The sequence below is a fragment of the Myotis myotis genome, unplaced genomic scaffold, assembly GCF_014108235.1.
Source record: "Myotis myotis isolate mMyoMyo1 unplaced genomic scaffold, mMyoMyo1.p scaffold_m19_p_3, whole genome shotgun sequence".
NCBI lineage: Eukaryota > Metazoa > Chordata > Mammalia > Chiroptera > Vespertilionidae > Myotis > Myotis myotis.
In genome coordinates, this window is record NW_023416335.1 from 161,538,585 (window position 1) to 161,601,509 (window position 62,925).

The following is a 62,925-nucleotide window of genomic DNA, read 5'->3' on the forward strand; positions in this document are numbered from 1 at the left end:
CACATTTATATGAATAAATGGTGCTCACTACTGTAGAATATACTAGACATCTATACTAATAATAGAGGAATATGCAAATTGTCTGGGATGTTGTCACAGTAACAGTAACAACCAAATAGCAGGCTGTGTGGGGTGACAAGGCTGGCAGGGGGGTTAGTGAGGGACAACCAAATGACTGAACAGCAGTCTGCATGGGGCGACCAGGCTGGCAAGGTTGGGGGTGACCAGGCCAGTGGGGGGGACAGTTGGGGGCGACCAGGCTGGCAGAGGGGGCAGTGAGGGGCGACCAGGCCAGCGGGGGGGGGGGGGCAGTGAGGGACGACCAGGCCAGCAGGGGGGCAGTAAAGGGCAACCAGGCTGGTGGGGGGCAGTTAGGGGAGACCAGGCTGGTGGGGGGGGCAGTTAGGGGTAATCAAGCAGGCAGGCAGGTGAGCAGTTAGGAGCAAGCGGTCCCAGATTGTGAGAGGGATGTCCGACTGCTGGTTTAGGCCTGACCAGCAGTTGGACATCCCCCGAGGGGTCCCAGATTGGAGAGTGTGCAGGCTGGGCTGAGAAGCTCCCCCCCCCCCCCGCATGAATTTCATGCACCGGGCCTCTAGTATGAATATATAATTGTCTCTCAGTATCTGCAGGGGATTGGTTCCCCACCTCCCCCCCCACAAGATACCAAAATCCATGGATGCTCAAGCCCCTGATATAAAATGGCATAGAATTTGCATATAAGCTATGCACATCTTTTCATATACTTTCAATCATCTCTAGATTACTTATAATACCCAATACAATGTAAATGCTAAGTGTCAAGGTTGGTTAATCTGCAGATGTGGAACTGTGAATATGGAGGGCTGACTACACATACACATAAGCATGAAGTATAAACTTCACAAGGGCATGAATTAAAAAAAAATTCTTACCGATGATACATTTAAAAAAAAATTGATTTTAGAGAGAGAGGTAGGGAGAGAGAGAGAAACATTGATGTGAAAGAGAAACATCTATCGGTTGCCTCCCATGTGCACACTGGAGATCAAACCCAAAACCTAGGTATATACCTTGACTGGGAATTGAACCCGTGGCCTTTTGGTGTGTGGGATGACACTCCAACTAACTGAGCCACTCAGCCAGGGCTGAGGGCATGCATTTTTAACTGTTTTTTTTTAGTGCTTTATCCCTAGAGTTAGAACAATATCTGGCACATTGAAAGCATCCAATAAATATGGTTGAATGAATAATGAAATATATTTACATATGGAAAAGTCTGGAAGATTACACACCAAAATGTCAGTAGTGACCACTTCTAGGTGGTAGTGATTTGGAACAGTTTTATTTTTTTCTAGTTTTATTTTCTTACCTGTTGTTTTAACACTTCAACAATGACTTTGTCTTATTTGTATAAGGAAAAGGAAATGCCATACACTTTAGAATGGTCTTCCTCCACATCTTTAAAACAACAGCATAGACTTTAAGAAGCTGACCAGTGAGTGGCTTTCTTTCCCCTCCATATCTTCCTGCTCATCCTCTTCTCTCTCTGACCCCTCCCCCCACAAGCTTCTGCTGGCACAGCTCTCCCTGTGCTTTCATGCCACCTGAGCAGGCAGTTGTCGAAACAATGGACAAGCTGACTCAGGAGCCAGAAGAAGGCCCTGGGCAGCCCGGGCACCCTTCCCACCTGCCAGGCCAGGCCAGCAAGCAGGCCTCTGGGGCCAAGAGAAACTGGGCTGATGTTGCAGCAGGAAGGAGTGAGGTTAGACTCGAGAACTTCCTGATAGTACTAAGTCTGGAACAGGTCAGGTAGGTCAAAAAGTCAGTCTCCTTTCCCGGGGGCAGCAGGTGCAGGTGCACTCCATTTCTACCTGGAGGGAAATATTTGTTTCTCAAGCACCCAGCACAGCGCTTGGCGCTGAGAAGTGTCTAGAAAAGTTATAGGTGGATGATAGCACTTGTTGGGATGGTGGGGGTGGGTAGGTGAGGGTTGGGGTCCTCATCTGTGGGTCACTGTCTTAGTCTCTTGACTCTCTGAAATGAGTCTTGGCTTAGTGGATTCTTGCCTCATCCTTGCTGTGCGCCCTGAGCAGGTTGCTTTCCCTCTCTGAGCCTCAGTTTCTTATACTCTGAAATAAGGATGTTGGACAAGATGACCGCTTAGGTCTCTCTGCTCTGACATTCTACAGCGACTGGCAGGTTCTGCACGTGTGGGTGTTTTTGCTGTTGTGCTGCTCTCTAGCTGTTTTTTTTTTTTTTGTGTGTGTGTGGTCTTCTCAACTAGAGTCTATATTCCCCAAGGGCAGGCACATGGTCTGAATTGGTCTGTGTCTCCATGGTTTTTTTTTTTTAAATATATTTTATTGATTTTTTACAGAGAGGAAAGAAGAGGGATAGAGAGTTAGAAACATCGATGAGAGAGAAACATTGATCAGCTGCCTCCTGCACACTCCCTACCGGGGACGTGCCTGCAACCAAGGTACATGCCCTTGACCGGAATCGAACCTGGGACCCATGAGTCCACAGGCTGATGCTCTATCCACTGAGCCAAACCGGTTAGGGCTGTCTCCATGGTTTTGAAAATACTATTTTCTCATACTGAAGTTCCTTGGGGACGGGGGCAGAAGATTAATCTCCAACCCCCCATCCTCCATGCCCAGGGCATATCTTCAGAAGGCCATGAGAGGGAGGCCGGTGAGAGGAGCTGAGGAGCAAGGAGCTAGTCGAGGTAATCCCCCACCCCATCACCCAGTCCCGGAGTTCCCATCCGGGCCTTGACCTTACTTTCCTGGGCTTGTAGGAATCCTCAGAACTTTGCCCTAGAACTTGCCCCATGGGCCTTCACCCTCTGGGGTGTTGGGAAGCTGTGCTTGGTAACATGCCTCATAAATATTTGCACACCAAGAGCAGTTGCTAGCAGCAGGGCATCCAACCGGCTGAACCTGATTGGGTCAGCGTGTCGGTCGTTGCGTGCTGAACCCTGGATGGGCAAGTCTGGACTCTCAGCTCAGGTTTTCTGGTCTGAGCACTTCCCTCTTCCCTCTTAGCCTAGCCCTTGTCCCTCTCCCAGGCATCATCAGTTTGCTCCCAATGTGTGTCCCTGACTCCCCAGTCTGGGACAGTTTCCTCTCCAACTGTTGGAGAAGGCCCCCCAACTCTTCCTACCAGTATGTGTTGGAGCCAGCCCTACAAATTTGGGATCCCTGACTATGTTCACTTCTTCCTGACTCTGCAGCCAGTGACATCACTGCAGTCAATGACAGTCACTACAGTTAGTGACATCACACTAGCCTTGGTGAGAGTCGTTTACACCCAGAAAATGGCAAACACTACAAAACAGAGATCCAGCTGCTACATAGCAGCCAGGAAGCCCAGCGAGTCCCCTCTGAGCTCTCTCCCAGCATCAGCGTGGGGAAAGCTTCCAGTTCTCTGCTGAATAAGGAAAAACGGACAGATACATATTGCACAAAGCAGTCTTGGGGGCCTGGCCAGTGTGCTCAGTGGTTAGAGCATCGTTCCATGCACTGAAGGGTCATGGGCTTGATTCCAGTCAGGGCCCATACCCAGGTTGTGGGTTTGACCCCAGTTGGGGTGTGTGTGTGTGAGGCAACAGTTCAATGTTTCTCTTTCCCATCAATGTTCTCTCTCTCTCTCTCTCTCTCTCTCTCTCTCTCTCTCTCTCTCATCAATGAAAAAACACATAACAAAACATATCCTGGGGTGAGGTTTAAAAAAACAGTCTTGGGGGATGCTGTGGTGTTCCCGCGAGACTGCAGGATAAGCTAGAAGATCTGAGTTCTCAGCCTGACGAGGCCCCTTTTTATCTTCGAGATCTTGGGCAATTGTTTTTGTTTCTGTGTCTGGGGAGTGAAAACAATGATACCCACTTCTCAGATTGTTGGGAGGCTTACAGAAGATGGAAGATTTGGCCCGGCTCAGTGATGGCCCTCAGAGGGTCCTCAGTGTTCTGAATGTAAGACACCATCATGTTACACATGTAAATGGGTTATGACAGCCATGTGTCACATGATATTTTAGTAAAAAACGGACTGCATACACAGATTGGTCCCATAAGATAATGGAGCTGAAAATTCCTGTTGCCTAGTGATCTAGCTTTCATGGTGCTGTAGTGCAATTGAAAATTAAACTTGGTGCAGCCTAAGTGTACAGTGCTTATGAAGTCTAAGTAGCGGGCAGTATGTCACAGGCCCTCACATTCACCCACTCACTGCCTCACCCAGAGCAGCCTCCAGTCCTGCCAGCTCCATTCACGGTGAGTGCCCTGTGTGGGTTATCTTTTACCCCATATTTTCCTGCACCTTTCCTATGTTTAGTTACATGTAGATCCACAAATACCACTGTAGTACAATTGCCTACAGTATTCAGCACAGCCCCATGCTGTACAGGCTTGCAGCCTGGGAGCCATAGGCAACACCATATAGCCTAGGTGTGCAGTAGGCTGCACCATGTAGTTTATGGAAGTGCATTCTGTGAGGTTCACACAATGACAAATGACCTACGACGTATTTCTCAGAACGAACCCCTGTCGGTAGGCAGGGTCTGACTGTATCCCAAAGCTAGAGTTGGGCATCATCCCCTCTTCCATCCTCAACCTGAAACTTGGAGCCTTACATTTACATTCTGAACTCCCAGGTGAAACGCCGAAAACCCTTCTTCAAGGCCTCTGTCTTGGGAACATGCTGCCTGTGAGTTTTGGGGTCTCATTTCCTGGGTTGTGGAGGAGCTGTGGGGGCAGCCAGTTGGCTTGCCTGTGGGCATCTCTTTCCCGTGGTAATGATCTCGTTCTCTGGTTGGCGCCACCACACTCCATGGCCAGTGCAGTGAGGAGGGCAGGGGCTACTTGCCCCCAGCCCAGCAGGCAGGAGGGCACCAGCGCAGAGGGTGCTGGAGTGAGTGCTCTCCTGACCTGGACAGAGTGAGGGGGCTTTCATGGCTCCCTCCTCTCTCCTGCCCTGCAGGGCAAGAGAAGTACAATTATGAGGAGGCTAGAAATGGGCCCGCCTGGCAGGAGGGTGCTGCTCTATTCCTGCCCTCACTGGCTTTGGTGCAGCAAAGACAGGGTTGGATTGACCTCTGTTTCCTAGAGGGTGCAGTGTAGGCCATTGGCACACGGACAAGCAGTTTACATTTTAATAGTTACCTTTTATTTGAATGCTAGAGGCCCAGTGCACAAAAATTTGTGCACTCGGGGGGAAGGGGGCAGTCCCTTAGCCTGGCCTGTGCCCTCTCGCAGTCTGGGACCCCTTGGGAGATAACGCCCTGCTGGCTTAGGCCTGCTCCCGGGTGGCAGAGGGCAGGCCCAATCCCTAGGTGCAGCCCTTGGTTGGGCTCAGAGCAGGGCTGATTGGGGAGTTGGGGCGCCGCCCCCTGTCATGCACAGAGCAGGGCGGATCGGGAGGTTGCGATGCCACCCTCAGTCACGCTCAGGGTAGGGCCGATTGGGGGGTTGGGGCACCGCCCCCTGTCACACTCAAGGCAGGGTCGATGGGGAGGTTGTGGCGCCACCCCCTGTCACGCACAGAGCAGGGCCCATCAGGGGGGTTGGGGCTCTGTACCCTGTCATGCACAGAGCAGGGCCAATCAGGGGGTTGGGGCGCTGCCCCCTGTCACGCACAGAGCAGGGCCCATCAGGGGAGTTGGGGCTCCATACCCTGTCACGCACAGAGCAGGGCCCATCGGGGGAGTTGGGGCTCCATACTCTGTCACGCACAGAGCAGGGCCCATCAGGGGGTTGGGGAGCTCCCCCCTGTCACGCACAGAGTAGGGCTGATAGGAGAGTTGGGGCACCGCCCCCTGTCACACACAGAGCAGGGTAGATCAGGGGGTTGGGGCGCCACCACTGTCACACTCAGGGCAGGGCCGATGGGGAGGTTATGGCTCTATGGCTCTACCCTGTCACACACAGAGCAGGGCCCGTGGGGGGGGGGGAGGGGTTGGGGCGCCGCACCCTGTCACACATAGAGCCGCAGGGCGATCAGGGGGTTGGGGAGCTCCCCCGTATCAGGCACAGAGCAGGACTGATTAGGAGGTTGGGGCGCCTTCCCCTGTCATGAACAGAGCAGGGCGGATAAGGAGGTTGTGGCCCCGCCCCCTGTCACACACAGAGCCGCAGGGCGATCAGAGTCGCTGCCCCCTGTCACGCTGATCCTGGTGCCGGGAGGTCTCTTGGCTCCGCTGATCCCGGTGCTGGGAGGCCTCGCGGCTCCGCTGATCCCGGTGCTGGGAGGCATATTACCCTTTTACTATATAGGATAGCGGCCTGGTGCACGGGTGGGGGACGGCTGGTTTGCCCTGAAGGGTGTCCTGGATCAGGGTGGGGGTCCCCACTGGGGTGCCTGGCCAGCCTGGGTGAGGGGATGATGGCTGTTTGCAGCTGGTCACACACCCTTCAGGGTGGGGGTCCCCACTGGGGTGCCTGGCTAGTCTGGGTGAGGGGCTGAGGGCTGAAGCTCCCAACTGCTCCTTTTTTTCTTTTTCTTTTTTTATTCTGGGCCAGCTTTAGCTCTGGCTCCAGCTCTGAGGCCTCTGCTGCTGAAAGCAGGTATCTGGTTTGTTTGGGTTCTATAATTGAAACAATGTATAACTCCAGCTCTGAGATCCCGGCTCACTGAAAGCAGGTTTCTGGGGTTTTGTTTAGCTTCTATATTTGTTACAATGTTTCAAACTGCAGGCTCAGAGGCCGGCACGGCAGGCGGGGAACATTGGTTTCCTCCGTCACTGAAGCAAGCAAGCCTCATGTTAGTTTCAAGCTGCCTGGCTGCTGGCCGCCATCTTGGCTGGCAGTTAATTTGCATATCACCCTGATTAGCCAATGGGAAGGGTAGCGGTCGTATGCTAATTATCATGTTTCTCTTTTATTAGATAGGATAAATTAGAAAATTTAGAACTTGCACACAACTGTCACAGTTTCAAGAACATTATTGCTGGGGGGCAGAATACGATTTGATTTAAAGAAAAACATTAAGTACATAACAGGTCTTATGGAATTATATAGGGCATGATGGTGAGGATTAAATGAGAATGACTGAAGTTTGGGATATTTGGAATATTCTGGGCCAGAAGCTGGCATGTATTTCTTGGCTGCAAAGGCTGAACTGAGGGACGGTTCCATGGTGCCTAAATCAGAGGAAGTCACTGCGCTGACCGTGGTTGGAGAGGGGAGGTTGGCTAAAGGCAGACAGCACACACACGCACACACCCCATATACACACGACCATATTTCTTAAATGTATGCGTCTCCCAACCTTGGGTGGGTGGGTGGGGAGTGATTAACGCTTTGGAGAACAGAATTAAGAGTCACAAGGATCTCCAGAGGTTGAAAGATAAGAGGAAAACAAGAGGACATTGAACGGGAATTCATTCAGTTAAGAAATACTTATTGAGCACTGACTAGCCAGGCGCCACTCCAAGTGCAGAGAACACAGAAGTGAGGAAAGAGACAAAATCTCTCTCCCTCACGGAGCTCACATTCTAGTGCAGGGAGACTGGCATAAGTAAAACACATGGTATGTTAGGAAGCGATAGCGCGAAGCAGAAAGCAAGCAAGCCGGGAGGGGGATAAGAAGTGTCAGAGGGGGGATGGCCTCAGTGTTGCAATTTTGGTTGAGGGCAGCCAGGGAGGGTGACTTTCAGCTACGTGGGTATCCAGGGAGGAGCATGCCCGGAAGAGGAAACAACCGTGCAAAGGCCCTGAGGCAAGCGTGTTCCTGGCACCCTTGAGAATGAATTAAGGGATAAACTAGGTTAGGCCTCTTTCATGCCCTATACTTATTTTTCCTTATCGTAATTGCAATTAAATACTTGTCTAATGACCTTTTCAGTGTCTCTTTCTCTACTAGGCTCTAGGCTCTCTTGGTGCCAGGGCTGGGCCTTCCTCTCTGCTAAATTCCTCACTCTCAGCACAGGCCCTGCACGTAGTAGGTGCACAACCATATTTTGTTGAGTAAACGAATAAATGTGAATAAATGGCTTTTGGGTGAAAAGCTCTCCCACACAAGCAGAACAGGCTTGAGAGCAGTTAGAGAGAGAGAGGCCAGGGAGTTCTAGCTGTGGCCAGGGGGCACTTAGGGGCCACTTAGGGGGAACGTATGGGGATGCCGTGAGAAATGCAGTGAGAGACAGGGGCTATGGGAGCTACAATGAGCTGGGCTGGCCAGGGGCTTGTTCTAAGGCGGGGTAAGGTGGCAGGGACTGCAGAGCTCTAGGCGTGGGTGAGAATGGTTAACCTGGAGCAGGAATGTAACCCCATAGATAGAACCCATTAGAGCCTTTGCATTTGCCAGGCTTAATATTAAGTCCAGGGTTTGAGCCCTTTGCACCTTTGCTGCTGCATAGATTGGGATCCCTAGTGTACTCTGGCGTGCAGGAACAGATAACTCAGACTGAGGGGCCGAGCATTCAAATCTCCAAACAATTTGGTCCTTCTCTGCATCACTGCATAATTTTTTTTTCTACTGGGGGAAACACACGTGACAGCAGCATTTGAGAAACTGGGCATTTAAGAAGGTCCCTCCATGAGTAAGAACTCATCTCCTAAAACAAGTGCTTACTGGTGCCCAGTGTATGCCAGACCCTGAGCTAGATAGACTGATGGACAAGACAGACAAGTGGAGTACTGGTCAAAGGTTTAGTGGGCAGTGGTCTGTGCTGGCTGGGGGTCCTGGCTCCAGCCTCATCAGCTGTGTGGGTGGCCTTAGGCAAGTTACTCAGACCACAGAGCACTGGGTCAGAGCAGGCTTAGAGGTCACCTGGTGCAATCTCTTAGGTTACTCAAGGGTGCACAGTCTGCACCCCGCCCTACAGCCAATGGGACCTCAGAGTCTTTAAGTGTAAAATGAGGGCATTGGACCTTGAAGCTCACTTGGGCGTGAATATTCAATAATATTTCAAGTATGGGGAAGTTCCAAGGAGGTGGATTTGGTCCCATCTCAAGTGTGTGAGCTCTGCCTTCAACTTAAAAAAAATTGATTTCAGAGAGGAAGGGAGAGGAAGAGAAAGATAGAAACAGCAATGATGAGAGAGAATCACTGATCAGCTGCCTCCTGCAAGCCCCGCACTGGGGATGGAGCCCGCAACCTGGGCTTGTGCCCTGACCGGGAATGGAACTATGACCTCAACCACTGAGCAGTCTTCCCCTTTTTAATACCAGGGTCGGGGGAGGGGTGGTCCAGTCCAGTCCATGGAGATCATTCTCAGGCATATTCGTGGGACCCAGAAGAAAGGCACCTGGCCCGCTTTGCCTCTGCAAACTGGTCCTGGGGGTTAGGGCTTGGAGGTGGGTCCTCAATACAATTGAACCCATGTTCCAGGTTCTCTTTCTAGATGGCCCCGTCTCCTGCCTGCCTCCCTCTCCCTGGTGCATCTGGATCCCATACTCGGGTCTTTTCTCCTCTTCTCTTCTTCACCTGCCCCCTCAGTCCCTTGATCTCCTTTGCTCTTCCCATTGAAGGCCTGGCCTCGGATTCCCCTGAGGTCATCTGTGGTTCAGGTTCATGTAGGGGAAGGAGGAAGGGGCTTCTAATCCTCTGGAGGGCAGGGTGACCTGCTCCCCTTGTCTGGCTGGGGGAGGGGTGGAGTATCTCTGGGATGGTTTGCACTGCTAGGACTGACTTCCTCATGTCTGGGTCTTGAGTGTGCATTATACCGAGTCTCTCTTTGACCTTGCTTTGAGTTGCATTATCAAAGGCTCCAGTATTGTAGCTTTGGAGTACACCAGGCTCTAGAAAAGGAGGTGTGTGTGTGTGTGTGTGTGTGTGGGGTGGGGGTGGGGGTGGGGGTGGGGGGGAACAGGGAGAAATAACTCTCTAGCCATGTACAGAAGAAATTTTAGAAATTTCTAAACAAACAGAGCTGCCTGATACTGCTCACCAGCAGTGGAGGAGCCTCAGTGGTGAGGGTGGGGGTGGTGGTTGTGTGGGGGCTGGATGCCTCCTTCCAGGGGTCCTACAGTGGAGGAGGCCCACTCAATGTTAGACGCGCTCTGGAGTTCCTCCACTTAGCAGACTGTCAGGGCAGAGACAGTATCTATCCCATGGGGAACCCCAAGCTCCTGTTTCTGCTCCCAGCTCCCCAAGGCAGCATGTTTCTAAACGCATTTTATTTCATAGCCTGGGTGTCTCTGATCTGTAACCTGACAATGCAGTGCTTGACTTGGAGAGGGGCTGGCCCTGGGTGTTTGTGGAAGGGACACAGGCTGGGCTCATGCTCCATTGGCTGTGATCCTGGATGGAGATGCCCGGTTTGAGTGGGGTGGTGCCTCATGGATGATTGCTGGGTTGGGCAAGAGGAGGGACTTGGACACCCTGTTTTTCTGTTTCGTTTCCAAACCCTGAAGTATATTTTAGTCAACCCTGACAGTAACAAGTCCTGGCCTCTCAGTGCTGCAAAGTGCCTTCCTTCTCCAGCTCTTATAGGTAGATTTTTCCTTGAGAAGCTTCACTTACCTCTGTCTAACATCTCCAAGGCATTCAGGTTATCTGTCTGACCCCCTCCACCCTTTCCCCCCACTTGAATGTCCTTCCTTTCTTCCCTGTCTCCTCTTCCAGGAAGTCTTCCTTGACTGACCCTCAGTGATTTTGCTCAGGGCCATTGCTCCCCATCCCCAGTACTGAAGTCCAGGCCTCTGGCTACTTCCTTGTCTTGGGGACAGGCCCAGCTCTCCCTCAGGGTCTGGGTCTCCTTCCTGGGGCTCTGCACGTGCCGAGCACTTATTCTCCAGGTGTGTCAGACAGGTCAGCTGGAGACAGTGACAGACACAGTCAGGCCAAGAACATCTTGCTCTCCAAGGCCCAGCCCAGGCACGGGAGGGGATAAAAGTCTTGTGCCAGGGCCTCAGGGCAGGAACCACACATTTTGACTCTCCTCTGCCTGTGCGCTGCTGTGACTGCAAGTCTCTGCCATGTCTCTTTCCCCCGGCGGGGCCCAGAGGGGCTTCAGTGCTCGCTCAGCCTGTTCTGCTGGCTCCAGAGGCCGAGGCAGGGGCAGCTTCAGCAGCAGGAGCCTCAATTCCTTCGGGGGATGCCGAGGAGGCTCCCGTGGAATGGCCTGGGGGTCAGGGGGAAGGCCAGGGGTGCGGTTTGGGGTGGGGAGTGGTGGGCCTGGGCTTTCCCTGTGCCCTCCAGGGGGCATCCAGGAAGTGACCATCAACCAGGATCTGCTGACCCCATTGAAGGTTGAGATTGACCCCCAGTTCCAGGTGGTGAGGACTCAGGAGACCCAAGAGATCAGAACCCTCAACAACCAGTTTGCTTCCTTCATTGACAAGGTGAGGGTCAACTCAGCTAAGTCCTGCCTCAGTGCACCCCTAGGAGGAAGTTCCCGATGGACTTGGGGATGGGGACGTCTGGTCTACCACTTTCCTAATCTACCTCTGCAGCAAAGAAGTCCCTCTTTGGTCTAATTGGAGTCTCCCTGGTTATGCGGAGGCCCTGCAGCCCCATGGTTGGGGCTCAGCAGCAGAAAGCTGCCAGCCAGCAGTGGGGAGACCCTTCCCTGTTAATCCTTCTGATCGTGTTGATGTGCTCAGAGTCTTGAGGCTGCCCCTGCCCAGGCTGGGTTGTGGGGCAGGGGAAGGTGGACTGACTACAGGGTCCCTGAGGCTTCATGCTCCAGAGGCTCTGCCCAGGGAGTCCCACAGGGGCCTCAGGGACCCTCTGCTTATGCGCAGGTGCGGTTCCTAGAGCAGCAGAACAAGGTCCTGGAGACCAAGTGGCACTTGCTGCAGCAGCTGGGGGTGAGTGACAGCCCTCGGGGCCTGGAGTCTTTCTTTGAGGACTACCTGGGCCGGCTCAGGAAGTGGCTGGAGGAGCTCCAGAGACAACGAGGGACTCTGGATGCTGAGCTGAAGTCCTGCCAGGACCAGGAGGAGGAGTACAAGGCCAAGTAGGTAGACCGAAGTTCCCCATGGGAACTGGGTGGGGTCTCAGAGAGCTGGATGGGAGCTGTTAGCTGAGGCCTTCCCCTGCCCGCTCCCCACGCCTGCCCCCCCCCACCCCCACTGGGCTTCCCTTTAGCCCCTCTGCATCTCATTCACGCTGACTCTCAGAGTGCCCCACCTGCTGCAGGTAAGTAGCCTGCTGCCCCTGCTGCCCCTGCTGCCCAGATCTGAGAGCCAACAGGCCCCAGCTCCCAGGCCCAGGTTTCTGGCCAGCGCTGGGAGGGGCTTATTTAAATAATGCCTCAATGGGTTTTTTTCTCAAGAAATTCCTGTTGAGCAGGCTGTAGGCTAAAGTGACTCAGATGTTCTCTGGTATCAGGGGTGGAAGGGAATTTATTTTGTGGGACCATCCCCAGGCCCGTGGCATGATTCACAGCTCAGCTGTGGTTCTGGGTTCCCACCAAAGTCACCTGGTGGTGTGGAGAGAACCTTGGACTAACAGGAGGCTTGGGTTCAGTGGCTGTGGGCAAAGGGCAGCTGTGTGGCCTTGAGCAAGGCGTTTTACCTCGCCCAGCCTCAGTTTCTATATCTGAAAAATGGGAAGATGTCACCTGCCCTTCTTCCCTCCCAGGGCTGTTAGGAAGGTGGGATGTGAGGTGGCATGGGCTCTGGAAGGGACCCAAGGTTGGGGACAGGAGACCTAGGTGTTAGGTCTGCTTGGCCACCCAATCATCTATGACTCGGGCAAGATGATTTGTAGAATCTTTCTGATAAAATCCAAACTGCCTGCGTCAGGCCCCATCATTGTGAGCGGTGAGAAAAGGTGTGTGTGCCTGTAAATGTGAAGAAGAGCGGCCTACGTCACTAAGGGGACATGGGCTGAAAGAACAGAGGACGTAGCCAGGATGTGACAAAGACTCCCTGATAGGAAGGGTAGAGACACAGGCAGGTTGTGTGTCCTGCTGTGGAGCATCTACAGGCAAGAGTGGCCTCTACAGGGAGGTCGTGCTTGGAGGAAGCACATCGGCTCTGAGCGCAGCATCTCTCTGCTTTTACCTGGCAGGTATGAACAGGAGGCCCACAAGCGGGCCACGGTGGAGAATGACTTTGTGGTTCTCAAAAAGGTGAGGGGGAGTGTCAGCTGCTCCATTTGCATCCTGAGCACCCACAGTGCAGAGCCCAGTCCTGGGTTGGGAGGGCAGAGGGTGGGAGATCTTCATGAAGAATATGCTGCCTGCCGGGGTCCCTCAGGAAAGTGGGACATCTACTTAGTAAGTAGACATAGGGACCCCAAGACAGGAGTCGATAGAACAGCAGTTCTCACCCTGTGGGTCGCAACCCCTTTGGGGGTCGAACGACCCTTTCACAGGGGTTGCCTAAGACCATCGGAAAACACATATATTTTTACATATTGTTTTTGTGATTAATCACTATGCTTTAATTATGTTCAATTTGTAACAATGAAATTGGGGGTCACCACAACATGAGGAACTGTATTAAAGGGTCGCGGCATTAGGAAGGTTGAGAACCACTGCGATAGAAGGATCATGTGATGTGTTTTGGGTGTCACTGCGAGAGAGGGTGGGGGGAAGTACAAGAAGCAGAACTGGTTGGGATTAATCAGGGAAGGCTTCCTGAAGGCGGTGCGGGTCAATGTTAGACAAAAGCACAGGGCGGGGTGGAGAAGGAAGAAGCCGGTGTCTGGAGATGGCTGCGGGTGGATGTTGGACAGTTTGTGAACAGAACTCCTGGGCCAGCCAGCCAGAGTGGGGCCACAGCGAGGAAGTAGGGATACATGGTTTCTGTCTCCCTCCCCCAGGATGTGGATGAGGTTTTCCTCAGCAAGATGGAGTTGGAAGGCAAGCTGGAGTCCCTGAGAGAGCACACCTGCTTCTTGAGGCGTCTGTATGAAGAAGTGAGGATCTGCCAGTGGCGGAAGTGGTGGTCTCTGAGGGCAGGTGGTAGTAGGGAGGGGGTAGGGGAGGCAGCCTCCCTGTGGCCACTGTGGGAGTGGCCAGGAGGGGCGAAGCCTAGTTAGGGTGACGTAGACTCTGGTCATTCAGTCGTTTGACAAACAATTACTGAGAAGTTACTATGTGGGTTGCTAGGTTCTGGGGACGCACCAGTGAATAACCCCCCAAAGTCACAAAGCTTGCTTTCTACTGGGAGATGGACAATAAATGACAGACTTAGTAGATAAGTATGTTAGAAGGTGATAAATGCCATGGAAAAAAGGGAAATTAGAACAGGGAAAGGAGGATTGGGAATGTGGGGGTTAGGGCAGGTTGCAATTTCAAATAGGGTGGTTAGGGTGGCCTGATATAGAAGATAAAATTTGAGCAAAGATTTGAAGGAGGCGAGGAAGTTATCCTCACAGGTAGGAATCCTGGATCCCAGGGTGAGGGAGCGGCCCCCGCCCTGTGTGCTGGTGTCTGAGGAAATGCAAGGAGGCCGTGTGGCTGGAACAGCTGGAGTGAGAGGGAGGTCAGGTGATAAGAGGTCAGAAGAGTGACGGGGACCAGATGATTTCAGGCCTTGCAGGACATTTTCCTTTAAATTCCAAGCTGCAAGCCCTGGCCGGGTACTCTGTTAGAAATTGTCCCTATACACCAAGGTTTGATCCCCAGTCAGGGCACATACAAGAATCAACCAAAGAGTGCGTCAGTGGATGGAACAGCAGGTCGATGTTTCTCTTTCTCTAAGATCAATATAAAAAAATCCCAAGCTTCAAGAGTCATTGAGACCACCTCCTATAGCCATCATTTCAGACAAGGAGACAGCCCCACAGAAGGCTGGGCGTGCTCAGTGCCACCCTGCATGAATGAGGGCTGCCCACTGATGGAGTGTGGGCAGAGAGTCAGGCCTCTTGCCCACCTTCCCCGGGGCTCCAAGGGGAAAGGGAGCTGGGGCAACTGGACGCTGAGTCAGTCTTCCTGGCAGGAGCTGGGCCAGCTGCAGACCCAGGCCGGCGACATGTCCGTGGTGCTGTCCATGGATAACAACCGCTGCCTGGACTTCAGCGACATCATCGCCGAGGTCCGGGCCCGGTATGAGGAGATCACCCAGACCAGCAAGGCCGAGGCTGAGACGCTGTACCAGACCAAGGTGCCAGGGCCAGGGGCAGCGCCATGCTGGAAAAGACTGGGTCTTCATGCCCACACCCCAGTGGGGTTGTCCACCTCGGTCTATTGGGCAGTTCTGATAACCTTCCTGAAGCTCCAGAGCTGGGTGGGCACGACCATCTCCATTCTCCGGGAGGGAGGCAATGCAGGAAACCTGTGGGAGATGAGCCTGGACTTCTGCAAGCACATCCCACCATGTCCTGGCCTCAATGTTTAACCCATGTTCCAAATGAGGACGTGAGGAAGCAACGGATGGGGGGCATGGGTCTTGGCGTCAAAGGTGAAGGTTCTCTCAACTCATGGTCACCTCTGTCCCCCTCAGTACCAGCAGCTGCAGGCATCTGCCCAGCTCCATGGGGACAGCATGAAGGAAATCAAAGTTCAGATCTCTCAGCTGCAGCAGGCAATCCAGAGACTGCAGAGACAGATTGAGGACCTCAAGAAGCAGGTGAGGGTCCCAGAGCTCCCTGAGCCCTGCCTCTTGCCTTTGTGCTGCGGTCACCGCTGGGTTGGTGTGAACCTTGATAACTGGCTGGACTCTAAGTAATTTGGGTTAGAGAGAACCTCAAGCCCCATTTAAGGGTACTTCAGCCTTCCTCTTATGCATTCTAGCTGCATGATCTCTGCATTGAACAACTCCAGGTGGCTCTGCTTGTGCTGGATTTCACGTCCAGGTGTACATCTTGCTTTAGGCTCCTTGGGGAGAGGGTTAATTTATCTCTTCTTATCCCTCCTTTTGACTTTGATGCATCAAGCCCAGCAGGGCCTCTAAGGCCATGCACTGAATTTCCTGGTTCCCTTTTGGGGAGGGTGAGAGCCAGGACCTCAGGGAGCAGGCGACATGGGCAATAGAGTGGGGGGCTGAGCCCTGCTTAGGAGGTAATGCTGTTGGTGCCTAGTGTGGGGAGGAGTGAGAGGCATGGAGGGAGAGGATGGCAAGGGCAGGGAGGTGGTTTCCTATTCCTCTTGGAGAATTCATTTCTAGATGTGAAGGATTTCCAGTTCTTAAGTTTTCAAGTGTCTTTGTACTCACTTTCCCCAAATCTGAAGAATCGGTTTTGGGGTCAACAGAGCGTTGAGAACTGAGACCACAGAGTCAGGCGGTTTCCTCTGAGAACTTTGGCTTGACTCCCAAGTTGCACATGACCCATCCATTGCCAGCAGGGCCCTCAGGGGAAAATCCTTAGAGTACAGATCGCTCAAAGCCCAGACTCGGACTCCAACCATCCTTACCTGCTCTTCTTGGGAGTGTGATGCAGGACCTGTTACTTAATTTGCTGCCGTCGTGCTTTGCCCTTAAGTTTGGATTCCTTGCTTTGGATCCCCTGGGTTGCCTGTTAAAATAGTTCCCTGCGCCTCCTGTCAGACAGAGGGAATCAGGGTCTCTAAGGGTGGAGCCCAGAAACCTGCTTTCTGAACTAAGTTCGCCCAGATGACGCGAATACGGGGAGTCTCAAAGCCCAGCTGCCAGAACTTAGGGTGGAACTATGTCCCCATGTCTGGGAACCAGAGCTCCTCCCACCAAAGGCTTGAACCTTCCTTGGGGATATGACTCCCCCTGCTCCTATTACTACTCCTTTTCATGCACACAAGCCTGATGAATTGGGACCCCCTGTGCCAGGCCCCAGGCAGAGCCCTGAGGGTTAGTTAGAGTGGTGGCCTGGACTTCAGCTTTAGGTAGGGTCCTGACTCTGACACTCACCTTTCTGAGCCTCAGTTTCCTCATCTGTAGAATGGAGATGATGCTCCCCATCCACAGGGTGCTTGTGTGGGAAAGAATAATGAGAACCTTTAGGGAATGCCTTCATTCCGAACCAAACATGAGGGCCAATCAGCTGGATGGCCAATTAGACAAGGATCTTCATCTAAGAGTTTTCTGTGGGATTGGAGAGAAGAGTACAAAGAATGTATTTTTCAAACTAAAAATGGAGGTACATAGTTTGATAAACTCTGAAAACACAGCAAAATATTTGAAATGGGGCTGCTCCAAAAATATCCAGGGCCATGGTGGCCAACAAGATGAGCCTTGTAGGTAATGATCGGAACGGGACAGGAAGAGGCGTGGCAGAGGGAAGAAGCCGGAGTGATCACTTGAGGAGGCAAAGGGTGGGCTAGTTTCTTGTGGCTGCTGTAACAATGTACCACAAGGTTGGTGGCTTGAAACAACAGAAACTTATTCTCTCAGCCTGGAGATGAGCCTGGACTTCTGCAAGCGCAGAAATCAGAGTCACCAGGGCCATGCTCCCTCTGAAGGAGCCAGCTGGAATCCTTCCTGGCCTCTGCCTACTGGTGGCTCCGGCAATTCCTTGGCATTTCTGGTTTTGTAGCCGCATCACTCCAGTCTCAGCCTCCATCTTCATGTGGTGCCTTCTCTCTGTGCCCGTGCCCTCTCATCTTTTTCTAGGAACACCAGTCGTTAGGTTCAGGACTCACCTGAAATACAATATGATGTCACCTTGAGATCCTTAACTAATTACATCTGCAAAAAACCCTATTTCCAATTAGAGCACAGTCTGAAGTTCTTGGTGGACCTGAGAGTTTTGGGAGACAATATTCAACCCATTATGGGAGTTAAGGAAGCAGAAGAGGCCATACTCTTCGGTAGAATAAGAGCCGTGGGAGGGGCCAAGGATACTTTTGAGCTCATGTGATTATGCTGCACCCCAGCCTCCAAGTTTTATCCATAGTAAGTGCTTTGGGAGGCTGTGTTGTGCGTACTGCCATTTCCTCCCTCATGTCTACATCCCTCCCAGAATGCCAACCTGGAGGCTGCCATCGCACATGCCGAGCAGCGTGGGGAGCTGGCTCTCAAGGATGCCCAGGCCAAGGTGACTGAGCTGGAGGCCGCTCTGAGAACCGCCAAGCAGAACATGGCCCGGCTGCTGCGACAGTACCAGGAGCTCATGAGCACAAAACTGGCCTTGGACGTGGAGATCGCCACCTACCGCAGGCTGCTGGAGGGCGAGGAGTGCAGGTGGGGCCAGTCAGAGGACCTGGGGATATGTTTCTTGTGGGGAACGTGCTGGTGGAGGATGGAATGCCAACACAGAGCTTTCCTTGTGAGGGGAATCTTGAGAGATTTCCTCACATTCTAAACCATTGAGGGCAACCCATTCTGCTGGGAGGGGTTTTAAATTGGGGACCGTGGACTTTATCTGCTGAGAAAGTAGGTGAGCTGCTCCAAGAGGCATTCTTGCACCTTTCTCAGCAGTTCCTCTCTTGTTCTTTCTCCCCCAGGATATCTGGGGAATGGACCAGCCAGGTCACCATCTGTGAGTATCAGGGGAGTTTCAGGGAGGGATCCCCATGGGGAGCCGAGGACCCTACTGTGACACTGGTGTATTTCTTGCAGCCGTGGGGGGAGGCAGTGCCATCCTGTCTGGAGGAACTTGTGGACTCGGAGGTGGGTCCAGCTGCTCCAGCGTCGTGACTGGAGGCTCCAACATCATCCTGGGCTCTGGACAGGGCCCTGTGATGGGGTCCTGCTCTGTGTCCAGCTCTGGCTCTGGCTCTAGCTCCAGCGGCCGCACCATCCTGAAGAAGACTGTTGAATCAAGTCTTAAGACGTCCATTACATACTGAGTACCATGGCAACCACTTGCTTTCCTGCCTTCCTGAACATTCTCAGCCCTACCCCCACGCCATCATCCCATCCCTGCATGGCCAGTTGTGTGTGCACTGCCCACAGGGGATGCTGCAAAAATTAATAAAGTCATGTCTGCCTGCTGTTCTGAGTGCTGGCCTGGTCTTGCCTAGTGATTTGTCTGATTTGCCTGCTGCCTGCCCAGTGCATACTGCTCCATCCTGCAGCTAGCCAGCCTCATCTTCTCCTCTCTCCATGGCCTCCAAGCTGAGCTAGGAAAACTCTGGTTTTGGCTTGGCCAGTCTGCATCTCACCCAATTATTGTCCTTTGAGGGGAGGGGTAGGTCTGAGGGCCACTGACCAGATCCTAGAGTCTACACCAAGAGGCACCTGCCCTTGTCCTACTCATCTGCCTCTGAGCCTCTATTTCTCTAGCGTTTCTGTGAAATGAAGCAGCCCCAAATCTCTCTGGAGATGAGTTTTCCTTCCTCTCCTTACCTCTCTATTCCCTCCCACAAACTGTATTGGGTACAAACCACACTTGAGCCACTGTTCCAAGACTGGGGCTACTCTGGCAAGCAAGACCAAACCATCCTGCCCTCCTAGTGGGTCTGGAGACATCAGCTTCTGATGTCTGGTTCTCATGGGCCCTCCCACCCATGAGAACCAGGTCTTCCTTCTCAGAGCCTGTGGCTCCAGTGCCAAAGGCCAGCCTCCTATGGCTAATTCAGACACCCTGGGTTGAGGGATGGGTGGTGAGGCCCTTTTGTGTCTTATCTCTTCTAATCCCTTCCTCCTTATACCCTGGCTCCAGCTCTACCCAAGGTGGCAAAGCTGAGCCTTTTCATCTCACCCCCACCTTTCATCTCTGAGCTTTAATCTGGCCTTCCTCCTGGACAGGGGTGCCCCAGTCAGGTTAATAATTCAGCAGTGATGCTGAGCAATAGCCTTCAATATGTGTTCCAAGGGCATTTGAGGAGAGGCCGAAGGGCAGGGTCAAAGGTTCCCTGTGGCAATGTGCATGTCTCTGTCACTCCTTCCAGCAATTCAGCTAGGCCCCCAGGCTTGCACACCCAGCAAAAAAGAAGGTGTGCCACTGCCCAGCCCACTCTCCACAGAAGGCAATCTGTGAAATATTTAGGCTTGTTCAGGTTATATCCTATGGGCATCTCACTTCTCACCCCAATCAGCTTATCAGAGGCTTCCTTCCAGCCCCCCAGTATACTCTCTGATGTTTTAGCATCTCTTGTAGCTTGTTCCCTGGTTAATCCTCCAGGATAGGCTCCATTTCTGATTCAGGACAGCCCCCCCTTCATCCCGCTTCTCCTTTTCCCCAAGTTTGGACCAGATTCTTCTCCTCCTGGAAACCTTCCCAGCTCCCTGTGTCTGAACCCACCAGACACTTCCTGTTTCCAGCACAGCCTGGCTGCACCGTTGCCATCCTGGGCTCTGTTCCTGTCTGTTCTGGTCTAGGACTCAGCTTCTCCATTAGCCTGGGACCTCTGGGCAGGCTCTTCTCCTGCACGCAGGACAGGGATCAGCAGCTCAGCTCTGATGGGGAATTAGGACTGGAACTATGCCCCATCCCCCTTACCTCTTGGCTCTATCCCACCCATGGGCCTGTCTGAACATGAGACTGGAAGTTTCTCCTCCTTCCCTCTTTTGCAGGAAGCCTGGAGAATGGACATCGGGGCCAGGTGCTACCTCAGCGGTTGTCTTGGCTCTTGCACTGCTCCTCCCATCTTCTCCCTCTCCACCTGGGTCAACTCCAAAGCCTGCCCAGAGGTCCAGGCTAATAAGAGAGAGAGGTCAGCCTTTTTTTCAGATCCATGGGTCTCTCCATCAAAAGTATCCAAGAAGGAGGCTTGTCAGCCCTCTGTGAGGGAGACATGAGTGGGTGAGCATAAGGCTCTGGAGCTTGGATCCCAGCTCTGCCATTTACTAGTGGTGTAACTTTGACCAAGTTACTTAACTTCTCCCTGTGCTTCTGTTTCCTCATCTGTAAAAAGACATTAATAATACTAAGAGGGCCATGTGGGGATGGTAACATTCAGGATTTCAAAAGCAAACAAATTCACCCAAAATAGTTCAGTTAAATAGACTTTAATGAAAGGATTATTTACAGAGGTGTGGGCGTGGCTAAGGGAACAAGCATAGGATGCAGAGGCCAGAGGCTGGCAGCACTGGGAAGCCATTGCCACCCCAGAGCTGGGGAGGCTACCGTCTGGTTTGTCCAGGCTGAGAGGTTTTCTGGGATGTGGGACTTTCTGTGCTAATGCCGGATGGTCCTGGGAAAATCAGGACCAGGTGGACATCCTGCAGAGAGCTGGAGACACAGGAGGGAGAGGTGGTGACTGGGTGATAGAGTTGGGGAACGGTGGAGAGATCATGTGGAAGGAGACATCCAGTGCAGAAACAGGGAGGGAGCGGGAAGAAATACTGGCCCTCTCTCCCTCCCAGACCTCCTGATGGGGTCTCCCTTTGGCCAACCCAGCTGGAAGCCAGAGAACAAGGGAGCAGCCTACCAGGGTCAAGGAGATTGGTGAATGGATCTGGGGCAGGTGAGTGGATCAGGAAAGAGGCAAAGGGAGCATATTCAGAATGGAGACGAAAGGTGTTATTGCATGGAAAGTGTATAGGCTCCTGTCTGCCCTACAGTGAGTGCTCAATTAAGGGTTGCCTATGTAACCATAGAAAGTCCTACCTTTGTATGGGAGCTTCTCAAGGGCAGCGACTGTGTTCTCTTCATCCCTGTATCTTTTCTATTGCTTAGCACCCAGCCTGACCCATGTTAGGTGCCCAGTTGCCCCACTTCATCTATCATTCCATCACCTCTTGTCCTGTCACAGGGAGGGGCCCTAGACAGGTGACAGTCTCCAGAGATGGGTGCTCTTAGACTGAGCAGCAGCTGGGGGAGGAAACTGCTCCTTCTTGGGCTACAGAGAAGGTATGAGCTTGGGTGGCCTGCACGAAAGTGGAGAGGCAGGATAGGAGGAGGCACAGTGGCTCCCACACTGTCTGGGCTGGGGCTGGTGAGATGTCCTGCTGGGTAGGAGGGAGGCTACCCAGGAAGTAACTGCGAGAGCGAGAGCGGGCCCTGGGTTGCCTGTGTGTCTGTCATCAGCTCCCAGCACAAAGCCTGGCACAGAGCACCAGGTAAATATGTGTGGTTGTGGAGGGTGGAATGTGTGTTTGCAGCCCACTCTACTCCCACCACCAGGGCTGCTCCTGACTCAGAGGGCTGACATCACTCCTTTCCCCAGGGAGGGAGGCCCCGCTCACAACTGTCTTTGCCTCCCACACCCCCATTAGGGAGAGATAAGGGAGGCTGAGAAAGTGATAACAGCCTCAGGGGCAGGGACAAAGGTTAGGGAAGTGACAGCTGGGTTCTGCAATCACAGGCAGGTGCTTTTTGAAAGGACTTCCCTTCGGATGATCTCTTACCCCCCCTCCCCCCACCTTCCCACTGTAGTTTGACAGTCTGTTCAATGAAGGACTTGTATGCACACATATAAGCACAACCAACAGATGCAAGACTCTGACGGCGAGGGGACGAGGGCAAGTGCCAGGAGGTAGGGGGGAGGTCAATGGGGGGTGGGGGTGGGTGGGAGACATATGTACTACTATTTGTAATACCTTAAACAATAAAATAAAAAAATATTAAAAAAACCAAAAAGCCAAACTAAACCAAAACCAAAACAAATAAACAAAAAAGGCAGAGGCAAGGAGGCCCAGAGAGGTTGAGAGTTGCCAGAGGACACACAGCTCAGTGGGGAATTCATCTCCCCTCCCGGATTCCTACCCCAAACACCTGTTATCCTAGCTCCAAGCAGGGAGGAAAAGTAAGGGACTGGTTCTGTCAGTGCCCCTTGCCCTACTGCTCATGGGAGTATATTCAACTTCTTGACCCTGGGAGACGTGGGCTGCTCTCCTCCTGCCTCCCTTGAGGGTGGTACCATGCCCTCTCCTTTGGGGTCCTGGGAACACAGACTGGTGAGAGTCCCAGCTCTAGCCCTGGCAGCTGTGTGAGGAGCCCAGCCAGTACCATCTCTCTCCTTCCCTCAGGCAAGTCTCTCTCCTTTCTGCCCCCCCGCGCCCCCCCCCCCCCCCGCCCCAAGTAGTTGAGGAGGGACAGTCTCTAAAGTCAACCCCTCGGTACTCCCTCAGTCCTAGCATTTGACTAACATTTCCAAGTTTCCCTTGTGCCTGTTGGTCCCAGTAGCCTGAGGTGGTGAAACAAGGAGGGGACTGTGTGAAGTGATTTGAGGACCCCTCCCTCCGCTGGCTCCTTCTGAATCAAGCATGGGGCTCCTTGTGGACTGGGAAGACGGGAATGCTGGGGTGCTCCATGGTCCTAGTGGGGCTTTTGTTGAATACATACTTCTATGTCCAGCCAGATGGGATGTGTCCTCCACGCCCTCCAGCTCCCTGCAGAGTGGCTGCACCCTTCTGGGAGGCTCTGCTGTAAAGCAGAGGGCCGGGGGTCTCAGGCGATAGTCCAAGCCCACTGTTTCTCTTTGCCCCCCTCACCTTTCCAGCGTCTGGGCACCGCCTGAGGGACCAGGTCTTTCTAGTTCCTGAAGTGCGCAGGCGCCGTGGTTGGGCAGGAACCTTCTTCCTGCCCTCCCATCCACTTTGCCCAGCACAGGATCTCCACGCAGCACACAGTCTACGGTGTATGACAAGAAAACAGGTTGTCCCCACACCCACTCTGCCACCTGTCCCCCCCACCCAGACCTGCCAGGGGGCAATGAGGCCGTGGGCTGGGAGGTGGGACTGCAGCAGGGCTGGGCTCTCTCTCCACAACCCATTGCCCAATGCGCCTTCACTCACCACCTGCACGGTCTGGGCCCTGGGGCCTTGGCTTACAACAGGGGCCTGGGACAAACCCCACAGAACAGAGCCCCATTGATAGCGGCCACCAGGGCTGGGTGGGAGGAGACCAAACCAGCCACTGCGTGGTGGAGGTGGCTGTGGGAGCCCGTATCATCCTGTTCCAAGGCAGGGGAGCCCCAGGGGGTGGCATCCTGCCCCAGACAGTCTCTGCTCAGCCTCAGCTCTGGGGCACAGGTGACAACTGGGAGCAGCCCCTCCTTCCTGCTGGGGGAGAAGGGACTCTCCCGCCCCAGCCCACAGGGCCCCTCCCTCTCCTCCTGGGGCGATGGGGCAGGAGCATCTGTGGAGGTGAGGAGCCGGCCCAGTTGGGAAAAGATAAAAAGCGCATCAGTGGCCCAGCAGCTCATCACACTCCCTCCCAGCTCTCAGCCTGCGCTCTAGCCCCTCTGACAGCCATGAGGTCCTCGATGACTCGGCGGACGTACACCACCAAAGGGGGCTTCAGCTCCAACTCTGCCAGTGGAGGGGGTGGGCCCAGGGCCCACACCAGCTTCAGCTCTGTCACCATGTCCCGGAGCAGTGGCAGTGGTGGTGGGGCCCGCTGTGGCACTAGCACAGGCGGCTTTGGCAGCCGGAGCCTCTATAACTTGGGGGGCAGCAAGAGCATCTCCATCAGTATGGCTGGAGGGGCCTCCTCAGGGCGGGCCCTAGGCGGCTTCGGCCATGGCAGCGGGGCTTTCATGGGCCTGGGGGTTGGAAGGCAGACATTTGGGCCTGTCTGTCCTCCTGGTGGCATCCAGGAGGTCACTGTCAACCAGAGCCTGCTGACCCCACTCCATGTGGAGATTGATCCGGAGATCCAGCGGGTGCGCACTCAGGAGCGGGAGCAGATCAAGACCCTCAACAACAAGTTCGCCTCCTTCATCGACAAGGTGGGCCAAGGTGGAAGGAGGCAGGGAGGGTCCTGCAGTAGTGACAGGGCCTCTGAGAGGGGTGGGCTGGATGGAGGCTGCTGCAGCCCATGTGCATTTGGGTGGGGTCGATGGGATGACTTTTGGAGCTCTTCCAGCCTGAGCCTGGGATGCCCAGACCTGGATGGCTGGAGGCAATCTTCAGGTCTTTACTGTAATTGCTCAGGTGAATCTCGGGTCTACTCAAGCAGCCTATTGGCCAAGCCCACCCTGACAGCTGCGGCCTTTCCTGTGGTCATAGTTACTCTATTACACAGCAGCCTTAGCTCACAATTACATAGCGGATTGTCCTCATTGCTCCTCTTAACAAGGTGGCCCTTATTGCCTTTGTCATTTGACAGCTAGGAAATTGACTCAAGTGAAAATTACCCAAGAAGCCCCACCTGTTCCCTATTCTCTCAGTCTTGGTGGAGGCCTAAGGACAAAGATGTAGTCAGACACAATGCGGGGAGGGTGTGTGTCCTAGGGGAAGGCCTCCTTTTGTTTCTCCAAACTCCATAACCTGGGGCAAGGAGTCTGATCTGTCCTAGGCTGGAAGTGTCCTGACTCCCTCCCTAGCATCCAGGTGGACTGGGAGGCTCTTGTCCTGTTCGCTGGCATTTCCAGGTCTGTTTTGCTGGCCGTGTCTATCTCTACCCTGAGCCTCCAGGTCCATGATGGGGAAAATCCTAGTGGATGACTGTACCTGCGTTCAGTGATTTGTGGGTTCCCCAAGGACATTCATGTCCCTTTCTCATGCGATACCCACAGTGTCCCAGGAGGAACCACAATAGGTAACATTGTGTCCATTATTAAGAAGAGAAAACAGGTTTAGAGAGGTCATGTAATTTTCCCAGGATCATACAGCTACCTGGAGGCAGAGCTTGGCACTAAGAGGGCTCCTTATTGCTTATGGCAAGTGCACCTGCTGCGTGGTGTGCCTGGGCCACATGACTGTGGGCCTGGGGTGCTGTGGGGGTGGGACCTGGAGAGACTGGATAGCAGAGGGTGAAGCAAGCCATTCCGCCCACCCTCCTCACCTTCCGCCCTAGTGGCTTTTGGTTCTTCTATGGGACTGTCCCAGAGGCTAAATAAGCAAAACCCCCTTTCAGGCTCTCAGAATCATGGCCTGGGAGCTGGGGGCCTGAGAGGTTGTCTGTGTCTGGTGTCTGGGAAGCCTAGCTCTGCAGAGAACCCCCCTGGGGCCTGTTAAATCCTTGCCATGAGCCCCCTTCTGAGTCTTTAGAGATAGGGCTGGGCATTGCTATTTACAATTTTTTTTTAAAAAAGTCTGATTTATAGAAAAGTTGCAGGAAGAGTACAACATAGTCTTTTATACTCTCAGCCAGATTCATCAATTAAAATATTTTTGTCACATTTGTTTTCTCTCTCTTTTTTAATGTGTATGTATATATATAATCATAATTATATGCATATATAGTTATCTATATATTATGTGTATAAACACACACATATATATGCATTTGCATTTTTAACAGTTGATTTTGATGTAGAATTGGGTTCAAAAACATTGATCTAGTCCAGTTCACCCGGGACAAATGAGGAAGGGAAGCCCAGAGAGGAGTGACTTGACTGTCACTAACTAGTAAATGACTGAGCTGGGGCTTGTGTGCTTATTAACTCTTTAGAGCCCTTGTCATCAGGACCACCTTTTCCAGCAAAGACCGTTCCCTCAGGAGCTCCTCCCTTCAGCAAGGCGTAGGCCTGCACTGCCCCTGTGATGTCCTGGTTGTGGACGGACGGACGGACGGCGGTTAGGAGCCCCATTCTCAGTCCCTCCTGGGGAAAGGGGATGGTGCCAGCCCACCGCTCTTCTTGCTCTGGCTCAGGTGCGTTTCCTGGAGCAGCAGAATAAGGTGTTGGAGACCAAGTGGGCGCTGCTGCAGGAGCAGGGCCAGAACTTGGGAGTCACCAGAAACAACCTGGAGCCCCTGTTTGAGGCCTACCTGGGCAGCCTGCGCAGGCAGCTGGACAACCTCCAGGGCGAGCGGGGCAGGCTGGACTTAGAGTTGAGGAACGTGCAGGATCTCGTCGAGGACTTCAAGAACAAGTGAGGAGGGCTGGGCAGGCTGGGGCTGTGTGGGGAGGGGCGGGGGCCCTTGGAAATCTCCGCAGAGAGAGCCGTCTCATCTGCAGGGTCCTGGGACCCACATGGGAGATGCACAGACAGAGCTGCTTCCCTCGGTGCTCAGGCACCAGACCCATAGCCTCCTGGAGAATTGTCACACTTGTCAATAATCTTGAAAAGTCTTTATTATATGGTGGGGAGAATAGTGTAATGAACTTATATGTTCTCATTACCCAGCTTTAATAATTATCAACAGCCAATCTTGCTTCATCTGTATCCCTACTTACTTTCTTTCCTCCCTTATTGTCTTAAGCAAATCCAAGCCATCATGTAATTTAATTCACAAAAATTTTTTACTGGATGTGTTCATATAGTTCATCTTCATAACTTGACTTAACAAACATAAGCACAATGCCATATCACACCCAAAACCTTTAAAACAGTAATTCCTCAATCTCATCAAGTAGTTAGTCAATTTTGATTTTCAAATTGTTCCATTATAGTAATAGCATTTAAAAATACAGTTTGTTTGAATCAAGATCCAAATAAGGCTCACATCGTATGAATGGTCGATATGTATATTTATAATTTTAAGGCATACTTTTTCATAATTTTCTCAACAACTTGACCTGAGTTGTTGGAAACCTTAAAGTGTCAGCAAAAGCAGTTGGAGAGAAGCTAGTTGTTTGAAATGCCATCCTGTTGACACATCACCACCTGTTCCTATAAAGCCTCCTAAGGCAGTGGTTCCCAACCTTCCTAATGCTGCAACCCTTTAATACAGTTCCTCATGTTGTGGTGACCCCCAACCATAAAATTATTTTTGTTGCTACTTCATAACTGTAATTTTGCTACTGTTATGAATAGTAATGTAAATATCTGCTATGCAGGATGTATTTTCATTGTTACAAATTGAACATAATTAAAGCATAGTGATTAATCACAAAAACAATATGTAATTATATATGTGTTTTCTGATGGTCTTAGGCGACCCCTGTGAAAGGGTCGTTCGACCCCCAAAGGGGTCGTGACCCACAGGTTGAGAACTGCTGTCCTAAGGGCTCTGATCCAAAGAGATGGCTTTTCTTAACTGGTGTAGTATTGCACAAATTCTGTGCCATTTCCTCAAAAGACGCAGGGAGGAATATTTAAAGTCTGCACCCCAAGTTTCTTCACCGGTTGGCTGCATTACCAAACTGCTTCCCAAAGGTGTTCTTGGCCAGTGTGGGACCCTTCAAGGCTTTCTTAAAGCCAAGAAGGTCCAGTACCTTAAAAGGCACATCAGGGGTGAGCCTGGCCTGAATCTTTTCTGTGTAACAGGTATGAAGATGAAATCAACAAGCGCACTGCTGCCGAGAACGAGTTTGTGGTGCTCAAGAAGGTGAGTAGGGTGACAGGGAGTGGGGGAGGGTGGTCCTTTGGCTGCCGGACGGCTGGGCTGACTCTGAGAGAGGCCTGAGGCTGGGGGCTGAGCCACCTGCCCTGCTCTCTCCCTCATCCCCAGGATGTGGATGCTGCGTACATGGGCCGGATGGATCTACACAGCAAAGTGGGCACCTTGACTGAGGAGCTCGACTTCCTGAATCATCTCTATGAAATGGTGAGGTGGCCAGTGGACAGGGATAGTTACATACAGCATGGGGGATCCCTCCAGAGGACTGATCTGAATTCACCAGTGCCATTTAGTTGATAGAAGATAAACCTGGACCTTTGATTAATACTAGCTTCCATTTATTAAGTGCTTAAATGGGCCAGGCACTGGGCCAAGCACTCAGCAACTCTACAAGTATTATTGTCTCCATTGTATAGTCAGGGACTCTGAGGTTCAGAGCAACTTGCTCATGGTCACACAGCTAGAGGCATTGCTGGAGTTAAAATCTACTTCTCTAACTTCAAACTCTGACTCTTGCTGCTGTGTTATACTGTGTTCCCCCTTTTGCCCAGTTTGTAATAGAGCAAGGGATGAAGGAGCAGAGATGGACAGAGCTGAGATGGGGACTGACATTCCAGGTTGGAGCAGGAGATGAGGTGTGGGTGGTGAGGTTCCAGGAAACAAGGGGGGATTTGAAGACTTGGTGAGAGGGTTGAACTTAACATGAGTCCCTATGCAGGGACCTCAGGGTAAGCCTCGCACTCATTTTAAAGCACTTTCTCTAATTTCTCAATGGGGATCTTCTACATATATTTATTTTGGGCTAGGCATTTCCATTTCTGAACAAATTTATTAGAAAGCTGACTTGAATCTTCTTCCTATGGCTTCTGCTCTTGATAGACCCTGATTCTGCCCCCTGGGCTGCACATATCCAATTACCTTCCATGTGACATATGTCTTTCATATGACAAACATTTAGAGGTCAGGATGATTAGGGGATTGGAATCTGTGGTATGTGCAGAAGTTTAGGAAACAAGATTCTGAATCCAGAATTCAGGAAACAGAAGGGTGGGAGGGAGGCTACAGATACAGAGTTCTATTTATGCAACCTAATATTGTACTAGCTTATGCATTATTTTAAAAACCATCTCACCATGTTTGTTCCTTAAAATCCTCCTGGATTTTTTCCCACATCAATGCTTTCAGGGAAGACAGGCATCCACTGTCCTCCAGCTTCCTGTATTGGGGAAGTTGAATTTTTGAAACTGAATGCAAGAGCATTTTCTTGTGAAATGTTATTGAAGTTTCATCGCATTGTTGCAGGTCATTGTGGGTACTTTGAAACTGGATTCTCCTCTCCATGTATTGGAGATGCTCAATTGGATATATTAGTGATGCATCAGCTTTGGGTTATCTGCAGATTTGATAAACTTTCAGTTTAGTTAGTTGATAATATTTCAGTGTAAATCATTGATAATTGCATTAAGGCAGACAGAGTGAGAATAGAGTCCTAGTCCAAGGACTAGACTTGATCTTTAGTGGTGCCTTCCTAGTAGGCAGGCCTCACACCATTAACCAGTAATTTGTGGTTTAAATGGCCGAACTACTTTAATTAATTAATTACTTTTTTTTTTTGGCTCAGCTACTTTAAAATCTAGTTAGCATGTCATCATTTGGCCCACATTTTTTCTGTCTTATTTTTAAGAATGCCAGAATAAAAAAGAATTTCCAAAGAGAGAAAAATGTGCCTTCCAAAAAAACACACACAAAGAAATGGCTTGGTCAAACAATGTCCATGGCAGTCCTTTAGAAGCTTAGTAATACAACCCTGGAAAAAAATCCATTCATTTTGACTTTTCCTTAGGGAAGTATTGCTGGCTCCTACTCTCTCACACACATTTTATAATTTAGACTAGAGGTTCACAAGAGATAGATATTAAGTTTAACTTGGAGAAGTTAAAATTTCTCCCTTTTAATTTTTTTCTCCAATTGCTGTTCAGTTTGGGTGTGTTTTGTTTCCCTGTCTTCTAATTCGCTAATTTGGTCCTCCGCTTCTCCTAGTCTACTGTTGAAACTTTCAATGGTGTTTTTTATTGCAGCTATATTACTCTTCATTTCTTCTTGGTTCTTACATAATTTATTGATTTTTTCATCTGTTTCTTCTTGCTTCTTGCATAAGTTGTTGATTTTTTCCTCCATTCGGTTTATGCACTCTAGGACCCTTAATCTGAATTCTTTTTCTGTCATTTTGCATGCCTCTGTATCACTTAGCTGCTTTTCTGGCAAGTTCTCCTTTTCTTTCCTTTGGGGGTTTCTTTGTCTACCCATGTTTGATCGTACCACCATATCTAGATGTTAAGTTATTCAGTGGCTGCTCCTTGGGTGGCAGTGGCTCCTCGGACTGGGGTTGCTCCTCGGGCGGTTGTGGTAGCAGCTGCTCCTCAGTTGGTAGCAGGTCCTCTGATGGGTGCTGTTCACAGTTGTGGTGGCTCCTCTGGCTGGTGTGGGGAGGCTTCACACACAGCTGCTGTTCCTCAGACAGAGGGTGTGGTGATCAGGAGGCTGCTGTTCCTTCAAAATTTCTCCCTTTTGAACATGAGACACTTGCTGTGTCTGGGGCTCTGGATTCTGGAACCTTTCCTGCTGTCCCTAGTTCTCCAGGATCGCGGGGGGTGTGCATCCTCTTGGCAATCCCCATGGCCTCCTAGGATATGCTCCTCTGACGTGGACCCTTGAGATCCCCAACAAGGCCAAGCATCTCATATTCTCTGTATTTGTCTTGGGTTTCCATTTCATCTAAAGCACCGCTTGCCAACTGGTGGTCCATGGACCATTGGTGGTCTATGAGGTCCAAAAGGTTGGTGACCACTGTTCTAAAACATCCTGCTCTGTCCAATTTGATGACTGTTCCTCCTGATGGAAAAAAAACAAATGACATAGCTGTAGAGTTGTTGGCTTTGTCTGGGTCTTCTGCCTCTCTTGTTCTTTCCTAAAGCTTATCTATCAGCCCCTGTTCACTGGCTTCAGCATTTCACTGGCTCATCTTTGGCTCTGTTTTCCTCTGTTCAATATCTCTACGTGACCAGTCTGGATGGAGCTTGTTGGGAATGTTCTGTGCCATCATGCTGATTTCTTAGGTGCCTCCCAGTTCTTCCTTACTGGGATTATTGATGGTCATTCATTGTTTGGGGCTTCCTCATTTCCTCTCTTAGGTTCTTATCTCTTTCAGATCAATGGTTCCCACCTCTCTTTTCTCTGAATGTGTAGCAATTGGCTTCCCTACTCTTTAAGGCACATGTCTGGCATACCCAACGTTCCCTCCTTTGCTATTTCTTGTCTATATGACACACTTACTGAGTACCTTCCACAGGACAATAGAGGGACAAAGTCACTGTCTTTAACGGGCCTGGATTATCATGTGATGAGTCATCACAGTGACTCATCACATGGTGCATGGAGCAAGCTGTGGCTGACCCTTCCTGAGGGACTAGAGGAGCTTCACAGCAGATGGCATTTGAGTTGGATTTTTTTTAAAAATATATTTTATTGATTTTTCACAGAGAGGAAGGGAGAGAGATAGAGAGTCAGAAACATCGATGAGAGAGAAACATCGATCAGCCGCCTCCTGCACATCCCCCACTGGGGATTGCCCGCAACCCAGGTACATGCCCTTGACCGGAATCGAACCTGGGACCTTTCAGTCCACAGGCCGATGCTCTATCCACTGAGCCAAACCGGTTTCGGCTTGAGTTGGATTTTAAAGGAAGAGTGAGACTTTCAAAGGAGGAACAGGAAGAGCTGCCAGCCAGGGCCCCAGCCTGTGTAGTGACATGGAGGCACCAAAGAGCACGATGTGTCTGGGGAGCAGCAGGTGGGTTGGGCATTGAGTGTGTTAGAGAATAAGGTGAAGAGGTGGACAGGGAAGGTGTGCTAGGGGCCAAGCTGGTGTCACTTCCAAGTCCCTCATTGCCTATCTGCAGCTCCTTTTGGGGCGGTGACTGGGGAGGGCGGGAGGAGGGGGCGTGTTAGGTAAGAATGAAGGCCAGAGCAGTCATTCCCTTTTTGCTTCGTGGGCAAATCAACTGTGATTGCCACTGTGGCACTTGGTAATAGATTTTATAGTCTGTTTTTCACAGCCAGATCTTAGGGAAATATGGAGGTCCAACCACCAATTCCTGGCATGTCTTACCGGGCAGGAAAGGAGCCTCATGGCCTCCCCCTAGCCTGGGAGCATCCCCTTGGGTTCCAGGCCCTGTTCCAGTGCCATCACTTTGGCCTCATCTTACTCTCCACCCACTCTTTCTTTCAGGGTCCCTGGTGTCTAAGAAGGCACATGCCTTTTAATCCACAAGGCTCTTTCCCCTCTGCTTGCATTGGCCCCATTTCTTTGGAAGCCTGAGCTTTCTGTCCCATGGTTCTAACAAGACCACCCTCATTCACTCATGGAAACCTACAAATCCACAAAGAGAAATGTTGTTTATTAAAATTAGAGCCCCATTTCACAGCTGGAGAGACTGAGGTTGTTCTTGCAGTTGCAGTTTCCTTCTTGAGTGTAGCCTGGCCTGATGCCACCTGGACCCCTGTCTTTCATCCTTTAGTTGTTTCCTGGGGGCCTGGTGGCAGCTAATTTTGTTTCTGTAGGAACTGAGCCAAGTGCAGACCAACGTTTCTGACACCAATGTCATCCTCTCCATGGACAATAACCGTAAACTTGACCTGGACAGCATCATCTCTGAGGTGAAGGCCCAGTATGAGCTGATTGCGCAGAGGAGCAGGGCTGAGGCTGAGGCCTGGTACCAGACCCAGGTGAGGAGAATGGCTGGCTTAAGTATGTGAGCTGGGACTGGACCTTATTCCATTGGGAGAGGCCTGGGCCACTGGGCTCCTTGTAGGCCTGGGGTGAGACACCTCCAGCTGTGAGGGTGGGCCAGTGGTTACCCATTGGGTCTGGAGCTATCTGACAGCTCACTGCCACTTCTTTGGCTTCTAGTATGAGGAGTTGCGGGTGACGGCTGGGAAGCATGGGGACAATCTGCGGGACACCAAGAATGAAATTGCTGAGCTCACCCGCACTGTCCAGAGGCTGCAGAGTGAGGCAGATGCAGCCAAGAAGCAGGTAAACCTCTGGTTGGGGGCCTGAGGGCCTGGCTCAAGTGTTGGTGGAGGTGAAGGGGCCTTCTTCCTGTCATTCTGAGGTATGAGATCTGCTCTTCTCCTGGTGGACTGGACACAAATGCAGGACCATCAAGATCAACACACCCCTTTTATGAGGGAGGAAACTGAGGCCCAGAGGCAGAAAGGGATTATCCACCATCACAGCATATTAGTGGTAGAGCAGGTGGGATGACCTCCTCCAAGGAGATTGACTCCATCTCCAGGAGATCAGAGCAGAGGCTCAGGGTTCAAGGGTCCAGGTCATAGCTGCTGAATCCATCTAGGGTATGGCTGAAAGGTTTGGGCTCCTCCTTAGAACAGAGTGAAGCATCTGGTTATTGGTGAAGTTGTATTATTTATTTTATCTCTTTTGGGGCACTAAGCTGAGCTGCAGCAGGAGGGACTTTCCTACTGGTGTTACATGATCCTGCTTGTGTAATAGCATCTCCTCTTTCAGATGAATATTTCTGATTTCCTTCTTTTCCAGTTGGTTGTGGTGGGAGCAGGTGGGGGATGGGGATGCCTGGCTTAAGGGCAGAGAGATGGGTATGATAACCTTGAAGGATGCTCTCAACACCTCTCATTCCCTGGGCAGTGCCAGCAACTGCAGACTGCCATTGCGGATGCAGAGCAGCGTGGGGGTTTGGCATTAAAGGATGCTCAGAAGAAGCTTGGGGACCTGGACTCGGCCCTGCACCAGGCCAAGGAAGACCTGGCCCGGTTGCTGCGTGACTACCAGGCCCTCATGAATGTCAAGCTGGCCCTGGACGTGGAGATCGCCACCTACCGCAAGCTGCTGGAGAGCGAGGAGAGCAGGTGGCGACCCCTCCTGCCTGATTCTGAGGGCTTCCCAGCCCTGCCCTGTTGGGGGTGGGGAGTTGGGGGTTAGGTGGCTGTGTAGTTGGCTCTGGTGTGGGGCAGGTAGATAAGGGAGGAACCAGGGAGCTCCCAACTCATCACCTGAGGGAGACACTCCACTTGTGTTTGCTGCCTCTGTTGCGCATCCCCTTGGTTGGTACAACCCTCAGTAATCCTTCTGGTAGTTGGTAGGCTAAGAGAAGTGAGGCTTCTTCTTCCAACACCAGATTCTATCACCAGTGGAAGCTTTGAAAAAGATCCATCATCTCTGTCCTCGGGGAAGGCCTGAGATGAAGACAGTCACTTTAACCAGAAACTGGGCAGCTCTGTTTGGGCTTTGTCTTCCCTTCCTCAGAGCAGGGGTGCTGACCCTGTCCTGCATGGGGAGGGGCGGGAGGGTGGCGATGTGTCTGCTGGGCTCTGCTTCTCTGCGGTACTGGCTTAGCACCTGTGGAAGGGCCCCAGGTCCAGCATGGCCACATGCACACTCTTCTTGTGTCTCCTGGTCTTGGTTCCCGAGAGTTGGCCACCTGAATCGAACCACTGTAAAGGCAGAGAGAGGGAGGGAGAGGGCTTTTGCTCAGGCTCCTGGAACTGCTGACCCTTTTCCTGGCCTTTCTGTTTCCCCCAGGATGTCTGGAGAATGTCCCAGTGCTGTCAGCATTTGTGAGTATTTTGCTGCCCCACCCCAGGCCGGCCCCTGTCCTCTGCTCAGTCCACTCAATCTGTCCTTGGCCAAAAACACACATCCCCTCCATTTGAGCTCCTGGAGACAGGTTCAATGGGTCCCCAGAAAATGAACTTCCTGCCCCAGCTCTCCATCCATTTCCTAGGGCTTCACTGCCTGATTTCATCCTGTCCCTCACTGATTTCTGAAAGTCCCTGGCCCTCTCTCAGCATGGCTGCCCTTCCTCATCCAAATCCTTTGCTTTGCAGCGGTGACTGGCAACTCTACCACTGTGTGCGGAGGTGGTGCAGCCGGCTTTGGGGGTGGCATCTCCCTGGGTGGGAGTGGAGGTGTCAGCAAGGGTGGCTTCAGCACCAATGTGGGCTATGGCACCAAGGGAGGACCCGTTTCTGGGGGCACCTCCATCCTGCGGAAGACCACCACAGTCAAGACATCTAGCCGGAGGTATTAGCTGCTGAGCCTTGCAAGCTGGGCCCTATAGTCCTCTCCCCACCCCACTCGCCCACCTCTGCTGCTCTCCCCACCCGCCTCCTTAGGAGTGGGAACAGCCCCAGGACCACAGACCCAGTGTATTTGCATGTCACACTTTGCATGTGATCTGCATTTTGGGAAGGGCTCAACTCTACCCAGGTTTCTCCTTTGTTCTGCGATGGGATAGGAGGGGAGGTTAAGGCTACCAGCTTGAGTGATGTGTTTGGGTGATTTGGAGTGACCATTTGACCACTGAGGGGGAGACTGGATTTCCCAGGCCATCTTGCTTTCCACACCTCTGCTCATCTGGTCTGAGCTTAGGACAGGCTAGAGGAGGAGGAAGGGAAGCCAGGAGTGGTCCCCAAATACCCTTTAACCTCCCCAGGCTCCCACCAGACCCACCCACTCCCTGAATCTACCCACAGCCCCCTTCCCTGTCTGTGCCTTTGATGTATTTCAATAAATGGCAACTGCAGCTAGCTGTCTGTCTGTGGCTCCAGTCTGTCTTGTCTGGGGAATGGAAATTGTCAATTGATTAACTCCACGATGGTTGAGGCAGCAATAACCACATGCTCACTATGCTGCTGAAAGCACATTAGCGCAATGTTATCAGCACTCTTGGCCTTGGCTCATACTCTCTCCTTTGTAGAGCTCATAGAAGGCTGGAGGGAATATGTAAGTTGCTCAAGGCAGTACCCAGGAACTGAGCAGCAGCCTATCACCCAGCCCATCCCCTGATGCTATTGAGCCCTACGCTAACTCTGTGGGGTAGGTAGCATGCTTGTTTAGTGGAGAGATCTTGGGCTTCAGAACTAGGCAGACTTGGGTTTAAATCCAGCTCTGCCACTTATTAGCAGTGTGACCTTGGGTTAGTTCCTTAACCTCTCTGAGTGCCAGTTTCCTCCTCTGTAAAAGCAGGTGTGATGAGAACATGTGTAAAGCCTCTGGCTTATGAGGACTTCAACAAGAATTGCTTCCCTTTGCTTTCCTTCTCTCTGGATTCTGGTTTCCCAGCTCATCATCTTGGAGTTAGATGATTTCTCTCTCAGCCTTTTCATCCAGTCATCAATAAAAATTCGCATTTTTCTGTCAACAGCAGAATACACTTCTTCTCAATGGTACATGAAACATTTTCTAGGATAGATCATATGTTAGGCCACAAAACAAGTCTTAGCAAATTTAAGAAGATTGAAATCATACCGCATATCTATGCTGACCATAATAGTACAAAATTAGAAATCAATAATAGGAGGGAAACTGGAAAGTTCATGAATGCATGGAAACTAAGCAGCACTCTCTTGAACAACCAATGCATTAGAAAAGAAATTAAGAGAAAAATCAGAGTTTCTTGAGACAAATGAAAATGGAAACACACACATCAAAACTTATGAGATGCAAAAAAAGCAATTCTAAGAGAAAAGTTTCTAGCTATAAACACATACATCAAGAAAATAGAAAGATCTCAAATAAACAACCTAACTTTACACCTCAAGGGACTACTAAAAGAATAAACTAAGCCAAAATTTAGCAGAAGGAAAGAAGTAATAAAGATTAGAACAGAAATAAATTAAATAGAGAATAAAAAAAACAATAAAAAAGATGAACAAAACTAAGAGTTGGTTCTTTGAAAATAATCAAAATTGACAATATTTAGCTAGATCAACCAAGAAAAAAAGAAAGAGGACCCAAATCAATATTATAAGGAAAAGAGGAGACCTTACCACTGATACCACAGAAATACAACGGAGCCCAAGAGGCTACTATGAACAGCTGTGTGCCAACAAACTGGACAACCTAGAAGAAATGGATAAATTCCTAGAAACACACAACCTACCAAGACTGAATCAGGAAGAAATAGAAAATCTGAACAGACCTATTATTAAGAAGGAGATTGAATCAGTAATAAAAATCTCCCAACAAAGAAAAACTACAGGCCAGTATTCTGACGAGTATAGAGACAAAAATTCTCAAGAAAATACTAGCAAACCAAATTCAGCAACATGTTAAAAGGATTGTACACCATGATCAAGTGGGATTTACCCCTGAGATGCAAGGTTGATTCAACAAACACAAATCAATAAGTATGATACATTATCTTAATGAAATGAAAGATAAAGATCAACATATGACAAAATTTAACATCTGTTCATGATAAAAACTCTCAACAAACTAGGTATAGAAGGAACTGTTTCTCAACTTAATAAAGGAGGGTGCTTTCAGGGGGTTTTAGATGGCTCACGGAGCCCTCCTGTGCACCAAGCAGAGCATCTGTGCATTTATCTGTTTTACAAGTGGGACTGGGCATTTTTGAGGGCAAGAATGACTTTGCTGCAAAACATGTTGGGTAGCCCCTGCTTGCACATGTCCAGCGTGGATGACCAGGAGAGGCGGCTCTCTACCCCTGGGAAGGGGGGACCCTGTGCACACCCCCTCACCCCCATTTCCTAATTCTAAGGAGTCCCCACCCTCTCATTGCCCTCACTGGTTCCTTCCCAAAATGCTGACTAGTCTTCTCTGAGTATCTGATCCCCAAGTTGGCTCTGGCTCCCCACAGAGTGACTCAGGCACAGTGGGGCTGCCAAGGGCAAGGCCAGGTGACGGTGACCAAAGGTGACCAAACCGGTGAGGGCCCAGTCCTGGCCAGGGTGGGCGGGGTGCTTTGCCACACCACACACCAGGTTTGGGGCTGAGAGTGAAAGACCTCAGGATTCCCGTAATCCCAGGGCTGAAAGCGAGGCTTGCCTCCCTCACCCAGAGAGTCCTGAGCAAACATACCCGCCTGCCCCTGCTCCACACCCCTGGCAGCTGCTCATCCCTCTCGACATCCCTCTGGCTCAGTTGCCAGATGAGAAAGGGTCATGGAGGACAATGACCCTCTGGGGGTGGGGTGGGGAGCAGCTTTCAGCCATTGCTGCCAGGTAGAGTCATGTGGCCCAACCCCTTGCCTCTGGCCCAGGTAGGCAGGAGGCATCTCTCCCATTCTCAGGGAAAGAAACTCTCTTTACCTCTCTCACTTTAGGGTAAATGCTCCTTGTATAAGAAGTTCTTCCTTTTATCGAGCTTAGGTTTCTCATGCTATAGTTTGAGGATTTTGGGAACTTTGGCAATTCTGATTTAATAACAATCAGAATATGGCTTTAGACTAGAACTTCCTTCCTGTTTGGTTTGGGTTTATTATAGGATTTGCAATTAGTTAATTTGGATTTAGTTAATTGGAGGACAGAGAATGGCCCCTCCAGACAGTGTCATACCTTATTGAATATTTGTAAGATCAGGTCCACATAAATCAAACAATCAATCATGTGACAAGAGCAAGGACAGAAGGAGCAGAGATACCTCTGTGGGAAATGCAGTGTGCTGCCCAAGACCCAGTTGCTGCAGTGGTGGACCATAAACTATGGGTCTGTTTAAGTTGCCATATAATTTCCCCCCCGAAGGCTCTGTGTGAGACAGTCACTGATATAAACATTGTGGCATAGAGGTTAAGGTTACCAGTTTGAAGTTAGACAGGATTGGCCTCCCACTACCAGCACTTCCTAGCTGTGTGATCTCAGGCACGATGTACAACCTCTCCGAGCCTCAATGTCTGCAGCCCTAAACTGAGCACAGCAACACCTCTTTTGCAAGGTTGTGAGGAATGGAAGTGTTACAAGAAAAGCACCCAGTGTCCAGTACATAGTGGCAGCTCTACATGAGAGTCCCTACATCAAAATAATAAGCTCCTGCACAGCAAAAGAAACCATCAAAAAACGAAAAGGGAGACCACTATATGGGAGAACATATTTGGCAATGATACATCTGATAAAGGGTTAACATCCAAAATATATAAGGAACTAATACAATTTAACAGAAGGAAGACAAACAATCCAATAAAAAAATGGGCAAAGGACCTAAGTAGACACTTCTCCGAAGTGGGCATACAGATGGCCAAGAGACGTGAAAAAATGCTCAAAGTCACTGATCATTAGAGAAATGCAAATTAAAACGACAATGAGGTATCACCTCACACCCGTCAGAATGACTACCATCAACAAATCAACAAATGACAAGTGCTGGTAAGGATGTGGAGAAAAGGGAACCCTAGAACACTGCTGGTGCGAATGCAGACTGGCGCAGCCATTATGGAAAAGAGTATGGAGTTTCCTCAAAAAATTAAATATGGAACTTCCATTTGACTCAGTGATCCCACTTCTAGGAATATATCCTAAGAAACCTGAAGCACCAATCAGAAAGAATGTATGCACCCCTATGTTCATAGCAACACAATTTACAATAGTTAAGATATGGTAACAGCCCAAGTGCCTGTCAGTAGTTGAATGGCTAAACAAGCTGTAGTACATTTATATCATGGAATATGATGCAGCAGTAAAAAAGAAGAATCTCTTACCTTTTGAGATAGCATGGAGGGACCTGGAGAGTATCATGCTAAGTGAAATAAGTTAAGTCAGAGACAGACAAGTATCACATGATCTCACTCATATGTAGAATCTAATTAACAAAATAAACTGATGAACAGAGTGGATCCAGAGACATGGAAGCATAGAACAGAGTGTGGAATCTTGGAGGGAAGGCGGGGGAGGGTGGATGGGTAGGAGGTAATCAATCAAGGATTTTGTATGCATGGCCCATGGACACAGACAATGAGGCAGTGAGGGCCTGGGGTGGGGGACAGGGGTGGGCTGGAGGAGGTCAATGTGGGGGAAAAAGGGTCATATGTAATACTTTCAATAATAAAATATTATTAAAAAAATAAAATAAATGAGTCTCCTTTACTTAAAAACCACTGTGGCTTTTCCTCATCTTACTTTTTGTCTAAGAGATGGTGTATAAATCAAGTTAGAGTTATCTTCTTGGAAAATACCTCAATCTTTGCTCCATAGTTTGGGTTCCTCACAAGGACAAAATAAGATTGATTGTATATTATATATTATTTCCCCGAAAATCCCTTCCCAACTGCTGCCTTTTGTTTTGGGCACTAGACACGAGTGGATGCAACTCTAGGTTCAACACACATCATTTCTCCTAGTTGTGGAGTGTCACTGCCACAGACTAAGAGATACAAGGGACATGTCTTGAGGCTTCATCTCTGCAGATGCAACCCCTCCTCTTAGCCAGGAGTGGGGAACGTCTGGCCCGAGAAAGCCGTAAAAGGCCTGAGAAATCATTTGGTCTGGCCCTGCCAAGGCATTAGGGTTGAGTTAATTAAATGTTTGACCAAATATAGCAGGCTAATTTTTAAGTTGATAATTTTGTATGGCCTGTGAATGATGTTATAAATACTCACATGAAGTTTGGTAGGAAAAAGGTTCCCCACCCCTGTTAGCTTATAAATGTCCTTGGTGATCCCCCAGGGACAGCCAGGAGAATAGAGCCATGAAAAGGAAGGGCAGAGGTCTAGGTGAGGTAGCCAGGGGTCTGAGCCCCTGGGCCCTCTCTCAGGCTATGATCTGATGACCTTCCTACTTCTTCTTGGGGCAGGAAACCAGACAATCAGACTCAGCTCCCCAAGGGGTGGTGCCAGGTCTCCTCTGCTCCTGCGGCAGCAGCTCCAGAGACCTGAAATGGCTCTACGTTCCTTACCAGCCGGGCCCATCCTTGGAGTCAGAGTGGAAATCAGTAGACCCTTGGATGCTGGACCCTCAGAGGCTCTTGGCCTGATCAGTCAGTTCAACCAGGTTTGTTCAGTTGCTGAATTCTGGATTGGCTGCTGCACAAAATAGACAAACTGACTTCATACCAGCAGGTTGGTGTGGGTGAGAGGCCAGGGAATGCAGAGACTTTGGGATCAGACTAATGTGGGTCCAAGTCCTGGCTCCACACATGCTCTTGTGTGACCCTGGGGCTCCTTCATCCGTTTTGGGCTTCCAGGCCATCGTTCGAAGACAGGGCTAATCATCCTGACGGCATAGATAGCACTTGAGGAAGATTAAGTAGTCACATGTACATGAAGCATCCCACACAGTGCCTGGCACAATGTTGACACTCACTCAATACTCATTAAAAGGATGAGGGGATGTTCAACCCCATTCCTTATAGGAGATGGTCCTGGCTATAGAATGCTTACTTACTACAAGCGGATGGACTTGGGCCTTCCCCCATGGACCTTGGATGGGGCCCGGGGCTTCCTGTTCTCACTGCCACAGCTCTTCCACCCACTCTTCATTCACTAAGAGGCCAGCTGGGCAAGGCAGGGGCAGCTCAGCAAAGGCGGAGGTAGCAGGGTCAGAGAGAGGGTGCAGATCAGAGGCAAGAGGAGGGCAGGTGGGGGGGAGGGTGAGAGTGGGAAGAGGAGAGGCTGGCAGAGGGGAGAGACTTCCCAGCCAGTCCAGCCTTCCCTGCAGCCCCGTCCCCAAAGCCTGGATCCACTGACCAATCCCTTCTCACCCCTAGGGTCCTGCTCTCTCCCTTTGCATGGAGGGAGCTGTTCATTTTTGCCATGATCAGCTTTCATTCAGTCAGGGTCAGCTCAGGCCTGGGGAAAATATCCAGGTCCTGGTCACTGGTGCTCCCTAGATTTGGACCAGCAGTGTCGTGAGGAATTGAGAAGAGGAGAGGGGTACAGATCTATCCAATGTCTCCTCATGAGTGGCAATGGCAAAGCCCGGGCAAGAAAAGAATGAATGTTACTGACCTACTAAGTGCCAGGCCCTATAAGTACGTTGTTTATGATCTATGAGGCAGGTTTCCCATTTTATGGATGAGAGGATGGGTTGAAGGGGTTCGGAGGGTTAGTTGACCTGCTCAAGACTGCACACCTAGTTAGTGGCAACAGGTGGGATTTGAACATAGGCCTGTTTGTTGCACTCAGTGGGGAAGAATTTAAGTTAGGGCTGAAAAGTAGCATTTTGTATTTGAAAACACTGCTTTGAGAAGGGGCTCATAGGTTTCACCAGTCTACCAAAAGGGTCCCCAGCACCAAAAAAGCTGCAAACATTTTTGAAGACTGGGACCAATTATGAGAAAACAGAACAGGCTCTGTCTTGGTGGAGGCAAGCACATGTCTGGGCAGCAAACGGAGCAGAGGTGAATCTTGACCTAGGCTTGGAAGACTATAGGCTATAATACAGATTTCCCCCTTGGTATGTGTACATGGGGCCAAGTGCACATGGAGGAATACTAATGACAATAATAACAAATATATGTGCAGCTCCTGACAGTTTACCAAGCAACATTTCTAATTTACAGATGAAGCAAATGAGTTTCAGAGAGGGACTTGCTCCAGGTTTGCAGAGCTGGTAAGGGCAGGTTGTGCATTTGAACCCAGGCTCTCAGGTTCCAAATTCTGTGGAGTGAGAAAACAGACCATGGGTTGTCTTGTCTGGAGCAGGGAGGCCACCGGCAGGCTGGTGAGATGGAAGGGAAGTGGGTGGGGGACCTGGAAGGTGGGGCCAGGCAGGGCCTCTGATGCAGGAGGCCCTGGGGCACCCATTCAGGTTCTCCTGGAGGGAGAGTGTTGGGATCCAGTTACCTGTGTCCTCCGAATGACTTCTGTAGGTGTGTTTAGTGACATGCTCAGCAAGTGTGAGAAGGATGGGCTGGTGCCAAAGGCCAAGCCCAGAAATGTTTCAGATTTTTCCTTTATGCCCCTGCAACCAAGCCCTGCTGCTCCAGCACATATAAGAGACCCAGGCTAGCGCTGAGGCATTCACCGGCCTGACCCCTCTTGCTTCTCTCTGACAACTCGGAGCTCACTCTCCTCTCTCCAGCCATGATCTCCAGACAGCAGTGTGTCCGAGGCGGGTCCCAGGGCTTTAGCTGTGGCTCGGCCGTCGTCGGTGGGGGCAAGAGGGTTGCTTTCAGCTCGGCCTCCATGTCTGGGGGTGCAGGCCGTTGCTCCTCTGGGGGCTTTGGCAGCAGGAGCCTCTACAACCTCGGGGGAAACAAGAGCATCTCCATGAGCATGGCCGGATGCCGGCAAAGTGGTGGCTTTGGGGCTGGGGGAGGTTTTGGGGCTGGTGGCTTTGGTGCTGGTTTTGGCGCTGGCAGCTTTGGTGGTGGATTCGGGGGCTCATTTGGTGGACGGGGTGGCTTCCCCGTCTGCCCTGCTGGGGGGATTCAGGAGGTCACCATCAATCAGAGCCTGCTGACCCCACTCCATGTGGAGATCGACCCCGAGATCCAGAAGGTCCGGACTGAGGAGCGAGAGCAGATCAAGACCCTCAACAACAAGTTTGCCTCCTTCATTGACAAGGTGAGCATCCCCTTGGCCAGATAAGGTGGCAGAAGCCAGGGTTCCTAGAGTCCCGGCATCTCAGACCTGTGCCTGCCATGGGAAAACCACTGAACTACTTGGGCCTCCATTTTCCAGCTGTTGGAGGGGAGTCAGTGTTCTGAGTCTCTTGTTTTATGGCAGGTGGGCTGTCAAAGTAGCTCAACATTTGGAGTTTTCTAGATGTGCTGTGTGATACTTGGGAAATCATCCAACTTTTCTGGGTCTAATTGCCCCAGCTATAAAGTGGGTTCATAGTTTCCCTCCTTTTTCTCAGATTTTGGTTTTAAAATAACACAGTTAATAATTTAATAATTAACTAACAATTGTAGTTAATACAATAATTTAACTGTCGGCACGTCTGTTGTAACAGAAGAAAACTGGGCTGGTTTCTCAAATAAAAAAGAGGCTGACTTCAATAGCAGAATCTAGGTCCCCTCCTGACTCTGGGCAAAATTGCTTATCTGGGTCTGTTTAAAGAGATGAGAGGATGGGTCTCTCCTGTTCTTTTTGTAGTCCAACTTCCTTTTGCATACAAGGTTAGAGATTCAAGTCCTCAAACTCAATTACAGTTAAGTATGATGGACTATAGCAAGCAGATTAGCCTCAGAGAGCTGAGGTATCCAATGACTAATAACTGAATGTATAAGTGTAGCATACTCAGTCAAGGATGCCCGGGGTCTCCATGCTTCAAAGTCTTAGTCCGCTTAGCGGTTTGAGGCAAGAATGAACAATCTTGGAGTAGATTGTGTGGGATTGTTTGCTCTCCTTGCTAGTTTGAATAAACCAATAGTAGCTTAAAAGGCTTTTTTGCAACTCTAGGGCATACAGATATAATAACAAGACCAAAGGTTTGGTGCTTGTTTCATCTCACCTTTTTGGTTCAAATTGTGATCAGTTGCCCTTACCTGCTTTTATTTTAATTCTGAAGCACATACGGTGGAAATGTCATGCTAAGCTGCTACCTTGATTTATTTGTCTAGATCTTTTCATAGCAAAAGGGAAAGTTCTGGGAAGTCCCCTTGCAGAACTGAACCTTAGTTAAGTATCCTCAGCTGTACATACATTCACAGGGACATACCAAGTGCATTTATGAGTAAGCGTTTTTAAAAAATCTGCAGTGAATTTATCATTCCTTTGGTATGGGTCTGAATCACTTTGAATGCAAGCACTCAGACTACAGGTGTATCCCCTAATTTTGTTTTATTTTATTATTTCATAGAAGCTCAGTGTTCTTAGCAATTCATCCCAGGGCCCCTGGATCCCTATTCAGGAAGTTGTTCTTGCTACATGGTCAGGCTCTGCTGCTCTGTCTGTGCTCTGTTCTTCACAATCCACTGGGCCCATTTGTTGCCAGGAGCTCACAAGTGGGGATCACCATGTTGACCCAGTGATGGTTCCTGGAGTTGCAACAGGATGGCCCTACTTGAATGGCTCTTGGGCCCCCTGTTTGACTTGGATTGAAGGGGTTGGTGTTGCCGTGGCCAACTCTCCTGTCGAAGCTTCAGGCCCTCATTCTGTACCTTTTTGAAACACAGGTGCGATTCCTAGAGCAACAGAATAAGGTCCTGGAGACCAAGTGGAACCTCCTCCAGCAGCAGACGACCACCACATCCACCAAAAACCTGGAGCCCTTCTTTGAGGCCTACCTCAGTGCTCTCAGGAAGCAGCTGGATTCCTTGGTCAATGACAAAGGACGCCTGCAGTCTGAGCTGAAGACCATGCAGGACAGCGTGGAGGACTTCAAGACCAAGTACGTGGGGGAAGAAAGAGGGGATGCCATCTCACAAGTCTGCCTGGCCATGTCCCAGGCTTCCTGGGCTCCTTTCCAGTCATTTAGAATCCCAGGCTCTGAAGATATCCCAAAGGTGTCAGGAAGGTCCTCTAGTCTACTCCCCTGTATTGCCACGGTTACATTTTAATGGGGTAAGGTCTAGCAATCCTAAATTCCCAAATATAAGATGAATGATACATTCAAAGAGCTGGGCTTGCCATATACAAACAAGATTAGTTCAAACAGATGAAAAATACAATACCATGAGCAGAAGAATATAGGTTGTAGAGACAGATGGATTTGGATTAAATACTGATTCTTTCACTTGCTGTGTGATCTTGAGTAAGCTTCTTAACCTCTCTGAACCTCAGTTTCCCCATATTTAAATGGGGATAATAGTCCTACCTTATATGTTGAGAATAAATGAAATTAAATGAGGAAAAGAAAGCAGGTAGCAATGGACATATAATGAACATTCAATCCATAGTAGCTCTTATTATTATGCTAACTCATTATGGGGTGCAGCTGAGAAGATATCAACACACTCTCTCAGTTCACTCTCACATGAAACAAAGAGAACTTCTATGGAAATAAAATCAAGCAGATCATTGCTGGTTTTCCCCTCATATCTTATCTCTTGAAAACAGTCTTTTTAAAGTTTGTTTTTCACTTCTCTGAATAAAACAGGTTCTAGACTGGTACCTCATGCCTGGTCATTAGTCAATAAATGTAGGTTGAACGAATATTTGTATGAAATGGGGAAATGTAGCCAATTAGCTGGATATTTCCAAATAGATGTTTGAAAGGAGTAGCAGGTTGTTGAGAAAAACTAGCTCACTGTGGGGTTTCTGTCTTTTCCTTTCCATCTCCACCCCAGGTATGAAGAGGAGATCAACAAACGCACAGCTGCTGAGAATGACTTTGTGGTGCTCAAGAAGGTAGGGGATAAAGGAGGCTGGGAAAGTGCAGTGAGCACACCCTTCCCTCCGGAGTGGTCTTTGGCTGGAATCATGGGGTTGGTCCATCTCTGCCTCATCTCCACCACATTTGATACTATCCAGATCTAACCGAACCAGGTCCTAAGGAATTAAGGCTGGGAAAAAACCCTGTTTAAATAATTAACATCCATGTCTGCAGATGGCTTTAGAGGCAGAATATGTTAAATGGCTTCGTTCCTCACTACGTCACCTGGTGTTGAGAAGCCTTTCTGTGTCACTTAACATCTGCTGCCCCCTGATATAATTACTGTAGCGCATCTCTTCTCCCCACTCTTCCTCTGTAGGATGTGGATGCTGCCTACATGAGCAAGGTGGAGTTGGAGGCCAAGGTGGATGCCCTTAATGATGAGATCAACTTCCTGAGGGTCCTCTATGCTGCGGTGAGGACTCCATTGCCCCCTCTATTCAGGGAAGGGAATCCTCCATCTATGAGGCTGCTGGTTGGAGTTCACAGTTCTTTGAAAGGACTCTAACTCTTTACTTCAGGGAGGTGGGTTCTCAGCAAGGTCATGGATAGAAAGAGGTAATGTGAGAGGTTCTTAAAACCAGATGTCTTAGAAGAGGTGATTAGATCTAAAGATTGCATGGGATAGAGTTTATTGCCATTTAACATTTCTCTAGTGAAATGAATCTATTCCATTTTCTTTCATCTAATGAACTAGCTTCCCACTGACATGGATTGGCTGATAGTCCCTGGGGAGCAGTAAGGACTCCAAACATTGCTTTCCTGTCTTGAAATGTCACAACCACTTGATTTATACATAGAAATTTGCCCCACCACATTGGGAATGCTGACTCTGCTTCCATCTGAACCTGTGGCATGGCCATTTCTGTGATGACAGCAGATTTCTGGTCTCAGATAAGGGAAGGCTCTCCAGGTGGCCTGATGTGAGACATTTTCCCGGTAGGAGCTGTCCCAGATGCAGAGCCACGTCAGTGACACTTCCGTGGTCCTGTCCATGGACAACAACCGCTGCCTGGACTTGGACAGCATCATTGCTGAAGTCAAGGCCCAATATGAAGAGATCGCTCAGAAGAGCAAGGCCGAGGCTGAGGCCCTGTACCAGAGCAAGGTGGGTCCTGAAGATTTCTCAGGGGTTGGGAGTAGCTTCTGGGGCTTTGCTTTTGATGTCTGTGAGCAGGCGATTATCAGCTCGAGTCCAAGAGAAGTCAGAGATGAACTGATTCTTTGAGGTCTGATTTGAGATTATGTGACATTTTGTTTTATTCCTTCCACCTGTGGCAATTCTTGCTGGGATGACTTGAGAATAGACCCTACTCAGACACCTCTGACCCCTGGTTCCCTGTGTCTCTTGGGTCTTAGTTCCAGCAGCTCCAGACCTCAGTTGACCAATATGGCGACAACCTGAAGAACACCAAGAGTGAGATTGCAGAGCTCAACAGGATGATCCAGAGGCTGCGGTCTGAGATTGAGAACGTCAAGAAGCAGGTAAGTGTCACCTCCTTCCAGCTGCAGTACATGGCCAGGGCCTAACAGATGTCTCTACAGGAGATGAGCAGGTAAGGCATCAGGCCAGAAGATCCTGAGCTTGTCTGCAGGGGATTTGTAGCTCTTTACATAAACCATACCCAGATCTTCTCAGCAGTCTCCTAGTTAACATGACATGCCAGCCCAGGAAATGAGATTTCTTGGCTCTTTTTCATTGGTTTTTGCTTTTTAGCCAGTTTGGTGGGGGCATTGGTGGGCCCTGGCTGGAGTGGATGAAATGCATAAGAAGGTGCATCAGGGAAGGTGGGGAGAAGGACAGACAAACCCTGACATGTTAAGTACAGAAAACAGGAGAGGGGACAGATGTAGAGGTCTTGACAGCAGGACACTGACGATTGTCTGTCTCATGCCCTTGTCTACAGTGTCAGACCCTGCAGGCCTCTGTGGCTGATGCTGAGCAGCGTGGGGAGCTGGCCCTGAAAGATGCCCACAACAAGCGCGCAGAGCTGGAGGCTGCACTGAAGAAGGCCAAGGAGGAGCTAACCCGGATGCTGCGGGAGTATCAGGAGCTCATGAGTGTGAAGCTGGCCCTGGACATTGAGATTGCTACCTACCGCAAGCTGCTGGAGGGCGAGGAGTGCCGGTGAGGAGGGGAAGGCAGGGCGGGAACATGAGGAATGGAGAGGTCTGGGGCTATGGCAGGTCCAGGACACTTCTGTGGGGCCACCTGCTTCAATACTGCTATGGTGCATTATGAACAAGCACAGTGTTAGATAATAGGTTCAGAGTCAGGCCTTAAATTTGTCTTCTTAACAATGGGAAAGATGCCCTACACCTGCTTATTGAATGAAGTGTGGCTCTGGGCTCTGCTGTGGCTCATTGCTCTTTCTCTCTCCCACAGAATGTCTGGAGAATGCCAGAATGCTGTGAGCATCTGTAAGTACCTTTGGTTCCTGCCGTGCCCATTTGTTCACCCTGATTTGAGCTGCAACTCTTGGTTGCCCACATTGTTGGAATAACCGTGTCCTTTGCTTCTCTCCCACAGCCGTGGTTGGTGGTGCTGCCAGCGCAGGAGGCATTGGTGGAGGATTAGGAAGCTGCTCTGGGTTTGGCCTGGGCGGTGGCTTTGGCTCTGGCTCTGGAAGCGGCTATGGGTTTGGTGCTTCCAGCAGCAAGATCATCTCTTCCACCACTCTGACCAAGAGATCCCACCGATAGAGGAGATGAGGTCCCTGCAGCCCCCTGAGCCCAGCTGGGCCCAGTCTTGGTGTCTCTGTGCTTCCTTCACCTCCACCTTCACGCTACCTTTCTGGGACTCATCTTACCAGTGTCACCTCAGTGCCAGGGTATGGACTCTGCCCTTTTGGAGTTTGGTAGTTTCTTCTCAATGTGGGCTTGGTGACTTGTCTGGAATGGGAAGGTTGTCAGCCGACTCTTCACCCCACATGGACAGAGGAGAACACAACCACACGCTTCATCTTCAGAATAATTGGGATCATATATGTGCCCTCCCAGCCCAGTGCCATCTCCTACCAGATTCCAGATATCTCTCTACATCAGGACCAACTCCTCCATCACTTGGCAGCAACTGGCCCTGCAAGGTCAGGACAAGAACCACTCAGTGTCCCATCCAGCTCTTCTCCTTCCTTCTATCAATCTATGGGTGAATTTTCAATAAAATGCTTTTGTCATTCACTCTGAGCAATAGTTCTTGTTCATTAAGAAGTCTCCCAAATTCAGGTGAAAGTGAAGGAAGCTGGGGCTTGAGGGGTCTGTCTGTGTAGATCAAGGTCATCAGTTAATTTTTCAGGTTTCTCCTTTTAAAATACTCAGATTATTGAGGGAGAAGTGTATGGAGCCTGAAGGCTGCATCCGGAATAGAGGCACAGACTCAAACCAATCAACAATTATACAAAGATAAACCATTGTAGGGAATCAGGGCTGGGCCATCTCAGTGCTGAGCCTGCAGTGAACGTGGAGGGAAGGGGTCCAAATCTGGGAGGTGTTGGGTGTAGGAATGGTATGAAGAAAGGCAGTCAGGAATCTATGGAATAACTGAGTGTTTATACTCAGTCTATCTAGCAAGGCCTCCCTAGTTACGAAATTCCATGTGTGGGCCTAAATCCCACCAGACCAGCAAGGCTTTCAGAAACTTGTTCTAAGAATCAACATGGTCATGGTTGTTGGATGGAGGAGCGAAAGCTTGTCCTCTTCACAGAGCTTTGGTGCTGTGCCCCCTTCTCCAGCTCCTCAGGTGACTGTGTGATGATGCAAGAGTGGAGGGTGGGGGGCGAGCAGTAGAGGGTGAATCTGCCTGATGGGCAAGCCCTGGAGATTCCTGTTGGTAAAAGGCAGAATGGGGGTGAGAGCACTCAGAGGTGGAGGTTTGGTCATAGCTTTTGTGGACACCCTGTTTCTATATTGGACCAATTCCAGGATACCTGGAGCAGCATAATCTTCCCTTCACTAGAGAAAGACTGCATAGCTCCCCATGTGCAGTCTGACACTCATTCCCTTGGTCATCCAATTGGTGCCTCACACCTTTGACTTCTGGGGCATTCATTCAGACTCCAATCCCTCCAGCGTAGTGCCCATGGGGCTCTGATTGTGTGCACACAGAAGGCACACAGTTTGCTCAGGGCCGGTCCTTGCCCAAGGGGCCTTCACACAGACCTGGAGGTAGGCTCAGGGCAGCAGGGGTGGAGCAGCAAAGGGTTAATCTGGGCTCCCGGGCTGAAGCCTTTTGCCAGGAGCAGCCACTCCCTGGGCAGGACTCCTTGGTTCTTTAAAAACCCTGCCCTAATCTCCTCATTGTCTCAGGAGCTCACCCCAAGTGTCAGAACAGGAAGTTTTTGACTTCTTCCCACCACTACACCCCTCCCCTGGGAAAATGCTGACTAGCTCTTTTCTGAGTTTCTGGGGTGCCTACAAGGAGAGGAGTCAGGGGTTGGAACAAAGGGAGAAGCTTCTCAAGTTCACCCACCAGGAAGTTGCAGGTTGTGATGGACCACGTTGAGAGGTCAGGGGTGGTGGTGGTGGTAGTTGTTGGGCAGGTTAATGAATTAGTCATGTCCTCTGAACAAGTGAAGACTGAGAGAAACCACCCCTAATGCCATTGCTAGGTCGCTAGGTTTTATATTTGTAGGTATGTGGCAATGTGAGTGTTTTTTATTTATTTATACAAGAAGATTCCTATTTTACAAAAAAGAGAAATAACATTCTTGCTGTTCTCTATTTCCACAGTCCAAGGCAGTAGATTCTGGTCATGAGCCATAGGTTTGAAACTGGGTGGCTAATTGAAGGGAATTATTTGGGGAGAAAATCCACTTCTGAGCTAATTGGTGCCACCCTTCCCGCAGACCCCCCTTAAATTGAATTCTGGCCAGTTCTTTGTATTCAGGGGAACTAGAGAGACACAGGTTGCATTACCTGTTCCTCGGGAGCACCCCCTTCCCCGCCACCCCCCCTCCCGCCCCGCCCCGCCAATGCTTTACCTTGAAGTATACTTAAATCACTTATCACACCATAGTGTGAGTTGGGAAATCTTTAACTCAGTTTATTTGATTCATCTGCCCTGATTCCTGCTCTCCAAGCTCTTGACTTCTGGTCATGGCTGAAACCTCACCCTTGGTTTGGCTCGGGCTCCTGGCTCCCAAGCAATGACCACATTTGCACAGGTCCCTCTGCCTTTACCAAAACTCTCTGTTCTGGGTCCAACCTTCTCAGTTTCAGCAAATTGTCCCTCCCTTGCTGCTAGTAAAACCAGAATGTTATAGCAAAGAGGAGTTTATTAGTGTTGTCCTACTGCGGGATTTTGGTTTAGCTTATTGTTGGGACCCAAGCTTTGGATTCAAAGACCTTGGAATATGTCCATTATTATTTCTTGGGTGGATGCTCAAGGTCTAGCTACCTGGGGAAATAACTGAGGGAGCTGTTCCCCCTTTGTGACCCTCCAGGGCATGGTACTAGTGGGCCAGCCCAGGACAAAGGGGGCTTCATGCAGGTGGCATTTAAGGACATGTAAGCCTGGGTGCTAGAGGTGGAGAAAAGTGATCTGACAGAGAGCAGGATTCTATTTTATTTTTCAATTATAGTTTACATTCAATATTATTATTATTATAATTTTTTAAAAATATTTTTATTGATTTCAGAGAGGAAGGGAGAGGGAAAGAGAGATAAAAACATCAATGATGAGAGAGAATCATTGCACACTCTACACTGGGGATCAAGCCTGGACCCCCTGCACACCCCAAACTGGGGATTGAGCCCACAATCCGGGTATGTGCCCTGACTGGGAATTGAACCATGACCTCCTGGTTCATAGGTCGATGCTCAACCACTGGGCCACACTGGCCAGGCTATAGTCAATGTTATTGAGAACAGGATTCTAATCTCTAAGAGGAAGTCCTTTTTTTCTAGGAAGCCTCCCAGAGTGGCTCCGCCTTATTGGCTCACTCTGTTGTTCTGCCACCCAGAGGCCTCTTCAGGCCTCATTCTGATCACTCTCCCTTCCCTGTGAGGTGTCTACAGCATTTCCTTCATTAGACTGGGAGCTCCTTTGTCTGCAAATCCCTCAAAAGCTTCAGCTGGACAAGCATCACACAGGAGTCCTTGCCCTGAGGAGGATGTAGTTCTATGTGAATATGTGTGCATGGGTATGGGGAGCACTGGGGAAGCAGACATTAAATACAGATTTTCCCTACTTTCAGGAAAGAGAGTGATAGTAGATGTAAATACTGAGGCTCTGGCAGACCAAGGGAGAAGCATTTACTTTTGCCTAGGGATTCAAGGAAGGCTCCCTGGAGAGGTGACACCTCTGATAAATCTTGAAGCCTGAGAAGTAGTTAGCCAGGTGAAAGGGGTATAGACTTGGAGTTGAGGTGAGAGGTGCAGGTGTGCAGGTGAGAAGGGTGCTCTAGACAGCGTGAATACTAGAGTAAAGGCAGGGAAGTATGGCCCAGCGCAGTATATCTATGTACCCAAAGCAATTTAGCACCTCTCAAGATTAAGAGCAGGGAGTGGTGGGAAGGGAGGCTGAAGAGGTAGGTTTAGGCCACGCTTGGAGGACCATTTGGTCCAATTCGTTTGGGGCTTGGGCTTCATGTTCCAAGACTGAATAAGCTCAGGATGAGGCATGTGTGAGAGAACAAGTTCTGAAAGACTTAAAGAGGGGACTCTGGTCACCTGCTTTCAGGATGTGGCCTTTAGGTCCTTGATGGGCTTTGGACACATGTCTGGGAACTGCCCCTGCACCTCACTCCCCTTCTACGGAGCAGTAATGCTGAGCCTTGTAGCTGCTCTACTTCTTTTCCTCTCTTGTCACTATGAGAGATGTTCTCAGGGACTAGGAGATTTATTGCCATTCCATGGTCTCCTGGAAGAATCATTTCCCTCAAAATGACATCATCCCTTCAATAATTGTTGCCTACCTTCCATGGGCTAGGGGCTGTGAATCACTGTTTCTAAATCTCCCAAGATTACTTATACAATATCTCATGGTCATCTTATTTCCTACCATGACCACACCCTCTGCTTTAAGTCCAAGTGGAATCCCTTAGATTCTCCAGTGGAGGGAGTGAGATCTGTGCTTTTCAAACCATTGCATGGTAAAATTAATGTGTATTTCCTCTTAACTTTCTCTTCCCCAGGTCAAATGATCACCTAATTTTTCCTCCCCCTTTTCTCTTACCTTTTATCTCAAGTAACTTATTTAATAGCTCCCTGTTATTAAACCTTGCAACGAGGACAAGATGAGCTTTCTGCTACTACAACCACTGGTTTGAGGAGGCACAGCAGACAAATAAGATTCAGCACAACGATGGGGCGAGCTCCTGGCCACAGAGGAATCTTACATAAATAAAGGCTTCCTCAGGGCGAGCCTCACCTTCTGTTTCATTGTCATGTTTATCTTTTCTGCAGTGTTCTGTGGCTGCTGTTCCTTCTTCTTACAGCAGGAAGTGGAAGTGAGTTGCTTGAAACTAGAAGGCAAGTGTCTGTCCTAGAAGATAAGGAAGGTGGTGTGGTTTCCACACATTCTCCCCTGACTCCTGTGATCGAACGTCCACACAGAAGCTAGGCTCATCTATTTATTTATTTATTTATTTATTTATTTATTTATTTATTTATTTATTTAAATTTTAAGAATGTACTTTATACAAAAAACCCCAGTTTATATGGAAAGAAATCTACAGACATATGAGGATCAAAAAGCTTTTTAAAACATTCTTTTAAAAAATTATCCAAGCCCAGCTGGCATGGCTCAGTGGTTGAGTATTGACCTATGAACCAGGAGATCACAGTTTGATTCTTGGCAGAAGCATCAGGGCACATGCCCCAGTTGTGGGCTTGATCCCCAGAGGGGAGTTGTGCAGATGGCAGTCAATCGATGATTCTCTCCCACCATTGATGTTTCTGTCTTTCTCTCCCTCTCCCTCCCTCTCTGAAATCAATAAAAATATTTTAAAAAATTTATCCAATATATAATATTGAACTTACTATTGAGATGTAACTCTCAGTAAAACAGGGAATTAGCAGACCACAGCAAAATATACACAATATAAAAAGAAATAGCATTCTGCTTCCCAGTACTAGCCAGGAAAAGTTCTCATGGCCTTTGTAGCAAGAGCAAAGAATCTCTGACCCTATGTGTCACAGGCTGGTGGACACTGGCCTGGGCTCCCAGGAGCTTTGTGCAAGGCAGGAGGGTGAGGGGCCTGAGCCCAGCTGCAGAAAAGAAGGGGTCCTACAGAGTGTCTGAGTGGGAGCTCAGCATTTCAGTAACTTACTCCTATTTCCAACCCCACTCCACTCCACCCCACCCTAACCAGGACAATTAGTTGGTTATCAGGCATCCTTACTAATAAAGAGGTAATATGCAAATTGACCATCACTCCAACATACAAGATGGCTGCCCCCATGTGGACACAAGATGGCCGGCAGGGGAGAGCAGTTGTGGGTAATCAGGCCAGCAGGGGAGGGCAGTTGGGAGGGACTAGGCCTGAAAGGGAGGGCAGTTGGGGGTGACAGGCCAGTAGGGGAGAGCAGTTAGGGGTGACCAAGCCTGTAGGGGAGGGCAGTTACGGGGGGACCAGGCTGGCAAGGGAGGGCAGTTAGGGGTGACTAGGCTGGCAGGGGAGGGCAATTGGGGGTGACCAGGCCAGCAGGGGAGGGAAGTGAGGGGTGACCGGGCTAGCAGGGGAGGGCAGTTGGGGGCAATCAGGCTGGCAGAGGAGCAGTTAGGTGTAGATCAGGCTGGCAGGGGAGTGGTTAGGGGCAATCAGGCAGGCAGGCAGGCAAGCAGTTGGGAGCCAGCAGTCCTGCATTGTGAGAGGGAGACTGACTGCCTGTTTAGGCCCGATCCCACCGGGATCCCTTGAGGGGTCCAAGATTGGAGAGGGTGCAGGCTGGCTGAGGGATACCCCCCATGCACAAATTTTGTGCATTGGACCTCTAGTCTATATATATATATAAAAGCCTAAGGGATCGTTTGACGGAAAGAACAGAAGTATTGGAAAGACTGGTTGACCAGTCGCTATTATGTACACTGACCACCAGGGGGCAGATGCTTAATGTAGGAGCTGCCCCCTGGTGGTCAGTGCACTCCCACAGCCAACCTCCCATGGCTAGCCAACCTCCCCTGGTTTCTCCTCTCCGCCCCCCGCTGGCAAACTTCCCTCAGTCCCTCCCCCGTATCTGGCAGGCTCCGGCCCGCCTGGCCCTGATCTGGACTTGGCGAGATGGCCCTGATAGGCTCTGATCACCAGCCAGGCCTAGGGATCCCACCCATGCACAAATTTCGTGCACTGGTCCCCTAGTTTCTACATAGTTTAAATAAGGCTCCTGGTACAGAATGAGGAAAAGAGACTAGCAGGAGATAGTCCCTGTAAATGTCTGTTTAGTAAAAGCTAACAGAGCAGAGAGGGATAAACCCTGGGGCTTCCGGAATGCAGTGGCCCTGCGGACAGCACTCTGGTCAACACTGCAGTGAGGATACTTGAACTTGGCTGAGCATGCAGAGGGCTTTCCTCCTGGCCTCACAGCACTGTCCAGGAACCAAGACTGTGACTGAGCCTTGCTGTGTGAGAAGAAACCAGGTCCCTGTTTTCTTTTTTGGTGGTTTGGACTCTACCATGCAGCTTAGGACACTGCTCCCTGCTCTCCATTCCTTTTGGGAAAACAGGACTTGAGTGGACACTTCTGCATCCCATCTCTTGTATGAAGCGGTGCACAAGCTTTGTCCCTAGACTCACCCTTTAAAAAGTCAGCTCTTGTCTCACCTTTGCTAAAACCCTTCAAGGGCTTCACCTCTCAGAGTAAAACCCAGCCTATTCAGCATCTCAGAGCCTTGTGTGATTTGCCTCCCAGCTGCCTCAGACCTCATCTCTGATGCCTGTCCTCCTTTCCCATTTGCTTCAGCTGTCCTGGCCCCACACTGCTCCTCAAACACTTCTCACGCTCCTGTCTCAGGGCCTTTGCACTTGTGGTTTCCTTTGCCAGGACGCCCTTTGCTCATATGTCTGCATGCCTTGCTCTTTCACTGCATTCAGATATCTGCTTAGGTCCACACAGACCACCCTCTATGAAATAATACCCATTGTCATGTCTACCCCATTTCCTGCTGCATCTATTTCATAGTACCTTTTACCTGACATGACATCTGTTTATTTCTTTGTCATCTGTCTCCTACTGGTATGTTAGCTCTCAGAGAGCAGGGACTTCATCTGTTTTGTCCACTACTGCATTCCTCACACCTAGAACAGTGCTTGGTAAACAGTAGGTGCTCAATAAGTGTTTATTGCATGAATGGAGAGAGCCAGGGCAGGCTGATCAGGGTTGACGTGTTGCATCTGTGGAAGAAGCAGGGCATTAAGTCAAGAATATGATGAGGAAAACGGTGCTTGGGTCATGTACAGATGTAGACGTGAACAAAGCCAACTCCATCTCCGTGTCTGATTTCATTTCATTTTTAAGTTTTGTGCTGTGACCTTTGACCAACCTCACTGTCCTTAGCAATCTTGATAGTTGATGATTATCTGTGTTTCTTAAAATGTAGCTATAAATAGTTTTGTTAGTAAGGGACTGAATGGCATGACAGCCAAGATAAATATCAAACTGGTGATATTATCAATGATAAGCAGTCATCTATCATAAGACCACCAGGAGATATAGCCCCTGGTACTACCGCATTCTCTATCCCTTTGCCTTGTCAGTCATTAGTACCAAAGTTATACCATACTCTAACAGGGGTCTGTTAGCAGAGAATGATCTGCACAGAATTCTGGGTTGTCTTTTCCGCTCCGACCCAATCTTCCCACAGGTAAATTACTCTATAATAAGTTATGTTATATTCTATGGTGTTTCCTGCTTTGTTTTTTGGTTTGAAGATACCTTCTTGTTATGGAGGCCATTGCATCTCTGCTCCACCATCAGACACGTAGTCACAGGAGCAATTAATTCATTGAATTAACCTGTGATTTTTCCAGAGCAACAGAAGAAGCCCTATTTTCATGTTAGGACACAAGCAACTTCCAAAGGGACACAAAATGACAAATGTTCCCTGAGTATTAACTATATCCAGGTACATTCTTAGTGTTTGCCAGACATTATTTAATTCAATTCTCACAATAGCTATTGATGATAAATCTGCTATTATTTTCATTTCACAGATGAGGAAAGTTGCCCAACATCACACAAGTAAGAGGCAGAGCTGGGATTCAAACCCAGGACCAGCAGTTAAAGAAGGACATAGAATCTTAGCCTGCATTGAAAGAAGCAGTGTCCACATCACAGACAATAAGGGTTCTCCTGGTAGTTTTGGTACACATTACACCACCTATAAATATTATATCTTAATCAGGCACCATGGCTTTAAGAGGTAGATTAACAACACGGAGTGAAGAGGCCTGAAACTATATGTACTGAGGACTGGAGAAGTTACTGGTTGTATTTAATCTGGAGAATAGCTTCTGGAAATTCAACGGGTTTTCTAATATTGGAAGAGTTGTCAGACAGAAGCCAGGGGAGTTTGTGTGTATTGCTCTGGAAGGCCAGATGAGAGCAAATTCATTTCAGTTCAGGCCACATCCACTGAAGGCCTGTCAGGGCCAGATGCTGATGACCACAAAGGACCAGATGCTGATGACCACAGGGCAAGGCGGACAGTGGGGACAACACTCAGAGAGTTTCAGTCCAGCAGGGGACAGTGAGCCCTGTGTAAGGGACAGAGCTGTCTAGTAGTGGAAGAGGCTGATTGGTAGGAGTTGTAGAACTGAAGTTGAAAGGCCTCAAGGTGGCTGTTGTGCTATTGCAAGTGTTCTGAGCATCTGAATGTACACAATTGTCTGTGGATTAAATAAATAGTATATGTAATATCATTTCTAAATGTATGTAATTAGAAGATGCAATTTTATTTAAAAACTAGAGGCCCAGTGCACAAAATTCACATGAGGGGGGGGGATGTCCCTCAGCCCAGCCTGCACCCTCTCCAATCTGGGACCCTTCAGGGGATGTCTGACTGCCAGTTTAGGCCTGATCCCTGTGGCCTAAACCAGCAGTTGGACATCCCTCTCACAATCCGGGACTGCTGGCTCCTAACCACTCACCTGCCTGCCTGCCTGATTGCCCCTAACTGCTTCTGCCTGCCAGCCTGATCACCCCCTAACCGCTCCCCTGCCGGCCTGATCAATGCCTAACTGCTCCCCTGCCAGCCTGATCTCACCCCCAACTACCCTCCCCTGCTGGCCTGATCACCCCTAACTGCCCTCCCCTGCAGGCCTGGTCCCCCCCCCCCCCAACTGCCCTCCCCTACAGGCCTGGTTGCCCTCCCCTGCAGGCCTGGTCCCCCCCCCCCCCAACTGCCCTCCCCTACAGGCCTGGTTGCCTCCAACTGCCTTCCTCTGCAGGCCTGGTCACCCTCAGCTGCTCTCCCCTGCAGGCCTGGTTACTCCTAACTGCCCTCCCCTGCTGGCCTGGTTACTCCTAACTGCCCTCCCCTGCCGGCCATCTTAGGGTGACCATCTTGTGATGACGTGGGGGAGGCCATCTTGTGATGACATGAGGGCATTGTGTGAGGGTGCAAGGGTGCAAGGGTGCGAGGGCCACCTAGGCTTTTATTAGTATAGATACTATTGAATTTACAGTATGTTCTCAAAGGATACTGAAAACATTAGTTCTGACATATATGAAGATCAATATAACTTTTTGGCATTAAAAAGGATTTTCAGATCCAGAGAGGGGTGGGTGCTGTGGTAATGGTTGATAGGCAGGTAAAGCCCCTGCCAATCCCAACTTCACTGATCCCATGAAGAGGAGTCAGGCTCCCACTGGAGCAGAAGGCATTAAAACTAGATCATGAAGACTTTACTCAGGTCAGGGTGGTGCCTTGCTGGCCGGGGCAAGCCAGGAGATTTGATGAGTTGCTTTCCACAGGGATCCTGAAGAGTAGGAGAGGCTGTGTGTGTGTGGGTATGCCTCCAGGTGGAGGAGTGGACTGGATAACCTCCTGGCTGGAGCACCCTATTAGGTTCTGATTTGATACATTGCAATACAGTGACTCACTCTTTTCTCCAGGGAGAAAGTACTTAGGATACTTAGTTAAGCTTCAAATAATCCAGGTGTTGGGGGTGAGTGTAAGCCAATTCCGTTTTCTCAAAATATTTATTGGGTTCCGCAAGTGCAGAGGATTGAGCCTGACTATCAAGAATTTCAACTCACTGAGCAGTTCCTCCCCTTCCATCATCTGCATCGTTCATGACTCTCCAATCAGAATTGACATTCCAGTTCTGCTAATGTACTTTTTAATCCCTGTTTTTCTTTTTGTTTCCTTATGGGCAATGTCTTCTCCACAATCCTGCCTGTACAATAAGAATAGATTAAGCCCCGCTTCCCACTCCTTCCACCACCTGCTGGGGAGGTCCCAGATCTAGGTCTAGCTCAGTGATGGTGAACCTTTTGAGCTCGGCGTGTCAGCATTTTGAAAAACCCTAACTTAACTCTGGTGCCGTGTCACATATAGAATTTTTTTGATATTTGCAACCATAGTAAAACAAAGATTTATATTTTTGATATTTATTTTATGTATTTAAATGCCATTTAACAAAGATAAATCAACCAAAAAAATGAGTTCGCGTGTCATAGGTTTGCCATCACTGGCCTAGCTGATGACAATCCTAGCTGCAACTTTACTTCTCAAAGATTCTTCTCCAAGTGATTTCTCTCTAAAAAAAATGACGAGTATGGTGCAGAATCAGTGGGCTCTGGTGAAGGCTTGTATCTTCCCTGATGGAGGCAGTAAGGTACCTTGATTCACTATGGGTTTAAGAATTCCTAGAGACCCATTGCCCAGGACTTCAAATATGAATATCTGTTCTGTCTAATGCAAACTGAGAAAAATTTATTAAAGGACATTGTTGCGCCTGGCATCTCTGGGAGCTCTGTAGCCTGGGACCACACCAGTCACACTTGGGGGCTGCTCTGGTGAAAACATCATGACGACTGCTGCTGTATCCATGATGGTTGGGGCCAGATGACAAAACTCCACCTCTGCCCATGGAGACCCAGATGCTCCATCATTGTGCTCTCTAGAAAGATCACTTTCTCTCTCTGTGGCCATCTCCTTATGTTGTCCCCAAGTCTCATAAGGGTCTATCTTATTGGAAGATTGCAAGGCCTGGCCTCTAGCTACAAAGTGTCTGGGAATGTGTTTTTTAGATTCTACCTCAGGAAGGTCGGGATCACAATGTGGAATATGACCAAACCATAGGAGGGGTGTTCAAAGATGTTGTGTAGCCACAAGTGACAGAAGTCCCCCACAGTCTTCACTTCTTAAATCCAACTGTGCTCATTTTCAATGCTGAGTCTTGGCTCATGACCACTTGGGCTGAAATGCCTGTCCTTCTGTCTATTCGAACCTGCCCTCCTTAAAAGTTTGAGCTCATGTCTCTTCCTGAAGCCTTCCCATGTGATTCCACCTGTTCATTGCTTTTTGATTCTCCATGCTCTCACTGCACCTGCAACACAGCTCTTAGCTTTACCCAGTCTTGTGTTGTTTGGTTTGTCTAGGTTGTGAGCTCGTCGTAAACCATTCTCTCTACCACATGGTGACTGAGAGAGTCTCTGCTCAGTAAACACTCCTCATATTTGTTCACTGATTTCTCTTTGTGGTGCTGGAAGCTGAGGCCTGCTTCCCCTCACCCCCAGTTGTGGAGTTTATATGATTTCTATTTGTGCTCACAATCCCTGTGGGGCCTCACTGGATTATCTGCAAATGGAAGCATCATTTTATTGGATGAATTGTTTTGACAGGTATGAAAGCTGAAATTCTCTGTGACTTGCAAATCAAAATAGTTAAAAATAATAGTGGACACTGACTGAACGCTTACAATGTGCTAGGTACTGTCTAGGCATGACAGTGATTCAATGAGAGAGGTACCATTAATAATTTTATAGATGAGGAAACTGAGGCACAGAGAAGTTAAAGAACTTGCTCTTGCTCATGTACATGTAGTGACAAAGCTGAGATTTAAAAACTGGGTCTGTGTATACCCCAAACTAATATAATGTATGTCAATTATACCTAAGCTAAAAAATAAATGAATTTAAAAACTAGATCTATTTGACTCTAAAGTGCATACTCTTAAATATTAAGAGAAAAATAAGGCTAAATTTTTATATGTTTACTTAAACACCTGATAGAGTCTTTGTTCATCCTGCAATGTTCTTGTGAGATCCAGAGGTGTAGAGATGACTGGCCATCTTTAATGGTTAGTGATGCTTATGTACGGAGAATTTAAACAGCCTTGGTCATGGTTGGTCATGGGGGGGGGGGGCTGGTCCAGTTCTAGGCTTGGTTCATTCTTTAAACTCTGGTTCCTTTGAGGAACCAAAGACAAGGAGGGTGTCTGTGTGTGGCCTTGGGCTAATTTCACATGCCATTAAGCCTTGGACAGCAGCTGTGGAAGATCAGGGCTGTAAGTTAGACATGCTAAGAAGGGAACCTCGGTACTGGGCACGGAGAAGATTATGTGACCTCGAATGCCCAGTCAACTTCAAGTTGATTCTGTGATTGACTGATTCTTGATCCTGTGATTATATCACATTTTTCCTACTGGAGAGGAGGTGACATCCATTTTGCATGTATGTTTCTTAAATCTGAACACCAAATGTGAGAGGTCTGGATTCCTCATGTTCAGATGATCTCAATTAGCTTGAGCTACCTCATGTAATGGGATTTGAACTAGCTTTCGAGCAGTTTTATTTGGTTGTAATTCAGTATAAAGGTGCGATTCATTCATTAGTTCATCAATTGATTAATGCATTCAACCAACCTTTATGAACATTTATTATTGGCAAAGCACTGTGCTAAAAACCAAGGGATCCATAAGCTCCTGGAAAGTTTATGGTCTTATTTTGGGAAAACAAGCATGTCAAACGCGTGGCCGGCAGGCCACATGCCTTGTTTATTTGGCATGTGGCCCGCTGCAGCGAGTTTGACATGCTTGGGCTTGAATGTTGTCTAGCCTGGGGGTAACAAATGAGGGAGAGGACAGGTAGGAGAACCAGGCCATTGAAGAGCACTTTACTTCCTCTGCCCTTGGGCCATCTCCGGCCTTTCCCAGTGAGCATTGAAGAATCCCTTGTTCTTTTCTCCTTTCTGCCCATTCTGTGGAGCCTCCTGCCAAGGCCACACAGGCCACACCCTTGGCAGGGCCTTGTGTGCAGCAGACAGAAGGAAAAAAGACCTGTCCTGGAGAGACAAGCGGCTGCCCTGGCAGGCTCCAGAGCTGGGCAGGAAGGCTTTCCTCTTGTACAAGCCAAGCCCAGTCGCTAAGCCTCTGAAAAACATCAAGCTGGCAGATTCTCAGGCTTTTGGAGTCAGACACCTACGGTGGTGCTGCCAGCTCTGCCAGGTCTGTCCTTCTGAGGCTGGTGGGTGAGTCTAGATAGCGAGGCCCCTCCACCAGAGAATGATCCTACAGGGGCCCTGCGTGCCTTATTCATGAAGGAGTCTCCAGTAGCTGGTACAAGTTAGGTAATCTGTCAAATTTGTTGAAGTGATGGTAGAATTGATGTTTGAATTTCCAGTTTTTTGGGACTTGGACTGAAACCAGAGAAGCGCCAAAAATGGGGGAAGCAAGAAAGGAAGCCTTAGAGATACCCCAAGATGTGGAATAGTGTGCAGTTTCTCTGGTAAGGTTTCAAAAACAAGTGAACAAATAAACAAATAAATTTTTTGCATGTTGAATTTTGCTAATGACTCTTCAAAGCACTTAGGTATTAACTGCCCTTTTTCTCTAAAGATAGTCATGAACCCACATGCTGCTGCCTCCCCAACTATAGGTTGGGACAGAGCGGGAACCGGAAGGCAGATTTGTGATGGTTCTGGGCTTTGTTTCCAGGAAGGGAGGCAGAGAGGTCACCACATCATCCCCCAATCCAGCACAGAGCTGGGCACACAGTGGGCACCCAGTGACCATACGCTGATGGTGGAGTGGAA

General features: G+C 49.6%; 3 protein-coding genes across 3 annotated transcripts; all 3 read left to right on the forward strand.

The window, feature by feature from the left end:
• Positions 1 to 9,976: 9,976 nt before the first annotated feature.
• On the forward strand, positions 9,977 to 18,734 carry KRT78 (keratin 78). The gene is made up of 9 exons (XM_036300920.1): positions 9,977 to 11,266; positions 11,669 to 11,883; positions 12,942 to 13,002; positions 13,698 to 13,793; positions 14,819 to 14,983; positions 15,323 to 15,448; positions 17,754 to 17,974; positions 18,238 to 18,272; positions 18,353 to 18,734. The coding sequence occupies exons 1-9, from the start codon at positions 10,901 to 10,903 to the stop codon at positions 18,580 to 18,582; spliced, it is 1,515 nt and encodes a 504-aa protein (XP_036156813.1). The 5' UTR covers positions 9,977 to 10,900; the 3' UTR covers positions 18,583 to 18,734.
• A 4,978-nt stretch (positions 18,735 to 23,712) lies between these two features.
• Positions 23,713 to 35,480, forward strand: KRT79 (keratin 79). The gene is made up of 9 exons (XM_036299383.1): positions 23,713 to 24,351; positions 26,220 to 26,440; positions 27,779 to 27,839; positions 27,963 to 28,058; positions 32,472 to 32,636; positions 32,821 to 32,946; positions 33,580 to 33,800; positions 34,474 to 34,508; positions 34,779 to 35,480. Exons 1-9 carry the CDS (start codon positions 23,875 to 23,877, stop codon positions 34,979 to 34,981), a joined length of 1,605 nt encoding a protein of 534 aa, XP_036155276.1. The 5' UTR covers positions 23,713 to 23,874; the 3' UTR covers positions 34,982 to 35,480.
• A 7,134-nt stretch (positions 35,481 to 42,614) lies between these two features.
• On the forward strand, positions 42,615 to 49,128 carry KRT4 (keratin 4). Its single transcript, XM_036299388.1, has 9 exons — positions 42,615 to 43,192; positions 44,749 to 44,963; positions 45,862 to 45,922; positions 46,267 to 46,362; positions 46,891 to 47,055; positions 47,307 to 47,432; positions 47,855 to 48,075; positions 48,334 to 48,368; positions 48,478 to 49,128. The coding sequence occupies exons 1-9, from the start codon at positions 42,710 to 42,712 to the stop codon at positions 48,648 to 48,650; spliced, it is 1,575 nt and encodes a 524-aa protein (XP_036155281.1). The 5' UTR covers positions 42,615 to 42,709; the 3' UTR covers positions 48,651 to 49,128.
• Positions 49,129 to 62,925: the final 13,797 nt, after the last annotated feature.

Coding starts and splice junctions, on each gene's coding strand:
- KRT78 (XM_036300920.1), top strand. CDS start 10,901: ATGTCTCTTTCCCCCGGCGGGGCCCAGAGGGGCTTCAGTGCTCGCTCA. Junction 13,003..13,697: donor ACTTTGTGGTTCTCAAAAAG/GTGAGGGGGAGT, acceptor TCCCTCCCCCAG/GATGTGGATGAGGTTTTCCT. Junction 17,975..18,237: donor CTGGAGGGCGAGGAGTGCAG/GTGGGGCCAGTC, acceptor TTTCTCCCCCAG/GATATCTGGGGAATGGACCA.
- KRT79 (XM_036299383.1), top strand. CDS start 23,875: ATGAGGTCCTCGATGACTCGGCGGACGTACACCACCAAAGGGGGCTTC. Junction 26,441..27,778: donor GTCGAGGACTTCAAGAACAA/GTGAGGAGGGCT, acceptor TCTGTGTAACAG/GTATGAAGATGAAATCAACA. Junction 32,637..32,820: donor AGGCCTGGTACCAGACCCAG/GTGAGGAGAATG, acceptor TTTGGCTTCTAG/TATGAGGAGTTGCGGGTGAC.
- KRT4 (XM_036299388.1), top strand. CDS start 42,710: ATGATCTCCAGACAGCAGTGTGTCCGAGGCGGGTCCCAGGGCTTTAGC. Junction 43,193..44,748: donor TTGCCTCCTTCATTGACAAG/GTGAGCATCCCC, acceptor TTTGAAACACAG/GTGCGATTCCTAGAGCAACA. Junction 47,433..47,854: donor TTGAGAACGTCAAGAAGCAG/GTAAGTGTCACC, acceptor CCTTGTCTACAG/TGTCAGACCCTGCAGGCCTC.